This window comes from Gracilinanus agilis, chromosome 3 (genome assembly GCF_016433145.1).
Source record: "Gracilinanus agilis isolate LMUSP501 chromosome 3, AgileGrace, whole genome shotgun sequence".
Taxonomy (NCBI): Eukaryota; Metazoa; Chordata; class Mammalia; order Didelphimorphia; family Didelphidae; genus Gracilinanus; species Gracilinanus agilis.
Window position 1 is genome coordinate 352889216 of NC_058132.1, and position 60804 is coordinate 352950019.

A 60804-nucleotide genomic window follows, 5' to 3' on the forward strand; every position below is an offset into this window, starting at 1 on the left:
GAAAGGAAAGGAAAGGAAAGGAAAGGAAAGGAAAGGAAAGGAAAGGAAAGGAAAGGAAAGGAAAGGAAAGGAAAGGAAAGGAGGGAGAAAAAAGGGAGATAGAAAAAGAAATCGAAAAAGGAAGGGAGGAAGGAAGGGAGAGAAATAACAAGGAAGGAAAGGAACAAGAAATTGGGAGATAAAAAGAGGGAAAGAGAAGACCAGAGCGCTTGACATGCTTGGCAAACTAACTAACCTTTGGCAGGGTGGCCAGGAGGAAGATTCTGGTGGGGAATTTTGTCTTTGGAATCAACTTGTATGCTGCTGCCCTCTAAAGGCCCCAGAGAAGAATTAACAGCTGCAAAAGTTAGATGAGACTTTAGCTGTCTTGCCCTCCAATTTGCCAGATTTTTGCAATTTAAAAAATGTATATAACTAAGGTTGACCTTTTTTTTTTTTTTTGGTAGGTTAGTTGGGTATCATGTTTTTTGTCAGGCTTCATAGGGCCTAATTGACCCACCTATGCCTTTCTGACCTTTGAATTGTAGTTTCCGGTGTGTCTGATACCTTCATATCTCAAATATAGAATATTGAGGTCAAAAGAAAAAATTGGAAGAGGTCAGGTGGGAGTTGTTCTCAAGGAAAGCCTTTTCATAGCAGAGTGAGGAAAATAGTACTGTGGGAAAAGGGTAGGTGTTGGAACAAGGTAAAAAGAAATGGAAACCAAAAGAAATAAACTTTAAAATGTTTATTTTGTCTTCCAGAGATAACCCCAATATTTCTGTGCTATAAATATTCCCCCCCAAATAAACCAAATCTCTTCAGTGATAGTATAAGGAAGTCTGTGGTACAATTCTATGGCAGGAAATATTATCAATGTGATGGGAGGGGGCAGCTGGGAAGAAGAGTAATGGCATTTATACAGAAGGCAAATAATTTTTATCTTAAAAGAGATTGAAATTTTATCTTGTTTATCATGCTTTTGTTTCAGAAAAGGGTTTATTCTTTCTTCACAGGTCATATAAACTCAAAAGTTCCAAATCCTGTGTTCAAATCCCAGTTTTTCCACTTACTACTTTTATGGCACTTCTCCATTTACTTACACCCTTTTTGATATCCATTTCCCCAATCCTGAAATGAAGGGGCTGGATCAGATGCACTTTAAGATCCCTTCCAGATCTATATGATCCGATAATCTAAAGTCAGGATGGATTTGGTCTGTGTACAATAGAAATGAACATATTTATCTTTCTGTTAAAACAGTTTCCTTAGTCTTCAGATACAAAATGTAAGTGGAAAATGTAATACGTATGTTGCTTATCTTGGTTTAGTTAGTGCTTTGGAACTTCCCTGACAAAATGCCCTTCCTGGCTTCTAACAGAGCAACCAGTCAGAGTATGGAAACTGCTTTTGAATAGGAATGAGGCTTTAATTAGAATTCAGTTTCTGACTTCTTTTACAATTGACTCTAGTTATAGCTTCTCTTCAAGACCGTGTACTCAAATCATAGGATAGAACAACTTGTTTCACCTGTACTGGTTTCCTCTCCATTGAAAAGCCTCTCTGCCCCACCTCCTTTTTATTCTGGTATTTACCCTTCCATCTCTCCCTGCTTTCTCTCTGATGATGTTCAGTTATGACACCTGTTGAACCAGAAACACATCCTATAATATTTCTACATTGTAAATCTCTACATCTCAACATTGTAAATGCTTTTGAATATTAATTTTAATTCCCATTATAATGAATATCATTACAGAACCTTCTATATTACAATCCTATTCCCATACTCAGAGAAACAAAATGCTTGGTTGGCCTGGTTACAACAAATTCGAAACCATAAATAAATCTATAACGAATGCTTTGAATAGTCACCATCCATGGAACGCTATAAACAAAGAACTTTTTTGTGTGTTGTTTCGATTATAAGTTGAGAAGGAAAGAACTGAGCTGACCTGACCTGACCTATAGCTGAGCTCTTTAGATTTCTTTCTCCCAACATGAAATAACAGTTATCCTACAGCTCCTCTCACCTTTCTCAAATATATCCAAACCATCTAAATAAACAAAACACACCTAAACTCTCCAACCACCCATGAAAATAGAAAGAAATCCAAACCTTAAGGGGATAAGAATTAAGGTATTCCTTCATCTACTTCATTTACTTATCTTTTCACTAATTCACCTACTATTTCACTACAGAGAGACTGGTAAATATTCTGTTTCATTTGAGGCCTGAGGACTGGGGATTTGCTTTCAAGTCATGTATTTAGTTTTAAAAATCAATACCACAAATGATTTGAGTATCCATAGGGTATGTTTCACAAGGGAAGTTTGCATGTTTTTAATCACCCTGACAATTGCTGGGTAGATGGCTAGAACTGTAAAAAACCTTCGCTGGTATTTTTCCAGACCATGTTAGAACTATTATGAAAAAGGATGTGTTCTTGGATAATGTCAGCCATACGTAGCTCAACTTGTCTAAAGTCCTGGGACAGGGTCTTTTTTATGCAGTCAGCAGAGACCAAATGTGGAGCTGCTTGCTTGGCCCATATGCTTTAATGTGTTCCCAGTTAGGCCATTACTGGAGGGGAAAAAACAAGGATCAGCTTGTTTCAAAACAAGGGACATACAGGACCTCCTGTCTCTCTCCTCCACCCCCCTCCCCATCCCCTTCAGAAAAAAAAAAATCAAGTTATCTTTAACAGATTCTAAAAATGCCTTTTCCCAAATATGCAGTCAGTTCCTTCAAAGAGCCCTTTGTTTATTTTCAGGAAGAAACCCAAGACAGCTGAAAACCAGAAGGCATCTGAGGAGAATGAGATTACTCAGCCGAGTGGATGCAGCGCCAAGCCAGGCCTTCCCTGCCTGAACTTTGAAGCTGTTCCGTCTCCAGACTCAGCCCTCATCCACTCAACACATTCACTGACAAACTCACACGCTCACACCGGGTCATCTGATTGTGAGTACACCAATTCAGTGACAGTGTCTTATGTGGTACTTAGAACAGTGTATTTCTTCAGACTTACTGGATTGCAGCAGACAATTTCCATTTGTGACCAAGATTTACCCTCCCACCATTTTGATTTGAGGACCCCACTGTTATTTAAACTATCATCATTTAGATGACGTGATCACACCATTAACTACAGAGGTGGTTTAGGAGGGAAAGACTACACTTATTTACAGTCTATCAACTTATAAAATAAGTTGTACTATTACTTTTTTTTAGTTATTATTTTCTAGTTTCCTCATATGCTAGAAAACCCTATTTCTCTCATTGGCAAATTAAACAATGTGTTGTGGACCTCAGAAGTCCAGTAGAGCCCAAGGATACTTCCATTTTGAAAATGTATGCGACATCTCAGATGCCCATTGATTATTGGAATCCCGTATTGTTTGACTAAAATTTTCTCTTTACAGTTTTCAATTGATTTTGAAGTGGTTAAAGCATAGCACAAATTTTAACAGAAGAAAAGGAAATGGTTTCCAAGAATTCAGAAACCACCCAGACTTCACTGAAGCCAATAAGAATTCAGGTTAAAAATATTTTTTAATTAAAAAAAATGCCTGAGGGCTAAATTTGGAAGTGGGCAGCTTAATGAGCTCTTCCCTATTGAAATCACTTCATTGCTGTTTATTTTTGCTGTCTTCCCACTGATCTGGGAGCCACTTCTCCAAATTCTATTTTAAGAAAGTTGATAAATCACGTTTAAGAGATTTCTTTTCTTTTCTTTTCTTTTCTTTTCTGGAACCTTACACCAATGCCTGAAAGGAGAAACAAATATGTAAGACAATGGAAAGGAGGTAGTATAGAATGTTTTGGAGGGTTTCATCTCAAAGAAAATTCTTTTCAGTATCAAGATATAATTCCTAGAACCGTGTATTTAAAGAATACTTAATAACAGGCACCGAACTGGCAGATATGCTTCTCAGTGAATAAAATAAAAATAAATAAGCATTATTTTCAAACAAGGATGCCGTTAATCCCATTCACAAAGATCAAAGTGTTAGTGGGAAAATGAGATTCCAAATCTCCCATCGATACTTCCCCTAACAGTACAGATGTAAAACTATTCAGCAGCCCTCCACAAAGAAGCCAAAAGTTGGATGAGTTTAACATCTTCTTGCCTATTCATCCAGCCCCTCCGGGTAGAGGGTAAAACTAACAGGCAAAAGACTTGGTGAAAGAAGCTTGTAATCTTTCCTGAGCCGGGGACACTTACCAACTTTTTTTTTAACTTAATTTTTTTTAATTAATGAAAATCCACCTTATTTTCTCTTCCATCTCTCCCCCTCCCATTGAATAAGAAAAACAAACCCTTGTAACAAATATACATAATCAAACAAAATAGATTATCATACTAAACATGTCTAAAAATATATATTTCTCAGTATGCACCCTGGCTCCATCACCTCCCTGTCAGGAGGATATTCACCAACTGGTACTAGAAAATAGTGGAGGCAAAGAAGGAAATAATCTGATGTTCAAATCTGCAAGTACTTTGAAGTCTAGGAGATCAATTACCTTCTATGTAAACATGCCTGGGGGAAGAGGAAAAGTAAGGGAACTAGCATTTATTGAGCACATGCTGAATGCTAAGCTCCCTGTTAAATGCTTTACAAATGTTATCTGAGTTGATTCTTACCTATAACCCTAAAAGGTAGGTGTTTTATGATCTCCATGTTACAGGAAACTGAGGCAAACAGTTAAGTGACTTACCCAGGGTCACATAGCTAGTAAGTGTCCAAGACCAGATTTGAACTTCTTGACTCTAGGCTCAGGTGCTTCATCCACTGCTCCACCTAGCTGTCCCTAAGGAGTCCAGAGTCAGGGACATTGTTTTGTGCTCTAACATACTAGAAAGGACAACCCTTTTGCCTGGCAGTTTCTGTCCTGGTACTAATTGTCATAGAAATTAAAAAACAACATGGCATTGTATCAGTGGACATATGTACATACTCTTCTTTAAAACTCCCAAGAAGGTGGCACTCAACTGAGTATGGTGCCTAGTCCTTTTCCCCATGTTGAACTTTTCCCCATGATAGTCTGAGGGGAACAATAGCATATAGTAGGTACCTGCCACAAGAAAAATGAATTGCTTCAATAAAGAGAAATACCCTCATCTTATTTAACTTTGTACTTTGCCACACATATCTTTTTTAACCCCAAAAGCTTGCCATTATCCTAAAATCCACACAAAGAGACTCCCCTTTATCAGCGGGAATAATATGAATGTGAGGTTACTGATACAATAGTACCTCACTAATCCAAATGAAGCTAGTGGGTTTCTGCCCAATAGGATGTCTGACAGCAGTAAAGGGTGAAGAAGAGGGAGACAAGAAGGAATCTCCATCTCTTCAAAGGATTCTTTCATTTGTTTATTTGTTTATTTTTCAAGATAGATTCTTATTCCTCTGTTCCGATCTGCTATTTTGTTTGGTTTTAGTTTTCTCTGGAAAAATATATTTAGGTTCTTATTTGTTCTGCTTTGAGCCTCAAAATCAGATTGAAAATTGTTTTGGGAAAGATTCACAGAAATCTGTCCATTTGAAGATTTTCTGAGGCAAGAGGGAAAAGAGGTTTATTTTTAAGTAAAGTTTTTGGGATGTCTACTTATACTCAAAAGTTTTCTTTTTTTCCTCTAAAATGTTATTCTTGCCATGGATCAATTTAAAATCTTAATTTCTTTAAGGTAAAGGCTTCAGTTCCCATTTATAACTAACAAATTTGGGGCATTTAAAAATAGTGCCCTTGACATGTTAGTCTCCTTAACTTCAGAAACATTCACTAGGGTGTGGTGTTCTGAGCATTCACAGGTTACTGAATTTTTATAGCACCTTTCTATTTGTCATGTGCTTGACAATATTATTCTTAGTCATTCCTTATAATATCCTTTTCCTGTCAGTCAGTATCATTCTTCCCAATTTACAGATGAAAAAACTGAGAAAATTGACACCCAGATTGATGAAATGACTTAGGACCAAGCTAATGAGGCAAGTTTATTGGTTTTATCTAGGAAAGTCCGATTGCTACTCTCTGTGCCATGACCCCAGTTTGTACTCCTGCCCTTGTCTATGTCTACCATTGATCACCAAGAGGGTCAGGCATTCATATGTAAATAGATTGCTCCAAACTCTTCACCCCAACTGGAAAAACAACCTATAGCATGGACCCTGATGATCTTTTTTTTAAACCCTTACCTTCCGTCTTGGAGTCAATACTGTGTATTGGCTTCAAGGCAAAAGAGTGGTAAGGATAGGCAATGGGGGTTAAGTGACTTGCCCAGACACAGTTAAGAAGTGTCTGAGGCCACATTCAAACCTAGGACCTCCCATCTCTAGGCCTGGCTCTCAAATCACTGAGCCACCCAGCTACCCCCAACCCTGAGCGCCCAAATTCTCAGCTAGTTATTTAGCCTTCTAAACCATTCTAAAACTCTCCAGTAGATCCTAATACTATTTAGAAGAAAAGAACAAAAAGAAATGTCATTGAGAAGTACTTTTCTTAAACGATGAATTAATATTTTCTTCTAAAACTTTTACCAATTTGCAAAAATGCACTTCCTAACATACTTGTCCTGTAATAAGCTCCTTCCACTCCATCTTAACTCACCTTCTGCTCACCCATTTTAAAAACTTAAAATGTATGAATAAATTCAAATTATAATAACGCACAGTAGAATGATGTGCTTTTGAAACATACAGAGTAGAAAAGCCCCAGATTTTGGAGACTGAGCAGTTTTCAACTCTAAATGGAGAAAGTGAGCTGGGTTGATGCCGTCATTAAGTGTTTCTACAAAGCTATTAAAAACCAGAGTATTAGTAAGCTGATGACATTCACTGTTTTGAGAAAGCCTCCTTGTTTCTCTGTCCAGTTTAGACAAACTATAGATAATATGTATCTGTGACAGAAATAGCCCCCAATTATTCTTATAACTTTGCTTTTTTCCCCCATTCAGCCCTTATTTTATTTCTATCTTTGTTATTCTTTTGATATTTTATTTCTTTCCCTCAATTTTCTCACAGCTTTCAAATAGGAATATGGACAAGAAGAGCAAATTCTCCTTTAGTTTACTTCTCTGAGATACCCCCGCTGATAAGAGAACTTGCTCTCAGGCTGATAATTCTCTGTTTGATGCGGATTTTACACTGTCCACCTCAGATTTTCTCATTTCTTTGCCCTTGCCAAAATGTACTTATACATTAGCAGTTTTTATTTATTTTTAATTTAACCTTTAAACATTAACAAACTGTTGTGTAGGTGGGTTTAACTTTAGCTCTGGAGATAGAATGATTTTACTATAGCTTTATACTGTAGAGAGGATTATGGCAAGCTTTTGATTTTCTGTCTCTCCCCATTGGTGTACACCAGCCTTTCTCCACCCCTTAACCCCCACTCCTGGCCAATCTTTCAGCCATACTAATCCATTCCCTGTGTTTAAAATTTTTATTACTTTGTTCATTTTGAACTTTTTAAAGCATTTGGTGGGGGAGAACAAAACAAAGAAAAATTTTTTAGTGGCAAACTCCATTAATGCCACATAAAGGCCAACATTTTAATTATACAAGTCAGGAAATGCAAAGTTTGGGTTCCCACAGCTATAGTAAATGTCCCCTTGAGTGTCTGCATCACCGCAGAGTCTTTCATTCTAGGATTACACAATGCTGGGCATAGGGACATTGTTTCTTACAATGTATATGAAGAATAGCTCTCTGTCTGTATCTCTCTCTCTCATTCTCTCTCTGCTTCTCTCTCCCTCCCTCTCATTCTCTCATCTCTCTCATCTCTTTCTCTGTCTCTCTGTCTCTCTCTCCCCTTTCTCTGCATGTCTTTCTGTCTCTCCCTCCCTCTCATTCTCTGTCCATCTATCTCTCTCCTATCTGTGTCTCTTTTCTCTCATTCTCTCTTTCCCCTATGTTTCTCTTCCTGTCTCTCTTTTTCTCTGTTTTCCTGTTTCTTTCTCCCCCCTTCTCTGTCTCTGATTTTTTCCTCTCTATGTCTCTCTCGCTCCCCCTCTGTCTCTCTCTCTCCAATTCCATCTCCTTCTCAATTATAGTTGCAGGCATAAGCCCTTCATTTACCAACCCCTCAAAACAACATAGATATATGTACTATCACAGAATGAAAGACTACTGCACTGTGTGCCCACGGACAGAATTAAAGTTGCTGCGGGAACATTAACTCTGATTTCTGGACTTCCGTGCCAGTCACATTTAAACCATAATGCTTTAATTTTTGGCATGCACTAAATGTGTATTTCATGTACACAGACAGAAAGAAGCATAAAAATGTATTTTAAAGAGCAATTAATTACTAACTTTGTGATTAAAAAACATTTGGTGCATGTTCCTTACCATTTAGCATCAGCTGCTGGTCTTAGCCAGGCCTAATAGATGACATACTGTGTCTCATCCTGTATCTCAGATGTACTTACTGTATGTTCCTATTCCTCTAGATAATTAATTCCCTTGGTAAAGCTGTAGGGGAAAAACAAAATGGAAGGAATATGCAAGCATGTAAATAGGGTAAAGGATATTTTGAAGGAAATGATTCACTTTTGCAAATAAACCCCCTTATTCTCTGAATTAAAGAGCCAGACAATCTGATGAGTGGGTGTATACAAAGGTTTTTGACCACCCTATAACATATGGTTCAGAGTCATAAGACCTACCCCAAAGCAAATTTCCATATGAGTGTTGGGTATGTCCATTACAGAAATGATTTGGTTGTATAACGCATTTTCAGATTCAAAGGATACTATGGCTATATTCCAGTTTAACTTAAAAAGAAAAAGTTGATGAGAATCAGGTGAGTGGAAGACTCCACCGGTAAACTTTAGAAAAACAATAGACTTTAGAAAAACAATCTTTTCTCCTGTTGTTTTGACTTTTGGTAGGATGACTGGAAATTAATCTTATTCATGTTGGAAAAGAATACTATTTGGAATAAGTACATGAAAAAATGTTTACAAGTAAAAGGAATTGGCAAAAGTACATAGCAGAATTGCATCGTGACTAAAAAGGTGTGTGCTAGGGCATATAATTGAAACTGAAGAATAGGAAGATAGAACAGAAAGATTCCACTAAAAGACCTACATATGAACCTTGGGAAGAGAGACAGGGAGTGGAAAAAGAAGAGGGTTAGAAACAAATTGAGAATTTGAAACTATTATACCTATATTTTTGGTACACACCACTTTTTGTTAGGTTTTATTACATATGGTATTTAATATTTAAGAAAGAGACTTCATTCTTACAGGGCATACAAATCTTTGATTTGCTTTTACTAGGGCTGTCTGCATGTGCGAATATATTTCTATATGAGTGAAAACTGCTCAAGCAAGTTTGAAGGCCCTTTTGGCAAGTTTGACTGTATGTGTTGAGAAAGTCACAAACTATAAGGCTGATTCAGTAGAAAATCTTCCATAACCTTCCCTAGCACCTGTTCACATGAATAGGTTGAGTTTTGTGCTGGAGGTGTTCAAAGACAGTATTTACAACTATAGATCTATGTTTGAAGAATGCCAAAAAATAAGATTTCTGGCAAAAAAAAAGCTTATAAATGTTCAAATGTATAATCAAACAAAAGCTTCATTTGGATTCAAATGCATGTATCTCAGCAGATGTGTCTAAACTAACTGGAATCCCAAAGGAACAGCTGAACTGGATTTTGGTATGTCTTGATAGCTGAAAGAGTTATTCTTAGACTTTGGAAGGACAAAAATGGTCCATCTGTGAAGTACTGTAATAGAGACATGGCAAAAAACAGCATCCTCTAAAAGAGTTTATTTATGGAATTCAGGACAAGTTGGACAATTCCGAAAAACACTTGGGGTTCACACTAATTTATTGTAACCAAACTAGAATGGAATAAGCTTCTCGATGGCAGGTAGTTTCCTTTTCCTTTCCATAATTATGACCATTGCAAAGAAATCAATTATAGAAGTTTCCATAATATAGCTATATGATCAGACTGCTCCCCACCCCAGGAATTCCATATATCTGTTATTCTGCTATACAAAAGAACCATGGCTCTGCCTTTTTACCTCTACAAAGTAACTAAAGTTTTCCCTACCATATAGTCAACCATTTTTTCTGTATATCTCCTTCATGTGGTTTCATTTCTTTAGAACCGATTTTTCTCCCTCTTTGTAATTGTTTTCATTATACTTCATCTTTTAGGAATTTCAGCATAGTGCTTCGTGTTTTGTCCATAGTAAGTGTTCAATAAATAATTATTAAGTGTGTCATTTTAGAAGCCCCAACAAAGTATCTTTCCTTTGAGCAGTCTCCTTTTTTTATCATTCATTTTTATCACTTTCATTTGGGGTTGTGGGGGTAGAAGAAGGAGGTAAAGAAGAGGAATGAGGGGGATAAACATTTATATAGAACCTAATTTATACCAGGCACTGTGCGAAGCACTTTAAAATTATTATCTCCTCTAATCCCCACAACAACCCTGAGAAATTGCTATAATTATCCCTAGGCTATGACTGAGGAAACTGAGGCAAACAGAAGTTAAATGACTTTTCCAGAGTCACACAGCTAGTTAAGTGTCTGAGGCCAAATTTGAACTCTGATCTTCCTGTTTCCAAGCCCAGCTTTTTATCCACTGTGTCACATAGCTGCCTCTGAGAGCTTAATTATTTTTAAAATCATACATCTTGAAGTTTGTCACAATTGACTTCTTGACATAGAACTTGCCCTCTTCTTATAGTAGCCTGATTAAATTGATTGTTCTTAATGACTTTTTCCCAGTTTCTTCCTTCACTAATGGCTGGTTGCCTGTCATTCAGTCAGCTAGAGTAACCTTTTTCTTGGTACTTTTAAGCCTTGGCTCAGTTAAGCATTGAAACAGTTTATATTTGATTATATTTTCCCACTGTGATGACCTACTAGCTATGGCCGATACAAATCTTCTTAAGAGACACTTTGCTTATCCCACTTAAAAAAAAAAATAACCAAATAAACTGTAATGGGAAATTTACCATTTTATAGGTGCTCTTTCCCGTCATCTATTTAGTGAAAGTTGGAAAAAACAAGGACAGGCTTGATGATGATGGACTGAGCCACCACTATACAAATCTCACCAGTGGAATTGTCAAAATGAAAACAATCTGGGCCTGGAAAAAACCAGTCACAGCTACATGTCACAACAGAATCAGAGGTTTGGAAGAGACTTCTAACCTAACCCATACCTGAATGCTGCCATCAACATGTTCCTAGCATTTAGCTAGTCTGTTGTTTTTTTTCTTATAAAGTCCCCCAAAAAACCGTCTCTCATTTTAAAGCTGATTTATCATTTCCTGGTGCCCTATCTGCAGCCACCCTAAGTTATTCCCCTTAACATTTATAATCATGTAGTGATTATTATTTCCTTCTTATAATGGTTGATAACTCTATTTTTAGGCTCCTATTCCTCATCTTGCCATTTTATCTCTTACTATAGTATATCTTTAATTCTTATCTGCAGCTGCTAGTGACAATTTCATATGTGCTTCCTCTGCCCATGGCAAATTTCATTATACAAAATTAGCACTCCTCCATATCTGTCAGTGATTTCCACAACCAAATTTAAATAATCCTGCACACACACATACATACACACACATCTACAAGTGCCCTCAGGGCTATATCTTCTAGGCAGAATAAAGAACATGCTTGTAGATTTTTGAATGTGGTCCTTATTTCTACCAGTTTTCAAGAAGACCCCATCTACAAATCTTCCCCCATACGTGCCACCATTATTAATACACTGATATTTCGCCAACAAGTTGTTTCCTTTTGTTTTTTTTCTGCTAACTCCTTAATCATTATTTTCTCCAATACATACTATTTTCTTATTATCTCTCATCTTATGATGGAAATTATATTTCTGGGCAGAGGTGCAGGCTTGAGCTCATTCACTCAAAAACACATATTAAATATTCTCAATATAACATAATAATTCCCTCCTAGAGAGTATTAAAGATACAGAAGAACTAGGAAAGACTATCCCAACAATAAAGAGCTTGCTGACTAGATGAAAAGACAAAACATACATATGTGAAATGCCTAGGGAACAAAAACGAGTACGATTGATAACAGAGTCCAAAGGATGAAGAAAAGTAAGCAAGTTATCACTATGGGAAGGAGTTAGTAAAGAAGGGTTTCTTGGAGAGGCTTTGGATCTGGGATTTGAAGAATACATGTGATTTGTGTTGATGGAAAATAGGAGGGAGAAGGTGAAGAGAACAGCAAAGGAAAAACAGCCATAAGTGAGATGCGTTGGGGTGGAAGCCAAGTAGACTGACGTGGCTGGAACAAAGGAATCACATTGGGGAATAACAAATGATGATCAGTAGGCATTAGGATTTAATAAGACAAGTGATTTCATCTGTCTAGACCAAGGCACTCAGACCCTATTATTACTCAAAAAAAGCAATCCAGAGAATGTCAATAACCACCAGCCCTTATATCTACTTTCTCCATTCTAAAATTTTATGAGAATAATCTACATATGGTTGAGGACATCCCTGATGTAGGTTTGAGAATTGAAAAGAGTATTTTATAAATGGTGTACCTTGGCAGATCATTCTTCATATAGTAGACTGACAGTGTAGCAAGTTCTTACTGTGCTGGTTGGTTGCTGATTTTTAAAAAGCATTTGTTTTGGAAGAATAAAACAGTGCTTTAATAGCTTTCCAACAAGGGGTCTCGCATATGTACCAAAATCATGCAAAATTTCTTGAGAAAAGTAACAACTATAACTTTGTTCAATAATCCTCTCATACTAATCTCAGAATAAAATAGAAAGAGGTATACCTACCAAAGGTTTTTGCCATTTTCAGGGAGGATGCCAAACACATAGTCCAGATAGAAGAGGGATTCCCTATAGATATGATAGTGTGCTGGCTCCTATTCATAGATAACATTGAACTAATGGCATCAATCCAGCATAGAGTCTGCTGTTTAGTATTTAAAGTCCTTCACAATATGACCCTAGCCTGTCTTTTTCAGATATTACTCACTTTCAAGCTCTTGACAATTCTCCAATGTAGTATTCTTGCATATGACATTTCATCTCCTGTCTATCCCCACTACATAGATTTCCTTCTTTCCTCTCCTCCATCTCTTAAAATCTCCTTAGCTTCTTTCAAAACTCAGCTCATACAATACTTGCAACAAAAGGCCTCTTCTGATCTCCCTGAATTCTAATGCTTTTTTCTCAAAATCATAGTATGTTTATTTTGTATGCATTTTTAATTTACTGCAATCAGCACGTGTATATATGTCTCCTGATAGAATATAAGCATCTTAAGGGCAGACTGTTTTGTTTCTGTCTTTGTAATTCCCATTACCTGGTACTGTTCCTGGTATACATTAGATTCTTAATTAATGCTTATTAATTGATTAAAGTTGATTGATGCCCCCAAAGTCTCTGAAGAATTAAAGCTGGTAGTCCTCAAAAGGGCAGTGGTGGGTGTGAGTAAACACATTACCAAAAAATATTCATAAAGGAAGTTTATCAGAGAACTATGTAACTAGGGAAGAAGAGTAGGGCAGCCATGGCCAAGAGCAAAATATAACTTGAATAGCCTGTTGCTTCATTGTTATACACACAATATCAAGAAAACTGAAGTGAAGAACCCCAATACTTTGGGTCAGCTCTCTGTAGAGGATTTAAGGAAAAATATGGTCAAGAGGAGCAGGCATGAATGATGTTCGGTATGTATCCTTGTAGGGTGTACACAAATCAGTGAGATTATAGGACCTTAAAAGTTTTATAATACCAAAGTAAGGAACAAAGAGGAGTCTCTATAATGAATCTAAATATATCCTACCTTGAGAAGCTAGAAAACTTTCTGGTTGAATCCATAGAAGTCAGAGATACATTGGCCAAGCTGGAACTGGTAAAATTTGTTATTTAAGTAATTACATTTGTGTAATGATTTTATATGATTGTGTAATGTTCCAATGGGCTATGTACTAGTAAGTCACCTTCAGTACAGAAACGCTGGATGACAATTGGAATCACAATTAACTGGGAGAAGGGGAGACAACCATTTGTTTCTGATCACTAATACTAATAGGGTGTTGTATTTTACAGTAAACTCCAATACTATTAAACTTAACAATGTGACTGGCTCTTCCCAAACAAAGGAATAGAAACTTTTTTTCTCCAGAAAAATGTTATTCTCTATCTTTAAAACACCACAAATTATAATCATATATAATATATACCTGTGTAATTTGCCTCATCACCTCAGTGGGCCCATCATCTTGTTGGCCATTGTGAATATGCCCTACAGCGGTATAGGTTTCAACTCATCTGTTTCTTCTCAGCCTGTTCAAACCTTATTCATGTCTTCCCATAAATTTCTCCAGAGATTCTTCCCAGTGTTCTAGGGACCTTTCCTCTAGGTTTCTTCAAATTACACATGTAGTATAGCAGCATGTGGCCTGACCAACTGTTATCCTGCGCTCTCACTACATGACCAGCCTACCTTCTTTTTCAATCATATATATCTTTGATAATAATTTGTATGCAATTCCTTTTGGCAAACACATCTACCATATGTCTCTCTGCCTTTTGGAAGCCCTATAATTTTTATTATTTGCAAATAACGATGTTCCAAGATTCATGGCCATATAGCATTACTGGACAAATATTGGTGTTAGAAAAATAGAATTTTGTTTCAGGGAGAAGCATGGAATGAAACTGTTGAGCAGTTATCCAATGATAATATAGTCTGCTCTTTTCCACCAGTTCAGTTTGGACCTCAGCTTATAGTTTCTCTGTAGTGTTTGTCCAAGATATGTGTCTTGATGGACTAGTTCAATTGTCTGCCCATCCCTCTATATATCATACTTTTGAATATAGGAATTCTTCATCCACTTGGTTTTTACTGTTTGGATTATTAAACCAAATGCTTTTGATTGTTTGTGAATCTCATTTAGAAGGCTCTGTAATTTTCCATGATTTGATGCAATCAGCATCTGCAAACATAATTTCCTATCTTTGTTTTCCTCTAGAGCCATTTCTGCTTCCTTATGTAGCACATGTTAGAATCCAAATGTGGAGACTTTGCTGTTGCTGATGGAGAAATTAGTTTGTTATAGAAATGTTGACAGACCTCTTCCATGTTTCATTGGTTTGTTGTCCTTCCAGTTTCATCTTTAAATGCTCTTGGGATGGTCTAGCATAAAATCAAGTCTCATGTCAAGGTTTCTGTATTGTTTTCCTCTCTTTTGCTTCTTTCTGTTTCATGATGCAACATTGTTCTTAATCTTCTATCATCCTCCTACATGTTATTTTGAAAATACTTTTATATTCAAAGCAGCTACTGCTTTGAGTTGTCACATTTCTCTGCTTGGCAAAGAGATTAAGTGTTTTCTTTTTCACCAGCCGACATAGTTTTTCTAGGCTCTTTTGACCTTCTTTACATTAATAAAGTTACTTTACCTCAGTTGAACTTCCATAGGAAACAGTGATTCCTAACTCAAGTCAACAATGGTTTCTTTATGCACTTCAACAAATATTTCCATTTTTTTCACATCAATAGGTTTTTTAAAAAAAACAGATCAGGTTCAAGAACAGGAGCTGTTCTAATTACATGTTACAGCCTCTTTTTCATCTTTATGTTTTCTACTGATTTTGATTTTTGTTTTAATGAATCAATAATTTGACTATACCCATATCTACCTACAAAATGGTGAATTATATTTATGCATACATATGTATATCTATCATATTTCAACCTCATCTTTCTGTGCACTCGAGGGTCAACATATACCTAATAAATGATTAATATAGTGTAGTTTAGGTGTTTATATACACATGTCGTGATCTGAACCAGGAACAATGGTTTATGATCCTGTTATGCCAAATTGTCAAGGTAACACCGAGGAAACTTTCATGTGACTGACTTTCATAGCACTTAGATACCCAATATATTTTTAAACAGCAACTCAGTGTTTAATAATACAAATCATAGCATTGGTTCATTCATCCTGAAACATTTATTGAATGCCTGCTACATGCAAGATAGGATACTAGATGTTTTCCTAGATACAAAGTTATACAAAACATTGCCCATGACCTGAAGGAAGCATATATTCTAAAGAGGAAGTGAGGTATATATGTCAATTAATTAATCACTCAACACTTATTAAGCATCTGCTATGTGCCAGGCACTGTGTTAAGTGATAGAAATACCACACAAAAAAAATGCTAAAAAGAGTTTTTTTCACCTAATTTCAGAATTCCAATGGGGCTACAATAATCATAGGCCCTTGAAGTAACTGGCACTGATTAAGAGAAATATTAGTAAACTGTTGATTCCAAATTTATGCATCCGACACCTGAATGAAGCCATTGAAGCAAGGGTAGAATGTGGGATGAATTGTTTATAGGGAAGGTATTCTTTCACAGTCAGATATTTGTGTCCTAAAGTATAAAGATGAATGTGAGTTTGGTTTTCTTAAAAATTCACAAATAGTTTGATTTTCTGTGTTTATTTGCCAGTTTCTCTAAGAAATGCTAAAAATTTTATTTCATCGTAAGCAAACCCCATACATTAAAGTTTATATTTACAAGACATTTTAGGAAATAATTCATTTACCAAAGATTCTTCATTCAATGGCAACAACTAAATTTAAACGGCAAAACTCTTTTAGTGTCTTTAAATTGTGATTTGGTTTACAACAATTTACCAAAGACCACAGGATCATAGATTTAAAGTTGGAAGCAACTGTAATCCAAACCTCTCATTTTGTAATTAGGAAAACTGAGGTCTAGAATTGTCTTTTTTTCTGGAATACTTATCTCAGAAAGAGAGACGCATGTTTATCATCTAAGAGATTCTACTCTTGAAGTGTTTAGTGTTGTGGAAAAGGAGTTGGGATTTTGTCCTATATCCATAGTTCTACTAAAGGAGTTATGAAAAAAGTTCCTAAGGCCTGATATAAATCAGAGCTTGCTGAGATCCAAAGAGCTGGTGAAAGGCTCCAAGAATGAGTTGAGGCTGCTTATCTCTATATTTCAGAGTTAGACCATTTTTTTCTGACTTCATTGCCATTACAACCAACTACCATATCAAGTGAGATGGTGTTTTTTTTTTTTTAAATTTGGAGAGGAGTTGTATAGGGCACAGCAGCTCTAGTGAGAAAAAGTTTAAGAACTGCCAATTAAATGAAAGAACATTGTACTGCAAATCAAAAGAACTAAATTCAAGTTCTAAGATAAAGTGTTATAATCTATCAATGACTATGTAACATTGAACAAATCATTTCAGTGGATCATATTTTGTTTTCTTTAACTGTACAAAGGATATAATAATATAAATATATAAGAAAGGGTATAAAGTGACTACTATATTATTTTTGTTCCTTGTTTCTCTATTTGTAGCATGAATTTAGCTTTCTTTTAGTAAGAACTATTGATAATAGTACCATATTTTGATGACAGTCATAATTTGAAAGATCTTCTTGTCTTCACATGATATGTTCACAGATATTCAATCATTGAATCTCATAGCCTATATTATATAACAGGTAGATAATAAATTTTGATCCATTTTTCAAGGAACTGAATTAAAATCTTTGTATTCTTTTTTAGGGCAGCTAGGCAATACAATGGATAGAGTGCCAAGTCATCTTTGTGAGTTCAAATCTAGCCTCAAACACTTACTAGCTGTGTGACCCTGAACAAGTCATTTAACCCTGTTGACCTCAGTTCCACATCTATAAAAGGAGCTGGAGAAGGAACTTTCCAGTATCTTTGCTATGAAAGCCCCAAATAGGGTCATTAAGAATCTGATATGACTGAAATGACTGGACAACAACAATTCTTGTTTTCCTAAGTAGTCATGATCTCCTGGGTTCTGATTATAGAAAATTTGACCTTTTTTAATACATTCATAACTTTTGTAATTTCATTTCAGTTTAACATACTTGCTAGGGTTTTTTAAATCCCCCTAAGTGTGCCTTTTCAGAGCCCAATATTTTTTTTTAAGTACCAGGGTCTTCAAACTCCTTTCCTGAACTGCCTAATTCAAACACCATTCACACTACTGAGTTCATGTGTTGTTCTACCATCTTCTATCAATTCCTTTTTGTCAGTAGGCATCTGCAAGTTCAACCTATTTTTCCTCAAACTTGTAGTTAATGTGTTTCTTGGGGATTTATTGCTGTCCTTAATGGTTAAAAGCATTCCTAACCATGCTACAGACCCATAGACTGTGGTGTATAGACACACACTGTCTGTGGCTTACTGCTGCCTCAGTATTGTGATCTGGAGCCAACAAAATTAAATGCTATTTTGATATCCCATTAAATTATTTGTAAAGCTATATAGGAAAAAAAAAGACTTCACTGCTGTTGGAAGGTGTATAAACCTCCATATGGAAGAGCTTTTGAATATGAATGCTTATAATCTTCTAAATGCACAGTATTTCACAGTAGATGTCAAAATGCACCTTAAAGAGTGTTTCCATTTCCCCGTCTTCCAAAATAATTTCTTTCTTTGTTCCCATTCATATATCCCATGTATTTTATCCAGGTTTGTGTTGTCAGTTTTATACTAGAGACTAACACAATATTAAATCAGTGTACACAGAATTTGCAAGAAACATAATGAGGCTACACGAAGAATCAAAAGATCTAAGTAATCAGCCAAATTTCATTTCATTCTTTGTTGTGTGGCCCTCAATGGTTACTCATCTATGCCTTCTTTTTCTCATGTAAGATGAGGAAAACTTTTGGTCCACTCTTGAAGGATCTTTAATTATCAGCCCTGGAAACTCTTGATGGAAGAACCATTTCTACCCAATTCAGTCTTTGACTTAATAGGAAGCAATAAAGAATTGTCCGCGTCACACAGAAATTAAGTGACCTGCCCAGGTTCATATAGCTCTCAAGTGTCAGAGGCAGGATTTGATTACAGGTGTTCTTGACTCTAAGCCTAGCTCTGTGCCCACCTTGCAGCAGTGCTAAATCTTTGCCCTGAATCTCAATATTTGTGCTGAATCTCAAAACAGTCTGAAAATTAAATGGCCTGCCTTATGAGTTAACAAATTAGATTGTATGACTCCTAAGGTCTATTCTAATTCTGATATTTGGCTCAGTGAATACATTACAGGAGGAGTCATCTTCATGAATTCAAATTCAGCCTCAGACACCAGCTGTGTCACCCTAGACAAGTCACTTAACCCTATTAACCTCAGTTTTCTCATCCGTAAAATTAGCTGGAGAAGGAAAGGGTAAACGCTCTAGTATCTTTGACAAGAAAACCCCAAATTGGTCATGAAGAGTGACTCAATTGAAATGACTGAGAAACAATTATTCTTTGATTCTGATTGGAAAGACTGTTATGAGTTGTAACCACCAGATGGCACTGGTGAGCAAGGGAGACTAAGTTGGCAACTAGATCTATCTCTGCTTTCCCAGACAACCTTTACTATACCCTTATTCAATGGATGGAGCTTCCCTTAGCACCTCTCTACCCTTCAGAGGTATTACTTTCTTCTTCAAGTAGTTTATTCTTTCTTCCTTTCATAAGAGCAGGGCATTCTTTTGACTCCTATGTGCCAAATGGACTCAGATATTTTTTAAAAAGGAAAGGAAATTGTATTTTCCCACTTGCAGTTTTAAAATGTGTAATTATCTGGGTTTTTCTGATGCTTTTATAGATTTGCTGATCTCATACCACCCTCTTCCTAAAAGCTCCAAGCTCTGCTCTAACTAGGTCAAACTATCTCCTGAATCTGCCCCTTTTGTGTTTTTTTCCCCATCATCTACACACTTCAGTTCTGAGTAAAGTAGCATCTTGGATTTTGTTAGCCAGCATTTAATCTCAGAAATATTAGAAACCAAAAAGAACATTTAAGGGAAACATGAGGAGCATACGCGAAGGAATTAATTAGTACTAGGAAGATTTACTTCTTCTAATGTAAAGAAACAAGAAGGGGACAGAGACGGAAGAAAAGATTGGCCAGTCTCCTCCCCAGTCACTCTGTGTCATTGCCATTGTCGTTCATTTGTTTTAAGTTGTGTCTGATGGACCATTGACTCACCAGGCCCTTCTGTATGTGTCATTAATGCAGAGCAATTTTCAGAATGCGGTTTCTGTTTGTAATCTGCTCTGCTTTCTCCGCCAGTCTGGCATACCATTTCCTTAAACTTCCATAATGATATCTTCATGTTGTTTCCACTTTCTTGGCTTTCTGATTCCTGCTTTCTCTGCTTCCATGTTCTTTTTTACTCATTAGCCTCTTTGCCAAAGGTTGAGAGGAAAGGGAAGCAGAGCTTGGGGGGTCTACATCAGCCAATTTTAACCAGCGCCAAAGGACTATATAAATCATTTTTCTTTCTGGGTATGACTAAAGCTAGCCACATAAGTATTAGGGAGAAAATGAGGGGAAATGGGAAAAAATGGGGGGAAAAGACCAAAAAACCTCTCATTTTCTATGTAAACAAGAGAGAGGAGGGATAGTCAATAATATAAGCAAGTAGATTTAGTTATAATTTAATGACCAAAACCGAAGAGTAATAATTAATGGACTCATGATATCTTAAAGGAGGATGTTTGGTAGAGAGACCCAAGAAATCTATCTTAGATCCTGCACTGCTTACTCAATTTTTAGTCACTTGAATGAAATTGCATATGACATGCTTATCACATTTTTAGATGACACAAAACCTGGCAGTATAATTAAATACATTGGATGAAAAGGTCTAGATCCAAAAAGACTTTAATAGGCTAAAACACCAGGCTGAATCTAATATGGTAGAACTTAATGGTGATAAATGAAGAGTCCTACAAAGACAGAGAAATTTCATAAGAGAGGACTGGTGAGGTATGGCTAGAAAGCAGTTTATCTGAAAATTTGTTGGACTGTGGACTTTCTGAATAGAGTCAAAAAGTTAATAGGATATTAGGTGGCAATGACAGAATGTCCAAAATTATCTAGGCCATAGTTTGTACCCTCCCTAGTCAGGCCACATCTGGAACACATATGTCCCATTTTAGGATCCTACATTCTAAGAGCAAGGTAGTAACAGGTCTCACGATCATGATATTGAAAGAACTGAGACCTGAAAAGAAAAAAAATTGGAGAAAAATGATAACCATCTTCAAGAATTAGGAGAGCCTTTATGTGCAAAAGGAATAAATTTGTTCAACCCTAGAGGACAGAACCAGGAGCAGTGAGTGCAAGCCACACAAAGGTAGCTAACAATTAGGTCTTTACCTAGGGCCATAGTGGGAAGCCCTTCCCTTGACATCTCCAAGCAAAGAGTAAATGGCCACTTATTGGAGATGCCAAGGATGGGAATTCTCAATTAGTTTTAAGCTGTATCTGAGGTCAGCATGACCTCTGAGATCCCTTTCAACACTTAAGATTCTCTGAATCCATCTTTCTAGGAAAAAAAGAATTTGTTAATTTAATTGGAATTGGAAAGTGGTATAAAAAAAAGAAGGTATAGATCTGTGGTTAAAAGGCTAGGCTTATTTAAAGTTCCAAGGGACTATTCCCTCCAAGTTTATATTGGGGAGTAGGCTGGTTGTACATCTCCCTGAGAAAATGCATTGGATATCTGCATGCCTATTCATCTCAAAAAACAGAAATCATTTGTTTCATTAACCATTCATTCTGTTTTCTAGACAAGAATTACAAGTAAATTACAAATGACTTGTGGGAAGGCATCACATAATTATACTCGTTTTGTACTGACATCTATTAGTTACCAGTTCTGTTCCATTATAAAATATTTTAGTAGTTATATCTCAGTGAGGCAGCTAAGTGGCTCAGTGGATAGAATTCTGCGCCCAAAGGGAGAAAGACTTGTGTTCAGATCTGGCTTCAGACACTTAACATCTCTATGACCCTAGGAAAGATACTTAGTTGTTTCTGCCTCGGTTTTCTCAACTATAAAGTGGAGAATAATAATTACTATAATAATAAATACTAATAAATAATAGCACCCACCTCTCATAGTTGTTGTGAGACTCAAATGAGGTAATACTTATAAAGCACATTTTGTAATTGTTTCAGTTATGTCCAACTCTGTGGCTCTATTTTGAGTTTTCTTGGTAAAGGTACTGGAATGGCTTGCAATTATTTCCTTCTCTAGCTCATTTTACTGATGGGGAAATTGAGATAAAAAGGGTTTAAGTGACTTGCCGAGGGTCACACAGCTGTGCCAAGGCTGGATTTGAACTCCAATCTTCTTGACTCCAGACCTGCTCTGTCCATTAGACACCTAGCTACCTTATAAAGTATATAGTAGGCACTTATTTAAATGCTTGTTTCCTTCCTTCAATAACATAATCTAGATAACTCAAATAATAGCAAAACTAGGAAACCAGATACTATTGACCTTTTATAGAACAAGTGTGGCCTCCCTCTATCCATTTGAGTCATTCCCTTTTAGGTGATATAACACCTTCAGGATGTTCTAAATTTTTGAAATCAAAACTGGGGTTGGTTTCTCCTGATTCTATAGCAACTCATTGCCAGTTTTCATTGGTTTTGCCTGTAAGTATAAGGTATGAGAGAGAGGAGTACTAAACTGGGTGTCATCTGACGTAAGTAAATTGCCCTGTCATTTACTAACCATGTGACCATGGACAGGCCACTTAATCTTTCTAGATCTTGGTTTTCTCATCTGAAAGAGAATAAGATGACCTATAAAAGTACCATCCAATTGTGATCTGCTGGATATAGGAATTAAACTGGATTTGAGGAGTTTTTAATGATGAAAGTAGGTGGAAAGATGGACAAAAAAGTCTAAACCACACATCTTGAGCATAACTCCCAAATCAGAGCTTTAAATAAGGAATTAATGAGTCACAATTTCCACATTTCATATACAATATTCTTTGAATTACATATTGATAGTTATTCAATGGAATCCAAAGAAACAGATTAGCCTGTACCTCATTTCAAGAGAAAATATGTATAGCTGGAAAAGCTGAAGTACTGTAGTACCATGGGTGGGTGTAAGCAGCAAAATTCTGAACTCCAGACGTTTTAGCTGAGAGATTCCACAACGAAGAGACCTTTAAGATGAAAATGGGAATTCTTTAGCACAGTTCATTCACCCCAGAACTTCACCTCACCTAAAGAAATCTTTGGGCCAAAGATTCCAAACAGCATTGAAGGAAATATAGGGTAAGGACAAATTCTTTCCTGTTCCTCATGTGCTGTGCTAATTTATAATAATACATTTTGTCCCAGGAGGATGGGCAGGAGAGGAAAGAATGGGCTAAGAGGGGGGTGGATTTACGAACATTCCCCTTTTGAAAATGTGCATGCTGAGCCAGAAGATCCCAAGATGTTTGGCAAATTCCTTCATTCAGCAATGCTACAAAAGGAACTATATTACTGATACCCCCTGGTTGTTATGCTTACAAAACAAAATAGCTTTCTGTTGGATGTAGACTGCTACATATTTTGATTCTGGTAGCAATATGGCAGGGTTGAGGTCAACTTGTGTAGTGTAATCTGGTGCCTGTTTTCGATAGCTATCATAGAAATAGATACTTATTTCAAGATGCTCAAACAGATGATTAGGTGAAAACTCCAACAAACCTTGAAGCATCAGAAAGTAAAGGTTTTCCCACTCCCACCCCCTAACTCTGTACCATCCCCCACCGTTCTCAGGATCCCCAGAAGCTTAGCCATCTTTCAACCCTTTCATGGGGGCAGTTTGTGGCTGGGGAATAAATTATACATATGATAATCAGTGTAGCCAAAAGACAGTGCTCAGGAAATTTACCACCCCTGCCACACTCTCCCAGAAACTCCACAAAGAATAGTGTAAAGTGCTCATCACTACACCTGGGCCAGGGAATCAAAAGTTTGACGAAGAATATTTGAATCTTTATGCTGAAAGGAGATTGAGTCTACAATCTATTGTAGTTCTAGAAGCACAAGGTGGCAAAGATACACAGAAAAGCTACTTTCTGCTTGAATGAATAAAGGACTAAACAAATGAAGGGATGAACTTACTACTCCAGTGTTCTTAGCTCACTGAAAAAGAAAGCTCATTTTTTAAACTGGTTTTGCCTTCCCTCACATGATTTCATATTCACTCAGCACCAGTTGCCATCTGCTACTAGCTGGTTTATGGGCTCCGGCAAAGGACTAGAGCAGGGTAGGCAGAAGAAGGAAGAGCCAGGGAGGGAAGAAAGGAGACACTTGCACAGCTAATGATCTCCTTTGTGTTGTAGACTAGGTTTCAGGATATCAGTACCTTAAGAACAATACACTAGTGTCTCTTAAACGGGACTAGGCGCCGGGCATATCAGATAAGAATGGTGCCGTGGTATCTATCTGGCCTATGGTACTTCTAGCAGGGATAGGGGAGAAAAACTGAGTAAAATTGAAAGGCTTTTCGGGTGGGGAGTGGAGGAGAGGTGTTTGCAAACTACATTCAGTAGGATTCTACAAATCAGCACTATACAAGATTACAATACTCCAAGAATGAACATCCACTAATTAAAATATTACATAATGTTAGTGATGGACCTATAAATCCCAGAAGACATAAAGATATAACAAAATAGATCTCTAGATGTATTGTTTCCGAGAATTAGCATAGAATCATAATAAAGAACAATAAGTAGACTTACAAGCTTAGGTTAAAAAAAAACAACTATAACCAGCAGAGGATGTGAAAGTAATGAGTTTATGATCGAGGTTTTTGTTGTTGTCGTTGTTTTAAAGAAACAAGCAGCTACTGGGCTATAATGATGATTTCATGGAACAAAGGTTTTCTGTAAAGCTAGTGGGTCTATGGAACTTCTTTGGAATCTAATTACATTGCCCAGAAGTTTGGGGTTTTTTTTATTTTTTTTTTACACCATTATTAGCTGAGCGTGTATGTGGCTCAAGTATTGCCTTTTATGGATCATTTGTATACTGAAGTTACCTATCAAATAATAATAGTTGTACTGTCTATATCTATATTACAGAGTCGATAAAACCTTTAAAAAAGAATCAGGTTAGTTCTCTGTAACATTTTGAAATGAGCACTGTTACTCAGTTAGCAGCATTGAATCTCAGATTTGAGAAATTAGTATCAGAAAGAGAGACAAGGCAATAATCTTATAAAAGGTATTTTCAAATATGAAATTAGCAAGTTATACAGAAATTGAATACTCTACAACCTAGTTTGGGGCTAAGACTGACAGATTTGAATACAAAGGGTAGTTGCACAACTTTTTGTCCTGGAGGGAGCCTACCACAGTGCTTCATGCATAGTGGGTGCTCAGTAAATTTGTATTAAATGAATCAAAAGCCCCAGTCTTAATTCAAGTATTTCATCCTGTTTTCCTACCACACAATTGTGACTAAAAAATAATTATAGTATTAGTAATGCCTTGAGACTCTCTCTCCTTTGTCTTCCTAGGATCTCAAAATGATTCCACATTCTATCTTATTCATTGCCATAACATCTTTTTGAAGCAAGAGATCTCCAATTTTAAAGATAGATCACAGAGCAGTGACTCAAATCTCTGTTTCTAAAACTCAGATGATTGATGGTTGTTATACTGACCCAAATCAAAACAGTTTTTAAGATTATATAGGGTTTCTGAGATGTGACAATATAGTTATACTCATTACGAACATGATTATTTTAATTTAGTTTCCAGAATTAAGGTAAAAGTGTTGTTGTGTTTTTTTTAACCCAGACCTATGAATTTTTTGGGGGCGGAGGGAGCTGTTGGAATTTTTCTGGTGGAAATTCCCCTCACTGGTGCATAGCTGTCGATCTAATTAAACTGTTGCAGAAGGTTACCTGAAGCACTGAGGGGGTTATTTGTTCATGTCCACACATCTAGCTCAAGTCAGAGTCAGGACTTGAACTCACTTTTTTCCAGACTCTAACACTCCAACTTTCTGTCTCTCACAGAAAAACTCTAATAAATAAGTATCTTTTGGAAATACTTGATATTCTTCTTCAAGAATAAATTAAAATCCTCTCTTATCTCTGTTGACTCCGTGAGAAGAGATTCAAAATTATGTGGCAGTTTTTTTAAAAAAGGAATGAGATCTTATTCTAATAAATTAGTCGCTAGCACTTCTCTTGGGGAAAGAGAATTTAAAATTCATGCCTGACCCTTTGAGATGTTGCTTTTCAACATAACATGGTGTCTACAAGTTCTCTACAGGGTTAGTATCTAACCCATTGGTTGATTGTGGATTTAGCAATAAATTTAGCAGAGGCAGAAAAGACAACCTATTTCTTCCCTTTTCCTTGATGGACATTACAGAAATATTGCTTATTTACTTTGTAAATGAGGACACCCAGTGGCCACAGAGTGAAAATAGAATGAGTAATTCCTACATGTGATAATCCAAATACAGCTACTCATAATGATATCATAACTAATTCATGACTATTTCTATAGCACCTATAAATATAGCATTTAAGCCCACTTGTATTGATATTTATATGGATATAAGTAAAAAAAATAGTAAGAAAGACCTCGTTGTTGTTAAATTGGAAAAAAACAGAGCTATTAAATAGTTAGAAAAACCACATTTTTAATTAAGGAGAAGGGGTACATGCATTAATAGGCCTTCCACTCAGAGCTATGTGCCTCAAACCCTAGCAGAGTCCTCCTTCACTCTGCCCTTGCTCTGGTCACAGACCCCTGGGAGTCTCACCAACTTGGGTGGAAAATTCCAAAGAGCCATTAAAGTGGGAAGCTTAAATATGTTTCTAAGGGAACATGGGGACTGAGGATGTGAAGGATAGTTGATTGACTTTACAATGGTAACAAAGGAAAATGCGGAGTCCAGGACAGGAATATCAATGGACACAAAATGGAAAGATCCAGCCAAGGGCTGGTCTACCTTGGTAAAGGGCTTTGGCCTACCTTGGTAAAGGGCTTTGGCCTAAGGGGAAGAAACCATTGGGACAAAAGAGATACTTAACATCTGATGGGATTTGTCCTCCCCACCTAAACTACTTTAAGGTCTATGGTTAGTCTGAGACTAGTGGGGTAGAACTTTTCTAGCAGGGAGAGAATCATGTGACAAGGTCTAGCTAACTAAACTAGGGGTCATTGAATCTTACTAGGCTACAAGTTTGGGGGCTTCTAGATTCCACGCTGACATTATCCTTGGAGGAATTCATTTCACTTGGTCCAAATCATCATCAGATATTGAAACAATTGGCAAATGTGATTGCCAAGCTATGATCATTAATATTTGAAAGGAAGTCTACAGAAAACAGAGGTGGTACCACAGGACTGAGGAAGGGACAAATGTCCCAGTTATCAAAATGGGAAAAGAGAATAAATTCTACAAACTATCAGCCATGTAATTTGACTGTATGCCTGTGAATACTCTAGAATGAAAGACTTAGTGGCTTTCTAGAGAAGGCAGGGATTCTTAAATAAGAATAGAACATCTTTGTTAATTCAAGGGATTGTTATAGATAAAAGAATTAGATTCTAGAAACATATTTGATTTAAAATATTCATACTATTCTTATGGAAAAGGGTGGAAAGATTTGGTTTCTAGGCAATAATATAATTAGATAGACATTGATAGAGTTGAAGAGCCAGGTTCAAAAGTAGCCAGTAAGGTTCAAGGTCATCTTGGCCAAAGATCTCCAGGGGCATGCCCCATGGTTCTGGGCATGACCTTGGACCATTTAAGATACTCATCAATAATTTGGATAAATGTGTAGATGCCTTGGTTACCAAAATGTACATATTACATGAAGCTAGATGGCCATTAGCATACTTCCGGACAGAGTCAAGATTCAAGTTCCCACTCACAAGTACATGATGGAGTAAGTGGTAGCCAGGGTTGGACAACAACTAATCTGAAAAGAATCTGAAGAATTTTATGGACTACTAACTCAATTGTCACCAGTATGGTTTGGGAGCCAGAAAAGCTAATGCAGTCTTGATCTACATTTTAAAAAATTCAATCCATTAATAATATGAGTATGAATCCTAATAAGCATTTACATAGCACCTACCATTTGCATTAGCAATGTATGGCAGAGTCAGATCATAAAAAATAGCATCACAGAATCAATACTTTTGAATTGTGGTGCTGGAGAAGACTTTTGAGAGTTCCTTTGATGGCAAGTAAATCCAATCAGTGAATACTTTTAAAAAATAAGTCAGATTATTTGCTGGAAGGTCAAATACTGAAACTGAAGTTTAAATATGTTGGCCACATAAGAAAAGATCCTGATATTGGGAAAGATTGAAGGCAAAAGGAGAAGGGGATAGTAAAGACAAGATGGAAAGATAGGGTCATGGAAGCAACTAATGTGACCTTGGACAGGCTTGGCGAGATAGTGAAGGATAGAACTCCTGGTGTAATGTGGTCCATGGGTTCACCAAGAGTCAACCACAACTGAACAACAACAATGAACTAAATAAGTACCTCTATATTCTGCGTTCATCAGAATTGTGCTTATTTCCAGGTGCCACATTTTGGGAAGGATATAGATAAGCTGTAAAGCATGAACAAGAGGATAACTAGGATAGTAAAGAGTTTTGAGACCCTTGTCATAAGAAAATCAGTTGAAGGAAATGGGATTATTTAGCCTGGGGAAAACTAGACTCAGGGGAATCATCTGTCTTCAAATGTTTGAAGGGCTAGAGAAATCAAAATTATCCTGTTTGCTTTTAGATGATAAAACCAGGAGCAAAGGATGGAAATTGCAGATGGACTGATTTAGGCTTCATTTCAGGGAAAATTTCCCTGACAGTTTTTGAACTCTTCAAAAAGGAAGTTGGGCTACCTTGGAAGATAGAGAGTTACCCTCCACTTCCTCAAGAACAGGCTGGATGTTCATTTAGAGCATAGTCGGGTATTTTTGTAGGGATGTGGTTTGAACTAGGTAACCTTGCCACTCCCAAATTCTGTGCTTCTGTATGATGGGAGGTCTTCGTTGGCCACTTTCACATCACTTTTTAGATTGATTGGTCACTTCTTCTTGTTACTTTGGATAAGAAGAGTCAGTTCAGCTTCAAGCTCCAATGGCAACACATTGAACTTTTCTCTCAAAAGGGATGGATTTGGGGGAATGGAAGTAATAATGTTGAATGAACCCTCTTCTCCAGTAGATATGCATTGATATGAGCACTTTATAGGGGCACAACATTGAATAAAATGAAGAAAAATATTTTTAAAACTAAAATGTGTTCTGAATACATAAATGAAAGATATTTGGCTGGAGGGGAGGGGCAAGGACAAGAGCATGAGGTGATTAGAGAAACAGTATTGCACACCAAAAATCCAGGGCAGTTGGATGGACCCAGCCACTCTAAAGATGAAAGAGAAAGAGAGAGAGAGAGAGAGAGAGAGAGAGAGAATTAATCAGAAAAAATATACATTCTGAATCTTAATCAACTTTGGGTCTGGCAGAAAGCCTGTTTCATATTTATTAAATATCCACCACATAGAACTATACCAGATTCGGTGTCATTTTATGCATATGCACATATACATAATTCATATACATATATGTAACTCCACCAAATCTAGTGTATATGTGTGCATATATACATATATAATAAAGCACAATTCCTACATTTAAAAAGTTGATGCTTGATGTTATTTTGGACTTTTGCTGGGTCTTCCTGCCTCAAATCTTCCCCCATTTTAACCCATCCTCCATTCACACACCAAACTGATTTTCCTAAAGCACAGGTCCAACCCTGTCCCCCTCATCCCTTCTCAATAAACTCCACTGGCTCCCTGTCACTTTCATGATCAAATACAAAATCTTCTCCTTCCAGTCTTCTTATACTTACTCTAGGACACATACTTTTTGACCAAGTGACCCTGGCTTCCTTGCTATTTCCTGCAAAAGACACTACCTCTCAGCTTGAGATAGTTCTCTGACTGTCGCCTATGCCTTGGAATTCTCTCCCTCCTCATCTACCTCATGGCTTCCCTGCCTTCCTTTAAGTTCCATCCGAAATCCTATCTTCTTAAGGAAGATTTACCCAACCTTCTTAATTCTAGAATGTCTGCCCTCCACTGATGATTTCCTATTTATCCTGTTTATAGTTTGTTTATACATGTTTGTTTGTCATCTCCCCCATCAGACTGTGAGCTCCTTAAGGGCAGGGAATAGCTTGACTTTTTGTATTCCCAGAACACTTAGCACAATATCTAACACAAAGTAAGTGCTTAATAAATATTTCTTTTCTGACTGATTGTCTAGACTAGCAAGTATTGTTAAAACCAAGACAAAACAAAAATACTAAATTTGGATCCCATTATATCTTTCCTCTGTGCTACAGAGGCTGCCTAGTTTAGAAAAGCAGGCCCCAGACTTTTTTGGAGAAATACATTACCTAATGACTCCATACACCCTGCCCTGTTCTTTTTCTTGTTGTGTAGAACTTCTTCACACTTGAAGGCAGTTGTTTGTCATGTACCAATACTGTTTCTCCCTGTAGAACAATGGAATACCCTCTTATTAATGAATAGAAATCTTCTTCCAGAACCTGGACAATTGTATATTGGAGGATTTTTTAAAAGCATAAGTAGGATGAAACAAGGGTGAAAATGAATTTATTAATTATGAATCTGAAAACACCCTTCAAAAGCTATTTATGACAACAATGAAAAGAAATGTAGAGGAAATTCTTCTTAACAAGATATTCCACAATTAATTTAATTAAAAAACTTATTTTACTTAATAAAAAAAAAACACTATGGGGTTCTGTTTTATCATTATTTGAAGTCCAGATAAAAGCCATTTTCCATTTGTAAGTCAAAGAATAGATTTTATACCTGTCTATACACTTCATCATTAGCTGCTAAGATTTAACCCAAATTCCCAATACCTTTATTGCCTCTTTTGGCTAATATGAGATTTTTGTTAAAAGTTCATTTTCCATTCAAATAAGACTGTGATGATTTAAAGCTATTTAGAGAGAACAGATGTACTAAGAATTCTTAAAGTGAATGTGTAAAAGCTATCATTCTCTTAATTTCTTTTAAAACAAAATAAAGGGCCACCACTGACTTTATACTTGATGACACAAATCATTCTTGAAAGCCTTATTCCAGCCTAAGTTCAAATTGCATAACTTCTAGTGTGAATTTAAGTTGATCTTTTTTGTTCATTTCTGCAGTCCCACCCACGGATGCAGCATCTCAGGTTTTTTTGTTCCCTAGATTTAGTGAACAAAGGAAAAGGTTACAATAGGGCATCAGCTAAATTTGTAAGGAAAGAGCTTTAGAAAAATCAAATCCCCCCCCCAAAAAAGTATCTCAAAAGGTTTACAAGATAAGAGGATTTAAAGACATCAACCTCAGATTTCATTGACTCCTCTCCTTCATCCCAGCAGGTCCTACCCCCTCAAGAAGAAGCCATTTCATTTAATCACTAGAAGGAGGGCATCTCTAGCCATCCTTCAGTATGTTGTCTGGCGCCATAGCTGTCAGCCTTTGTGCACAGTTAAAACAGCGCTCACAAATTCTAGTGGAAGAGGGCAAAGAAAGCTTTTGAACTCATAGTATTTTATTCCTCTACATAAAGGCATTCCATGAAAATGTATGCTTCTAAAGAGAAAATTCACATCTCTATGCAGTTTATATGACAAAAAAAAATTCCATCTTATGGAATTTTAGTGTGAGGAGAGACTTTAGAGACCATCTTTTTGGTTAACCCCCTCATTACATACAGCACTGAACACATAATAGGCAAATACTTGTCGACAGATTAATGTACATTTCAAACAAGAAAGGTTGTAGATGAATTTCCAGCTTGTAGATCCATGATACCAATCCTTCCTAGTTAAGCAGTGAATGCAGGTATGTCACCTATAGATTCGGCCATAATCATGTACCATTCAGTATTAATTGGTTGCAAAGAAGACATTCCCTTATAAAGGGGAAGCAACTTTCCAGGGGTGTCAAAAGAACAAGAGTAGAAATGGGATGAAATAGCCCCATTTTAAAAGGGTATGGAGAGACTGGGAGCTGGGCTGGGACAAAGCTGATCTGAGCTGATTGCCTGAAGGACATTATACTAGTAAATTTATAACATTAAAGGTAGGCATTGTTAAAAGTGTCTTTTTCTGTCTTAGTAACAACTCTAAAACAGAAGAGTACAGCCAGGCAAATGATATTAAGTGATTTGCCCAGGTTCATACAGCTAGGAAATGTCTTGAGGCTAGATTTGAACGCAAATCCTCCCAACTGTAGGCCTGGCACTCTATCCACTGACCTACTTGGCTGCCCCCTTAACGGTGTGTGTTTATTATAAAATGGCAGCAGTTGTGGTCACTATTTTGTGGGATATTACTGTAGCTTGGTACTAATAGCTGCTGTTATTATTTAGAATGCACATGATAGTTTCCCAGTTATTTGTATTTGTTAATGACAGACTCTAGCTGGAATCAGACAAGATTACTTCACATACATAAGGAAAAGCATGACTATCTTAAAGATGAGGACTAAGTTTTCCCTCATATAAAATTTTTTTCCTACTGGACTATGTTTAGTGCCTTGAAATCTGACCACTAGGGTTCCTGAAATGGGACCATTAGAGCTGTTGCATTTTTTCCCAGAGTCCCAGCAAGAGCAAGGCCTGAAAGAAGGAAGTCTCAAACGCCTCATTTTTCACAGGCTGTGTGGAAGGGACGATGAGGCAATGAGGAGCCCCAATTCAAATCAAGGGCTAAATAAATCTCCACAGTGCAGGGGCCCTGGGTATTCAAGGAACAGCTGAAGGTTAGAGTCTGATAAAATAGGATAAGAAAGTCCAGAAAGAGGGAATAGCAGTTTGCTCAATTGACATTTTTGCCCATTTTCAACCCTGTTTTATCCCTCAAATATAATGGAGTTGGTTTTTTTTTGGTATAAGAATGGAAATGCCAGCAATGGAGCTCCTTGTTGGAAATATTTCAAGGTATTCAAGTAATTTCAAGTAAATTAAAACATTTTTTCACCTAGATTACAGAGATCAGATTTATTTCCATATTTGCTTTGTTTTCATGGAAGTATCTAATGTTTTCACCATGAAAAGGAGAGGGGGGAAGAGAATAAGAATTTATACAGTGTCCATTATGTGTCGAGCATTGTGTTCAACACTTTCCAAATATTATCTCATTTGATCTTCACAATTACCCTGCAAGGTATATATCCTGTTATTATCCTTATTTATAGTTGAGGAAAATGTAGGATTTAAATTAATATCCAGCAACTCCAAGTATTAATTTTATAAAGTTTATTAATAATCACTTGAAGCAGAAGGAATAAAAAGGAAATAGAAGTAAAAAAAATCTAATTATTTAACAAAAATAAGACCACATGACTAATTTTTCCTTGCCCGTTTAAAAAGCCTGCTCCACCAAAGCCCCAAAAGGAAAACAAGAGAGAGAGAGATGGGGCTACACCAAATTTATATCCTCCCTGTATCAGCACATAATGTGAAGAGAATGGGGTGCTAGGAATTGTAGTTTTTAGGGTAACAGATTCTAATTACACAAAACTAAGGTAGAGAGAAGTTAATTGATTTTCCCAGGGCTATTCTTAGCTATTAAGTGTCTGAGGCAGGATTTGAATGCATATTGTCTGAATTTATGCCCAGTGTTCTAACCACTGCATTGCCTAGCTGCCTTAACAAGTAAATTAAAAGAAATCTACCCCTGCCCCCCACAAACACCCTTTTCCTGTATATCTTTGGGAGATGGCTAGGTGATAATGGATAGATAGTACACTGGATTTGGAGGCAGGAAGACATAAATTTAAATCCTTCCTCAGACATGTACTAGCTGTGTTTGGCCCTGGGAAAGTCACTTAACCTGTGTCTACCTAATTTCTTCATCTGTAAAATGGATATTTTGATAGTACCTAATTCCCAAGATTATTGTGAGAATAAGAGGGTTTCGCAAACTTTAAAGTACTATATAAATTTATCTATGGTTATTAGTTTTTGTTTTCTGTATTCCCTGACAAAATGGCATTTGCTTAAAGTGCATCTAATAGATAAAGAGACAATCTTGGTAAGTGATGTTATACTTGAGCTATGTGAGATTGGATCATGCCAAGAATGCCAGTGGAAATCTTTCCAGGTTTCAACTAAAATTATTTTTGGGGGTGATAAGATTTTTCCATTCTCTTATTCTTCTCTCTGTTGTTTTCTATTTCTTCCTGTCTTCGCTTCCTCCCTCCAACTATCTCTTTCTTTGCCCTCTCTTCTCCATAGTTCTCTTGGAAAGTGTTTTATCTCTTCAGCACAGATGATGGTGACCTCTCTTCTTAAAAAGAATAGAATAGTATAGAAGAGCCATATATAAGATATAGGATATGCCCTGGAACAAAAAAGAAATGTATATATGCATACATAGTATGCATGTTCTGAAAATAAAGACAGGATATAGAACCAACACAAATCTTATGCAGTAAATTTAGAACAAATAAAAAGGCCAGTCTATATTCAAACTGTTGTAGTATTATCAGCTTAATTTAAATAAGCTTGAAGAGAGTCTACTTGCTTCTTCCACTGCAGCCTTAGTCACAAGGCAAAACAAAACAAAAGAAGATATAACTATCAGCTTTAGGTATAAAGTACAGCAAAATGAAGTTTATTGGCAAAAATTTGCTTACACATTAATATAAGTAATCAACTCACCCCACATGAAAAGTGAAGACAAGTACAAGACATAGTATAGCTGTAATATCAACAGCACGTCTAGTTAGCCCCAAAAATTTTGTATATCGATAAATAGAGTAGTCAGTTGTTAGTTTAGTAATATGTTTTACCCAGCTAAAATGGTCATCATAGTAATGGTGTTTGTATTTGATTAGGGACTTGAAAGACATGGGATTTCACCAGGGTAGGTACACCTTCCATTAATCCTTTAGTAAAACAGCCTTGTTGTGCCTAAAAAAATCCATTGCCTGGTAGCCAACACTTGGGTTACATTTGGTTTGGTTTGGGTATGTAACTTTGATGATGTACCTCTTAGTTTAGTTCTTCTAGTCCTCAAAAAATCAATACCCCCCCATCACTGGGCTTATGGTGCAAGCCTTGATCAGTCAATCAACAAGGGACAACTAGGTAGCACAGTGGAACCGAGTGCCAGGCCTGGAGCCAGAGGACCCAGGTTCAAATGTGACCTCAGACACTTCTAGCTATGTGACCTGGCCAAGTCACATAACTCCAATTCCTAGCCATTATTGCTCTTCTGTCTTAGAATCAATACTTAATGGTGATCTAAGACAGAAGGTAAGAGTTTAAAAAAAATCAATCAGCAAACATTAATACCATGTTCCAGGCATAGTGCTAAGTGCTAGACATAGTAAAGGGGGGAAAAAAGATCCTGTCCTTAAGGAACTTATATTCTAATGGGGGGAGTAAACAAGTACATAAACAGTTGATTTTATTGTTATTCAGTTCTTTTTCAGTTGTGTCTAACTCCTAGTGACCTCATTTGAGATTTCTTTGGTGAGGATACTGAAGTGATTTGCAATTTCCTTTTCTAGCTCATTTTACAAATTAGGAAACTGAGGCAAACAGAATTAGGTGACTTGATCAGGGTCACACAGATAGAAAGTGTCTGAGGTCAGAGTTAATAGATGAGCCTTCTTGACTTCAGACCCAGAGCTCTATCCACTATATCACCTAGCTGCCCTGGGACCTGAAAAAAATAATGCTTCACCAATAAGGACACCTCCAAACCATGATAAGGCATGGGGTTAGGATTTCCTGGAAGGGATCATATTAAGACCAACAAATATAACTACTAGTTCTATTTCTCACATGTATAGGTTTTCAAGCTGTGGGTCCAGCATGCCATTCTAAAATTTTATTTGCTTTTCATAGAAGTCATTTGACCATATTCATCTTGGTTATTATTTTGGTAATTTCTATTTCCTGCCAAATCACCAGGTCTCCAAATTCCCATCTCCCTTCCCACTACATCAGGCTCGTACTAGTCTCATTTTATACAGCCATTTGGTCTCCTGGCTGGGAATAGACCGGATTTCACACCTAATTAAAAGAGATTGTTATTGCCTGCTGTTTCCTTTCTTCATCCTTTTTCCTTACACCCATCAGCATTTTATTCTCATGCTAAGTCCTGTCCTTGTTGGACACCCACAGCTTAAGGACCAGCAGGGAGCAAGGTTCCTATAAAACAGTAAACCAAGCCCTCCATCACCTATTTCACAGCAACAAAACTTTCCCTTCAATTTCAACCCCCTGCTTCAAGCCCATTCTATATTCCGCATGGTCTTCCTAGATGAATTCCATTTGTGTTTCTGGTGAGTGACATTGCAGGCTGATCTATATTTTTACCCTATTGAAAAGACATGGGTGTTTTTTCTCCCCCAAAAAACAGAACTTTTATCTTAGCATCTTTTTTTTTTACTTTGCCACCATTTCCATGTTCATACTGCTCCTTTTGCTCCCTTCATAGAAAACTCTGCTTTTTTTTTTTTCAAATGCACATAATCCATGTAAAATTGTGAGGTTTTGTAGGGTTGAGGCTTTTTTCCCCCCTGAATGGTCCAAATGCCTATTCACTGCCAATCTAAGAAAGAATAGGGTTTGAATTTTCACACCATTCCTTCCTATACAGTTCTGAATACCCATCCAATCAAGGTTTGTTTTCAATGGGGAGAAAACCTCCTACAGTAGACTATTTCAAATTGATTCTATTGGAATCTATACATTAATGTTCATTGGGTGAAAATGAAGCATTTCACAAAAGCCCTGTGCCCAGCATTACTGTCACAGAAACTTTTTTTTTTCCCCACTGTATTCCCCTTAAATAGGGAAGAAAGCCTGGGAACAGATCAAGACAGCACAGTTCCCTTGCCTCAGGCATTGTATGCTGTAGGCTTGAGATGGTGTTGAATGATGAGGCATATTTCCCCATTCTTATTTATACTAAAATCGGCAAAAGGTGATCTACCCCTTTGTCCTCTGTATTTCTTTTTTTTTGGGCGGGGGTTGCTATAAGAGAGGCAGGTGTTGAAGGTTTCTACCTAAGAAAAATGGCAGGTTGGTTAGTTTTCTAATTTTAGTCTTTCTGTGATTTAAAATAAAAGAAGGAACAATTGAGCTAATAACTGCCCAAAGTTACCTGGTCTCTAACTCTAGTTCAGCATGGCACTTAACTTCCTGTGTCCATTTGATCATCAGTGATAGAACTGGTTTGTATCTGGCTATATACAGAGGTACCAGACTATCTGACACATCCCCATCTGGGAAATAGAAGACCTGAATTCAAGTCATAATGCCAGAATTCACTACCTATATGACCTTAGGCAAATTGCTCATTCTCCTGTTCCTCTATCTCTGACAAATGGGGAAAATTTGAGACAGCTAAGGTGACACAGTGGATAGAGAACTGGGCCTGGAGTTAAAAAACAAACAAACCTGAGTTCACATCCAGCCCCATACACTTACTAAGTGTGACTCTGAGCAAGTCACTTAACTTTTGTGTGCCTTGGTTTCCTGGTAAAATGAGGATCATCAGTTAGTACCCACCTAACAAGATTGTGGTGAGGGTCAGATAAGATAATATTTGTTAAAAATCCTTAACACAGTGCCAGACACATGAAAAGTGTTTGTTTCTACAAGTAATAGAGAACCACCCAAATGGATTAATTGTGCAGTGACATGGTTAGACCTGTGTGTTAGCAAAATCATATTAATAGTTGCTTGGGATATAGATGAATTCCATTCGTGTTTCTGATCAAACATAGCAACACAATCATGAGTCACCACCAATTTGCCTTCTGCAAGCACTGGCTGAGTCAGATAAAAGGAACCAAAGAGAGATAAATAATCTTGAATCTAAATTATCTGTGTTGTGCTCTATAAAGAAAATGGCAGTTTCCCCATGATCACTAATTCTGCTTCTAGTCCCCTCTCTCCGCTGCCATCAACCAAGGACAAACAACAGGTGGAGCAGTGTGATTCAGGCCTTCATCATCTCTCAATAGCCTCCTGTTTGGTCTGCTTGCCTCAAGTCTCTCCCCACTCCCATCCGTCCTCTATAAGGCTGCCAAAATGACTTTCTTAAAGCCACAGTTCTCTGTCACTCTCCTCTAGCCCTCAGGTTTACTCTGTAAAACCTGAGTGGCTCTCCATTATTTCTTAGATAAAATTAAAAAGTCACCGTTTGGCATTTAAAGCTTTTCACAAGCTGACCCATTCCTACATCTCCAGTCATCTCACCCATTACTCCACTCTGCACACTCTCTGGTATAGCCAGCTGCACTAGCCTACTTGCTGTTCTTCACACACGATGCTCATCTCCCATCTCATTCTGGTTCTGGCTGCCCTTGCGAGTGTTATGGAACACATGCAGCCCACGGGCCACTTGTTCGACACCTCTGTAGTAAACAGTTAATAAGTGGTTTTTCACTTAGTCAGTCATTAGCATAATTGTGATAACGAAATCACTTCCCAGGGTCAGGATTGCTGTTTCCTGACCCATTCAGGCACCCGTTTCCCATTGGGCTTCAGAGAATTTAAACTACTTACTATACCACTCACCTATGAAGAACCTCACATAGAGCATCAGAGACAGCAGGCATATGTAGATATAGAGTGGAGGCAGAACGATGTCACATTCTTGAGATGATTGAAGCTGGCTTGCATTCTGTAACTTATTCCACAACTGAGAAACGTTTAGTTAACCTAATGGTGAATTTCATTTTCTCAGGGATTTTGAATAAATGGTTGGGAAGGGTTTGTTCGTTTAATTAAATGAATACATGAGAAATGTTTGAAATTTTAGCTGTTGGATTCATTTTTGTCTGTAAATAAAATAAAGGGATGGGGAACCTTTTGTTAGCTTGGACCAACTCTACAGAGACTTCAGGAGTAGCCTGAAAAATGTATTAGTTAACTGTTTGCTTTCAGAACTTCTTGAATGAGGGCTTAATAAGTTTAATAAGTAAATGTGCCAACTAAATAACTTATCTAGTTTTACTTCAGCTAGTATCTTTCTGGCAAAAGCTTTAGACCTGTGAGTGGTTCCTGCCTGGAACCAGACACCCACGGAGAATGTAGATGTGAAGGAGGGGGGCAGATGAGGACTAGAACTATTATGTCAGAATATGGACTCTACATCCAAAATAACCATGATCCTGATTAGCCCAGAGGTCTGGACAATCTTCAAGCTCTTGACATAACAGGTTACCTTTCCTATGCTGTATGTATTCCATGAAGGCATGTCCAGGGCATTGCTTCTGGGTCATTGGGGATGCCACTTGGCACGGCGGCGGGTAGAGTGGGCATTACCCCAGATCTAGAGGCTGAATAAGAAAGAGATCCGAGCCAGCTCTAATAAACGTCTTTGTCTTGTTTGGTTTGCTATGCTCCAGGTGACATCAGTTGCAAGGGGATGACCGAGCGCATTCACAGCATCAACCTTCACAACTTCAGCAATTCCGTGCTCGAGACCCTCAACGAGCAGCGCAACCGTGGCCACTTCTGTGACGTGACGGTCCGTATCCACGGGAGCATGCTGCGCGCCCACCGTTGCGTGCTGGCCGCTGGCAGCCCCTTCTTCCAGGATAAGCTGTTGCTGGGCTATAGTGACATTGAGATCCCCTCCGTGGTGTCGGTCCAGTCTGTACAAAAACTCATTGATTTCATGTACAGTGGGGTGCTTCGGGTCTCCCAGTCAGAAGCCCTGCAGATTCTCACGGCCGCCAGCATTCTCCAGATCAAGACGGTGATCGATGAGTGCACACGGATTGTTTCCCAGAATGTGGGTGACGTCTACCCGGTGATCCAGGACTCTGGCCAGGACACCCCCAGGGGCACCCCCGAGTCGGGCACCTCGGGGCAGAGCAGCGACACAGAATCTGGCTACCTACAGAGTCATTCCCAGCACAGTGTAGACAGGATCTACTCGGCCCTCTATGCCTGCTCCATGCAGAATGGCAGCGGGGAGCGCTCCTTCTACAGCGGAGCCGTGGTCAGCCATCACGAGACGGCCCTCGGGCTGCCCCGAGACCACCACATGGAGGACCCCAGCTGGATCACCCGGATCCACGAGCGCTCGCAGCAGATGGAGCGGTACCTTTCTACCACTCCAGAGACCACCCACTGCCGAAAGCAGCCGAGGCCTGTCCGCATCCAGACCCTGGTGGGGAACATCCACATCAAACAAGAGATGGAGGATGACTATGACTACTACGGCCAGCAGCGGGTGCAGATCCTGCAGCACAACGAGTCCGAGGAGTGCACGGAAGACACGGATCAGGCAGAAGGCACAGAGAGCGAGCCCAAGGGGGAGAGCTTTGACTCGGGGGTCAGCTCTTCCATCGGCACGGAACCCGACTCCGTGGAGCAGCAGTTCATGGCCGGCATCGGCCGGGAGGGCCAGCCAGAGCCTTCTCAGACGGAGCCGGCGGATGTCCCTTCGGAAGGTGGCCAACAGCAGCAGCAGCAGCAGCAACAGCAGCAGCAGCAGCACCCGGATGCCAACTCCTCTTCTCCAGAGAGGAGCAACGATGTGGAGATGGACAGCACCGTGCTCACGGTGAGCAACAGCACTGAGAAAGTTTTGCAGCCTTCGGTCAACACATCGATTGCCCAACCATTGCCAAGTACCCAGCTCTATCTTCGCCAGACAGAAACCCTCACCAGCAACCTGAGGATGCCCCTGACCTTGACCAGCAACACACAGGTCATTGGCACAGCCGGCAACACTTACCTGCCGGCCCTCTTCACTACACAGACCGCAGGCAGTGGCCCCAAGCCTTTCCTCTTCAGCCTGCCCCAGCCCTTAGCAGGCCAGCAGACCCAGTTTGTGACAGTGTCCCAGCCTGGCCTGTCAACTTTTACTGCCCAGCTGCCAGCCCCACAGCCCCTGGCCCCATCTGCAGGCCACAGCACAGCCGGTGGGCAGGGGGAAAAAAAGCCTTATGAGTGCACTCTCTGCAACAAGACTTTCACCGCCAAACAGAACTACGTTAAGCACATGTTCGTACACACAGGTGAGTGCCTGCCCTCCAGGGACTCCCCCAGCCACAGCCAAGGTGGGAGACAGACAAGGGAGGGGGAAGGCAGAGGTCTTAGAGCTTATCAGACCCAAGGTATCTTCCCAAACCCTTGCCGTTCTGGATCGCCGATGCAGAGGACCTGATGGTCTGTGTTGCCAACTGGTCACTCTGCCCTGGAAAGGCAGAAATAGGATTCCTTTTTGAAGGAACCCTTTAAGAAGAGGTGGTAATGATCAGACATAGTCAACCCTTCAACATGCCCTGTTTCCTAGAATATGGAAGAGAGACACTCTTGATGTGCTTCTTCCTTAGAAGATTGTGAATTCAAGGTCAACCCTACACATGTAGGCACAGAGGTTAGCCACTTATATGGAATGGCTTTAGGAATCTATCAGTTTTCACCTGTTAAGAAATATTTACCCTAACAGTGACCATTGGTCATGAATTTCCCATGATCAGAGTCAAGCCATTAGCTCCAGAAGATTCCTGTTAAAATACAAATATGGGAGGAATAACACATTTGCGTTAATACAAATTAACACAAATTAGTTTAAATTAGCTAGCTATGACCTAACAGGATTCTAGGGGACAAGCTACAAAACAGGTAAGTTTTAAATCCTGTTAATGGTTGGTAGAGATGAATTATGGGAGGGAGAAGTGAGAAAAGCCTGGATCCAAGAAGCACTCTAAGATGAACACTAGCTACCTTGGAAAAGAGTCTGAAATATAGGCATGAGAGCTGAAATGAATGGAAGGTTCATAACTAAGGAAGAACTTCACAACTTTGTCAGTTGTTAATCTTATGTGGCTTATTAATGCTTCCAAAGATAATCAAATAAAGAACATTAAAACACCATCACATAATTTAATGCTTTTCCACTAGTATCAAGGCATCTTTGAAACATTCAGTGACAAAGGCCAGCAGACCCAAAGTCCCTGGTACTTGGGGAATACATGAACTCTGGTTCTGGACCTGAGCCTGGTCCAGAAAAATTTGCCTATTCACTACCAGCTGGGACCAGATAAGGCAATGCATGGTGTAGCTGTTTTGTATGTCATGACATTCCTTAGGAGAGAAAATATCTGTCTAACTTAATTTAGTTTCAAGTGGAGCATTTTCACAGACAACCCTTAGTTTTATATTCTGCATTAACTCTAAAGGATCTTTTCTACCAGCCTAGGAAAATCAAATTCATAATCTCTTGGGACCATATTTTCAAAATAACCACTAAATTGTCACCCACAGAGTTCTAGTTTATTACTGAAAACCTGCCCGGTGGTCTATTTTCATATTTCTCCAATGCATATTCTTTGGTTAACCCCAAATGACCATATATTTGTTCATGCAAAAAAGCATTACTTTGCTAATTTGCACATAGGATATAAAGGCTAGCAGTCAGTTTCCAACATCGAGCTTTAGTTATTACAAGAGAAAGAAATCATGTTGTTCATAGGAATCTCTCTCTGTTTTTCATGTAAGACTAGAGCAGCAACACTCTATATGTTTTCCACAAGTCTTCAGCATAGGTTCTTGGGTCCTAATGTTTCAAGTAAGGCCAAAGTTGTTGAGTGATCATTTATTACATCCTTCAAAAAAATAGAAAGAAATAGGCAGACATCGAAGCACCCCATTCATTCTGGAATTCTTATAGGTAGCAAATTGTCATGATCAACTGATATAATGGTTACAAAGCACTTGTCATCAAAAAACAATTTATGAATTAAACTTCTTATTGCTAACTAATGATCTATATTATCTATACGTTAGGTAATATATAAGATATATGTGACTATAAAGTAATGAAAAAGACCTTACAAGTCATACACAGAAATTGCCTCACTGCTTTTTTATAATCTTTTTCATCAAGTTTTTTTTTTTTTTTTGGTCACTCCTTCTGGATTTATCTAGTTGTGGGATCCCATCCCCTTTTGAAATTGTTTAGTTGGACACACCTAAAAAATGACCAGAACCCTGTAAAGTAGGTACCAGCAGTATTATCATCCCTATTTTACAGATGAGGAAACGAAACACCCAGAGAAACTGAGTGACTTGCCCAGGGTCACCTTTTTGACAGCCCAAACTCTGGACTCCAATTTTAGATCTCATTCCATGAGTCCATGTTGCCTTTTCCAATGATTAAAAATTGTATAACCATGAGATCCAGTGCCATCTTTAAGCATAGATATGATAGATATGCCAAAATATTGCAAGACTGAGAATCGCACAATTTGTGATCTAATAAAAATTGTTGGTGACTTCTATGTGGAGATCTGGGGCATATTTTTCAAAAAAGAGAGCTTAGCGCACATGGGTAATCCATCCTAACAATTCTAGCTCTAAGTTTCAAAGTCAAAGAAAATAATTCATTTAAAACCACACATTATAAGGATTGTTTTTCTTTGTTCTACCTCTTCTCTGTGCATAGGCTTTTAACATCTCTTTACCTTCTCCAGCTCCTTGCCAGGTACAGCTAGTTGGTCAAAAAACTAATATTGAGATTGGGAGAGAGGGAGGAAATGCACATTTATTAAGTGTCTACTATGTGCCAGGTATTATGCTAAACTTTTTGTAATTGTTATTTCAAATTGAATCAGATCAAATGAGATCCTCACAACAACTGGGGTGTAGGTTATTGTTATCCCTATTATTATTATTATTATTATTATTATTATTATTATTATTATTATCATCCCCATTTTACAGTGGAGGAAAGTGAGGCAGACACGTTAAATGACTTGCCCAGTGACGCAAAGTTGATAAGTGTCTGAGAATAAGTTTGAGAATAACCCGCCTCCAGGTTCAGCATTCTAACCCCCTGTCTCACCTAGAAGTAGCATGATATCCATAGATTTATGAAATGTTAGAGCTGCAATAGCCCTCAAGGATCACCTTTTTTTAGTGCCCTCTCTTTGCAGATGAGGAAACTGAGGCTAAAATCATTAAGTGGCTTGCCTAAAAGAAATCATAGAGAAATGAGGACCAAAATAATGGAGTTTTACTATAGAATTAAAATGAAATTTTAAATGGCATTCTCACCATAACAATGATAATAATAACATATTGTACACTTTTTCTTCAATTCAGATGCTTTCTGGAATTTCTTGGTTCCTCAGCCTTCACAATTATATGACACAATTGAAATAACTAGAAGACAGCCTACTCAGTGGTGAAAGATCTCTGGAATTTGTGACTAATTGTATTAGATCTTCAGATTTGCCTAGATTTCCTTTATAATCAAGAATTTTTTTTCTTTCTCTTTTGATAAACTTTTACTTTTATTCACTATCCTCTAAGAAAAGAAAAGAAATTCCTAGCCACACTCCATCCATTAGCAAACCATAATAGGAATCTATTGTTCAGACATTTCAGTCATATCTCACTCTTAATGACCCTGTTTGAAGTTTTTTTGGAAGAGATACTGGTGTGATTTCCCATTTCCTTCTCCAGCCCATTTCACAGATGAGAAAACTGAAGCAAACAGGGTTAAGTGATTTGCCCAGGGTCACACAGCTAATAAGTGTCTGAGGCCAAATTTAAACTCATGAAGATGAGTTCTTCCTAATTCCAAGCCCAGTGCTCTCTCCACGGTGCCACCTCACTACCCACAGTAGGAGTCTACTTAGTCCCTATAAGTGTTTCTCAAGCTCACTCACCCTTGAAAGACCAAGAGAGGCCAGAATGACCAAGAGTGTAAGTAAATCAGAATCCCAAGAAGTTGTCTGGAGATGAGAGATTTAGAGAAGAATCAAAAATAACACAAACTATCCTGTCATCCCAGCACATGAAGATGGCCCAGTTTTTTCAACTTATTCCAGAAAACTGATGACACTACTAAAAGAAGACGGTATAAAACAGTGGAAAAAGAAAATGAAGGGTCTTTTTCTTCTCAAAGACAATTAACAGACCTTTCTAAGAGTTGATTTTGTCTTCTTGTCTTCTATCATACTTTGTCTTCTCCTATCACTCCGAGACACTCCTGGTAACTTAATAATAGGAATAAAGACTATTCTGTGTTTGTTCTGCCTTGACTTGCAATCTGTATTAGATATGGGCCAAAGGAGAAATGACAATTATGCTAAGTAAAAAGGCATCTTTATTTTTTTTTTTTTTCAGACACAGTTGTCACTATTTCCCCTTTAAGTCATACATCCCTAGCAGCATCAGAAAAGATAGGAAGAGAGATTTGGGTTAGTAGGATTAAATTGTCCACATCTTCCAAAGGAATGTCAGAGGCAAGTTAACAAAGCACAGAGACTCACCAGAGTATATATAACCATAATCCCAACTTTAAGAACCTCAAATCTGAGGCACAGTACCTATCAAGGCAACTGAAGAGGAAAATGGGCATTAAGAAAGCATATAGAAACATAATCACAGGGGCAGGTGGGTGGCTCAGTGGATATAGAGCCAGGCCTGTAGATGGGAGGTTCTGGGTTCAAATGTGACTTCAGATAATTCCTAGCTGTGTGACCCTGGGCAAGTCATTTAATCCCCTTTGCCTAGTCCTAAAAAATCACTCTTCTGCTTTAGAACCAATACATAGTATTGATTCTTAGAGGGAAGGGAAGGGTTAAAAAAGCCAACAAACATAATCACATGAGCCAAAGTAAGAAATCACAGAATTTAAAAGTTGGAAGAGTTCTCAGTTACTATTTAGTCCAACCTACACCTGAAAAAGAGTCCTTCTACAATAAGCACACGAGTGATCATTCTGCCTTGCCTTAAAACCTTTATTCTGGGGGAGCCCACTATTTCTGAGACAGGACATTCATTCCATTTGGGGATTATTCTAATTATAAGGCTTAATGTTAGAGGAAAAGTTCATAGGTTTAATATAATGTGGAGGACAAATCCTGAATCGTATCTCAATCTGACAGAAGCTCTAAAATTAGGATTTTCTACTGACTGTGTAACCCAGAAACTGCTAAAGTCTGAACTTTGAATGACCCATGTGTCGCATTCATGCTCCCTTGAGAGTGAGAGTATACTCTCTCCATGAGAGGTCATGATATGTTAATTATTACCTTAGGACACGCAGTTCTCATTTGGATACACAGTCTTTCAACGTACCCTGGAATATGTCATATGGGCAATCCAAAAGGAAGGTCTGGTCCTCACCTAATCTCAGTTTTTTTAAGTGGTAGCCACAAACTTCTATGCCTATTCAATTAAGAGTCTCAAAGAATTGGTATCCAATCTTATTAACTAAAATGTGTATATCATCCTTCCTTGAATGTGATACCAAACTTGGTCATCCTCTTAACTTGGTTTTGGCTTGAAAAGCCCAGAGAAATCAACAGATAAGATTTACCTCTGACTTTTGTCCAATGCCATAAATGGTGGTGAAATTCCTTATAAAGTACAGATTATCTTTTGACTATCATGAAGGCTAGTATATTAAAATCCAAAATTCACAGAGAGACACTATCATGAGACTTAAGCTTTGTATGTTGACTTAGACCACTTACTTACACAGTAGTGCCAAGAGGAACCTCTACTAGTAATTTTCTTTTCTTTAACCCATTAAAATCAAACCCAAATAGGGTTACTAAATTTAAAAAAAAAATGATCAATAAAGTATTTGCTTTGTTTGTTTTTAATCTTTGGAAAAGAACAGGAGGCAGCCAGACAAACAGGTCAACCTTGAAAGTTATGTGTAGAATTTATTATATGCTTTTTGGGGAAGCACGGTAGCTCAGAATATTGAAAGCCAGATCTAGAGACTGGAAGTTCTGGGTTCAAATTTGGCCTCAAATATTTCCTAGTGTGTGGCCCTGGGCAAATCATTTAATCCCCACTGTCTAGCTTTTACTGCTTTTCTCCCTTGGAACCAATACACAGTATTAATTCTAAGATGGAAGGATTTTCTGGTTGTTTTTTTTTTAATTTTATGCTTTTTTGTTAATTTTAAAACCAAGCACTCTAGAGATTTAAAATAGTCTTCTTATTCTGTTCTACTCCATATATGAAAAATGCCCATTTTATTTGGTGTTCAAAAAATAAATATTTTTTAAAAATAAGGTTAGAATTTTCTTTTAATTGAATGAACATTCTTCTACGTTTTAATCTTGTTACAAGGTTTGCCTTCCAAAAATCTTCATGTAGAAAAACCTGACAAAAATTGTGTATATCTCTTTAGTATTAGTGTAGTATATTGAAAAGAGAATTAAGTGTAGTCTCAGAAGTCCTGAATGCAAATCTTTGCTCTGCTCCATAACTTGTGTGTACTTGACAAGCCACCTAACTTCACAAGTCATGTTTTCTCATCTTTAACAATGAAAGGATCAAACTAGACAAGTCCTTAAGCTCTAAATCCATCAGATTGCAAATATAGAATTCTTTGGACAAGTAATTTAACTAAATGAGCATCCATTTCCTCCTAAGCAGGATAAAGGAACCGACCTCCTGCATTCACACATGCAGCCTAGTATTAAAGTTGCAAATCTACATATCTTATGTCCTCTACTAGATTGTAAGTTACCCAAGGGAAGGAATTGTGTCCTGTGCATCTTTGAACCCCCACAGCACTTTGCAAAGTCAATTCTTTGCACAGAATAAGGACTCAGTAGATATTTGTTGATAGGAAAGAAAGGAGGAAGTAGGGAAAAAGGACCAAAGACTAGATCGATGTAGTTCATTCACTTTTGAAAGTGAGACATTTCCTCATGTTCAGTGTAGGCTTGAACCAGTTAAGAATAACATATGCCCTTCATATTTGTATGTACAGATATGCATAATTGTATATTCCAACGAACTAAACATATTTTAGATACTCCATCTCATTAGCTCCTTACCTACCTGAGAAATAACAAGTAATGATAAGTGATAATTCGATATTCAAGACAGATTTAACTCTACTAGCAAACTTCTAATAGTTAGTATTGGTTTGGGGGAACATTTAAATTTTAGTGAAGAACTCAGCTTCAAAATGCATGGATGTTATGAAAATATTTCACAGTGACATTTAACTAAAAATATTATAGGTAAATCCATTCTGTTCTCCATTCCTCTTTTATAATTCTACTCTTTTCATCTAGAGAATATATTGTACAGATAACCATATTGCCACAGCTATTTATTTTCTTCATTTTTAAAAGAATGTCTTCTTCATGTGTAGACATTTTACCTTATCCCCAATTCCAGATGACAGAGAAGGAGTCAATTCATGGAATCATAGAATCATAGACTTAGAACTGGAGGGGACCTTAGAGGCCAACTGATTCATCTTTCTTGTTTTCAGATGAGGAAATTGAGGCTCAGAAAAGTTAAAGAGCACATAGGCTTGAGGTCACATGGGTAGAACCACAGACAGAATTTGAACCTGGGTCCCCGATTCCAAATCCAATACTCTTTCCACTTGGCCAATCTTAGAGTAGCACTCTCCTAATTTTCTTTCACGTCTAGCCAGAAATCTCCTCCTTCAGTTAGCTTACACCTGTTTTTCCTTGTTCCCAAACCCAAAACTCAGAGGAATGGGGCAAAGCTAGTCCAACTTCTGATCTTGGTAGAATTTGGTGTTGGGTCATTTCAGTTGTGTCCAACTCTTCACAACCCTATTTGGGGTTTTCTTGGCAAAGATATTGGAGAGGTTTGCCATTTTCCTTCTCCAGCTCATTTGACAGATGAGGAAACTGAGGCAAACAGAATTAAGTGACTTGCCCACCAGGGTCACACAGTCAGTAAGTGTCAGGGGCCAGATCTGAACTCAGGAAGATGAATTGTTCTGACTCCAAGCCCAGTACTCTATCCACTATGCCACCTAGCCCACACATTTCCCAGGGCTTACATAAGGTGACATACCTGGCATAGGGCAATACTGGCTGATTTTTAAAAATTGTTTTCCATTTCTTGTCTATTAGTAGAAATGTGAGGAAGGAGGTAGCAAAGATAAGCAAGGGAGAAAAAAAATATGGTCTGAAAAGCTAAGCATCATAGAGTTAAAGGCAAAAGTTCAAGTCTACTTATTTGTTTTTCCTGAATCATTATATCTTCCTACTAAGACAATGAAATACTAATGAATCAGTCTTTAAGAAGATAGTCCCACCACTGATAACCATCATATTGATTGTACCCCTAAAATAAGATCTCTTTGACAAGAAAAGAATATGAACTGTTATACACTGAAAAATAATAGCAGTTATAGATTGCACTCAAATTTTATAAAATATAAATGGAGGAATGGAATAAAGCCTATATTCGGACCAAAAGCATATTTATAAAACTATTAGAAACAAGCCCTTTCCTCCACCCCCCTGCTTAGGTGATCATTTTTCCTGTTAGTCCAAGAAGCTTTGATGGCTCAGCAATAAGATCTATTAATAACTTCTTAGCAATCCTAATGGATCCATGACCTCATTAATTTCTATTCTCCTTCCACCAGTGGAGAGGTTAACCCTTCCACATTTTATGATTTCATGCCACTCTTTGTACCTCCCTCTAGAGATTTTCCATAGAGCCTTCACTGAACACTCTGGAGTTATACTTCCTCTCTTCTTTTAATATCTCAGGGGAGGGAAAGCTACATGGCTCAATAGATAAGAGTTCCAGGACTAGAATCAGGAGGGACCTAGTTTCAAATTTGACTTCAGATCATTCCTAGCTATGTGACCCTGGACAAGCCACTTAACCCCAGCTGCCTAGCCCTTACTGTTCTTCTGCCTTGGAACCAATGTAGTATCAATTCTAAGGCAGAAGGTAAGGGTTTAACATATTTTATAAATAAAAATATATATAATACATTAAAATATGATACATTAATATAATAAGTTAATGTTATAAAATATATAATAGATTATAAATATATTAAACACATATGTATCTGCAAATATATTTATGTTTGTGTATTTGTGTGATGTATACACACAAAAAAGTGGACAACATTGTAGGATTAAATTTTCCATGTGTCATTCTCACTGTCAGAACAAAATAGTAATTGAGGTATAATCAGCATTTCAAAGAGTTGCGATTTCACCAGCATGGAAGCTACTTCTATCATAGCAGAGTGGAACAGACAGAGTTCTCTAAATTTCTGTGGTTTAAAAACTCACCCACTGACAGCCAAACTGGTGAAAAGCCGTTTTTCCCTTTTCTGGGTTGGTCCTCAGGTGGCATACATTCATTTTATTGCTGGATCCATCCTCAGAAATTCTCTATCTTGGTAAAAACCTGGCAGGGTTTGCACTTCAATAGCCTTTGAGAACTCAGAGTTATCTCCATGCCACATTATCGAATCAGATATGGGCATTGGTGGTGGAATAATAATATAATTTTATAAATAAAGATGGTCTTGTATTATGATAATCATCCTCTTCATGAACATGCCGCTTTTGGAGCAAGTAGGTGGTACCACTTGTTGAGCCTGTAGTCAGGAAGACCTGACTCAAACGTGGCTTCAGATACTAACTAACTGAATAATCCTGGGCAAGTCACTTAACTTGCTTTGCTTTAGTTCTCTTAACTATAAAATGGGAATAAGAGTAGCACTCCCTTGCCAAAGTTGTTGTGAGAATCAAATGAGATCAAATTTGCAAAGCTTAGTACAGTGCCTAGCACACAGTACAGGCTTAATAAATGCTTCTTTTCTTCCTTATAGCAGCATTGTCAGTTGTGTCACTATTAAGTTTTAGAACCAATATAGAAAATAGAATGTTAAAGAGGAACAGTCTTTAAAGCTGATCTAATTCATTAACCACTCCCCCACTCCAGTTTTACAGTTGAGGAAACTGAGGTCCAGAAGAAGAATGCAGAAATTTTGTGTGACAAAAATAGTTATAAGGGGTAGCCAGAGAAGGGAAGTCTTGGCTTCAAATCTGGCCTCAGACACTTCCTAGCTATGTAACTCTGGGCAAGTCACTTAACCCCAGACACCTAGCCCTGCTGCTCTTCAGCCTTGATTAGTATCAGTTCTAAGAGAGAAGATAACGGTTTTTAGAAAGTAGTTCTAAAAATGTAAGTGGAAAAAGGGGAGCTTAACCTTCCATTTGAGATTCTTGTGTTCCCAAATCCCCAAGTCTCATCATAGCCCTGGCCCCCAGCCATTTAGGAAGCATTTTTGGGATTAGACAAATCACAAAGTAATGCTTTGTGTTTATTAGGCACATCTTGCAGACTTAGTAGAAAGGGCAAGGAAAGGGTGGCATGAAATCCAGAAATTGGGAAAGAAACCTAGATTTTTATCCAGGTGCTCCTATTAACTTACTTCTCTCCCCATTGCTTAAATAGTGATATTTATATGATACCATATATATGACATGATATATTATATATATATGTATATATATGCACACACACCATATATATAGTATCTAGCTAGAGCAAAGGTGGTAGATAGGCCACAATACTCCCAGAATTTCATAAACCCAGATTAAAATGTAAATATTAAGCAAAACAAATAAACATACAATAAAACATAGCTAGCATTACAGTATAAAACTAAGCCCACATGCAACCCAGCAGGAATCCCTATGTATGGATTAGACACCCTGGTCTAGAGAGCTGGTGGGAAGGCCTGGCCTCAAGTGTTGTCTCTGACACATGCTGACCACATAACCCTTGGCAAGCCAATTGACTTCTTAAATGTAAGAGTTAAATCAACATTCAATACTTAAAGGATTATATTTTATAAAGTTTATTATCTGACAAAATAGAACCACGTGACCAAGTTTTCTACCTGCTCAAAATGCCTGATCCACCAAAGCCACCAATAGGAAAGAAAAAAGAGCTAGACAGGGAGCTCCACCCAATTTATATCCTGTCTACATCAGCACGTAACAACAGGAAGTGAGTGGGGTGCCGGGAATAGTATTTTTGCTGGGGATCATAGTTTTTTTTATCATAATTAGGGAAACAGATTCAAATTACACACAGTGTCCCCAAGAAATTGCACGGAAGGCACTAATATAAATTGGTAGAATAAGTTCCTTAACAAGGACCCACTACACAGATAAAATCGTAGGTCCAGCCCCCCCCACACTCAAAAACAGTAATAATAATAATAAACAATAGCAAATGTGACTCAATAGAGAACTGTGAGAAAAATGAGATAAAATGGGTGAGGGTGAGCCACGCTGAGGTTCTTGGAAGAAAATTATTAAATTCAAAGTATTTTGGACTGTTGCTTGAAGCTGCGAATGCTTTAAGCTAATGTTGTTTCTGATTAGCTTTCCTTTGTCTTGGAGCACAAAAATGAAAACTTTCCCACAAGAACAAACTAAGAGTCAGAAATGGGTTCAGAATAGAGTACCAGTACCTTGGTAGTTAGGCAGAGGGGACCATCCTTACAATTATTTGCCTCTCAAATTTTTAAGCATTTCACTAATGTAGACCATGATTGAAAGGCCTTTAGCTTGCCTGTACCCCCTACTCTGCTGAGTATCTCTAAGATAATAGACCCCTTTGGGGTTTGGAGGAACTTTATAAAGTTCAGAGGAATCAGGAAATAGATCCGCAGTTGGTGCTAAATATTTTTAGAACCACACTCTAGTTGTGATTATCTACTTTAAGATTATGGGTGCACACCAGGGCCTGCCTCCTGCTCTACTGCCCAGACAGACCTGTGGCCACCTTTCCTGACTCATTACATTCCCCAGTTGGCTTTATTCTCCTTCTTTTCCCACCTGCCACCTTATAAAACCTTACTCTATTTCAGCTCTTATCCAAGTTCCCCGATTACCTTGGTACATAAAAGGCTCCAGCTTCCTCTCCAATACTCTTTACTAACCTCTTAATTGTCCCAGATTAACATAACAGCCAGCCATGGGGTTGAGGCCTGGAGACTGAAAGAAACAATGATTTTCCTAAGCCTTCTCTTAAACAATCATGCGATATTCCTTAAGGGGCTTAGAGGAAACCACCTGAAAGAAGTATTGTTGGTTGAGTTGGAATGCTAAACCTACTCTTCTGCATCTGGGTGTCATGATCATAAGTGGCTTTGACCTGGGAATTTTAGCCCATGGGAAGCAACAGCAGAAACAGCTGAACCCAGGCATCCTCCCCTTCTGTCTTTTAATGCAAAAATGTTTTTTGCATGTCAGTCAAAAGCGTAATACTTTTCAGCATTCTTTCCAGCTGTCTTACCATTGCTCACAGTTCCAAGATAAGGAATTCAAAAGGGCTATTTGGAGGGTAAGGTATCAGAGTGTCTAAATTCATCACTCCCATCCTTCGACTGCCTTTGAGCTCCTATATTTTTTTTTTCCACTTGGGCTTTCTATCTGTAAGATTTAGATGCTGCTCTGGCATTAAAGAAATATGCTAAGTATACGATTTGCCATCTTGTATTATTCATACTAATGTTCTTCTCCATTAATATGTATAATTGAGAGTAAACTATATCATGAGCTCTGTTACCAAATCTGCGTGTGGATTGCCTACTTTGTGGATTATTTGAAGCAACCTTTTTAATCTCAAGGTTAGCTTTCTTCTAAAACACAGATCATTTATAGACTGTTTTCCTCCACCAAGAAATGTAGATAAATACTAACCTAAGCCAAACATAATTCACCTACTATCCAAAAAAAAAAAAACATATAATACATTTTGAGGTCAAATATGAATGTCTTTTGCCTCTTGGATTACCCATACTTTTGCCCCCTTTAATCATGCCAAATTTTTGATAAGAGACTATTTTTAAAGTTTAGGTACTTAATTGAGCATTTCCCCCACAATAAATCACTAGTGTCTCAAATGTATTTTGTGGTTCTTTATAAGAAAACCAACTTAGCATTTCTCCCTTTTAGGCATATGCTGAGAAAACTATTCTAGATCCATTTTCCTATTTCTCCATTCCTGTGGACTACAATTAGCAATATTCCTCCCCTTCCAGCTAAGTCTCTCAGAGCTTTTTCAGATAAAATTGTTTTGAGGGGTCTAGACTTGTGATTTTCCTTGGCACAGGAAGCTCTTTTTGCCAATGCATATGGACATCTGCTCTCTAACTTAGAGCCTGAAAGAGTTGCATAGTCATTGAAAGATTACATGACTTGCCTAGAGTCACAAAGCCAGTATGTATCAAAATCTGGACTTGAACTCAGCTTTCCTGACTGCCAGACTGATTATAATAATAAAGAACACTCCTGTGCTGTATCTCTGTCAGATATGATACTGTAATAAAAGATCTTAACATTTTTGCAAAGTGATACTATCTCCCAGGATAAGAATATGGAGGTATGATTGATCTATGAAACTCTTACATCCCCATAAACTCCTTGAGGGCAGGGACTAGGGTTTTTATTTGTTTTGTTTTGTTTTGCTTCTTTTTGCATCCCCAGCACTTATCATAGTACCTAGTACATCTTAGGTACTTAATAAATATTGATTGATTGATTGGATGAGAAAACTCACTGTACCAATGTAGATCTGGCACATTCTGCAGTCTTAGAGAGTTGCCAAGAGCACCAAGAGTTTAAGAGATTCACTTGAAGGTGGCACTGTTAATGTGTGTCACTTCCCATTAAATAAAAAGAAATAGAAAATGTTAGTTCTGGATGCTTAACTAATCATAAAACATACCACTCTTAATTAGGTACCTCCTAGAAAGCCTAAAAATCCATTTTCCCAGCCCCTGGGAAACAGTGCATTGTATTTGGTAAGATCTTCCTCCAAGGGACTCTGTAGATATGTTTACTATATCTGTATAGTAGAGGAGAAAAGGGTTTCATATTCCTATTAAGAAGTCGAGACTCTCAACAGCTTGCCCTGATGTTACCCAGTGGCAGGACCAAGGTTAGAATTCCAAAGGACATAGGTGGTAGCCACAGCCACAGCTAGCTTTGACAAAATCCTCCTTTAAATATAAACAAATATTTATTTTGACAAACCCATGATTTTACCCCTATGCCAATAGATAATACAAGCCATCGATCCTTTCCTACTTGGTACAGTTTTTATCCGTGTTTTCCCATAATTCCTCCATAAAGGACACCTCCCTCTTGTTCTTTTAGTATGGCTAGGTCCCAGCTGGTATGAATGATGGAGGAATCCCCTAAAGTAGCTGCATTATTTGTATTTTCTCTACATATTTCCTTTGAGCCTGAAGCAATGACTGTATTTTACTTAATCTTAAATAATCTTAAAGCTTCAATAATGTGAATTCAAATATATATGACCATTTTAGGGGATTGGTTATTCACAATAATCAGGACCTAATGATGTATCAGGGTTACCAGTGTACTAGACTGGTCATCTCTTTTCTGTCATTCTTGCTATGTGACAACCCATCTCCTTTTCCCTTCCTACATGCCCAGTAGTTTCTCTTAAGCTACATCTCAAGCCATTGTGGATGACATGAAGCAGCAGCCTTCAGGAACCTTTTCTTTTCCCTTTGGGTTACTTTTAATTCAAACTGTTCTGAAACTAAAATTCCCAATTTCTCATTAATTTGGAGGCAAGAAATAAAATAGCTGTGATGGGAGCATTTGTTGATGTACTTGTAAAAGGAGAGTAAAAAATCTTTATAGGTGCCCTTACCTATAGATACACAAGAAGTCTAAGCAGCTATATTCAAAGATACAAGTAGATTTAAATGGGAGTAGTCACCAAAAAGAAATGAAGACAAGATTTGAACCCATGTCAGCCACAGTAGTATCTGAAGAGTAGGACACTGTCCAATGGAAGGGATGTTTTTAAAATACTTACATAACCTCTCAGGCCAAAATAAAATAGATAGCCACCACCACCACAGCAGGAATCAGTTCACTTCCAAGCGTATTTTCAACTGTCAGAAGTAGTTTACCTAAAAATGATATATTTGGTCTCCTACAATTGTTGTTGATCAGTTATTCTTCAGTTGTGTTTAACCTTGTGACCCTATTTGGGATTTTCTTGACAAAGGTAATGAAATGGTTTGCTACTTCCTTCTCCAGCTCACTTTACAGATGAGGAATGAGACAAACAGGGTTAAATGACTTGTCCTGGGTCACACAGGTGGTAAGTATCTGAGGTCATATTTGAACTGACGTCTTCCCGACCCTAGGCCTGGCACTCTATCCACTGTACCACCAAGTCGCCCTATCATAGTCTCAAGTAAAACATCTTGAACAAAAGTAAAACTGTCCCTTCAAAAATGTGTCCCTAAGTAGATGTAGGTCAAAGCTGCCATAACCTTAACCATCTTATTAAGAGACAGTACTTAGTCGCTAAAGTAAAAAGGCACTGAGGTTAATAGAGTTACTGAAGTTCTCCAATCCACTGAATTTTTTTAAAAGATTTTTCTTAATCCAGTTTCATTTTAGCTAGTAGAGTTCAGGGTCATAAATAGTGGGCAAGAGGAAAAGAAACTTGTGGAGATGAAAAGATGAAAGGCCAAAACATTTAGCAAGAGGTAAAGTAAAAGATTGAAAGGATGGTTAAAATAGTTTAAAAATTATTTGAATGAGTTCCATCTCAGACAACCACTAAATGTCTCAGAAAAAAAAAAAAACAATTAACTTTTTCTTAAAGAAATCTTTTATCTTTAAGATTTGTCATTTTTACAAAGCATCCTCAAAAATAATATAAGAAAGAATACAGTTCAGCCAGGGACTTATTCATTAAGAGTGCCTTGGAATGTAGGTTGAATTTAAAAGTAAATGTCTTGCCTTTGATGTTTAGAAGAGATGGTAGAATTATATTTCTGGAGGAGCTCAAGGAGGATTGAGACATTTGGAAGAAGAGCAATAAGTTGTAGACTGAAATACCTAGTATGGATATGCTTCCTTGGGACCCTGAGTAACCATTGGTGAAAGGGATTATGGATTAAATCAGTGATGAGCAAACCATGATTGGGGGGCCATATGCGGCCCTGAAATGTTCTATCTGGCCATCGATATTATTCCTAATTTGACGGATACAGTGAGTAGGATACAATACATTGAAACTTCAAAAGAGTTGCCTGACAGATGAGCATTTCCTTTCCTTTGGCCCCCTCTTTAAAAAGTTTGCCCATCACTGGACTAAATCAATCCAATCCCATCCAGTAAATATTTAAGTGCCCATGCCAGGAACTATATGGATTGGGGATACAGTTAAGAAAAGCTGCTTTCAAGAAACTTCCAATCAGAAGGGGAAAGCAACACACAAAAGGAGGCAGGAAAGCAGGAGGGATTGGGGTCAGGGGGAGAAGAGGGGAGCACCAAGGTTATCTTGTTCTGAGGAGTTGAAACCAGGCAGAATAGAGGATACAAAGTGGAGTGACCTGAGAGTCTATTTTCTGTCCTCTATAAAGGAACAGGGAGGAGGAGAAGCTGGGGGAGGTCATGTCAGTAAGGCTTGAGTAATTCACCAGAGGAATGGTGAATTGGGACATGATGAGCTTATCCAGGGAGGGGCATTTTCTTCCATAGAGTTAAAAACAAGCAGAGCAGAAGATGTGAGATGCAAGTTATTTAGTATACCTTACCTATCTAGAACACAACAGAAAATCAGGAAGTAAGCAAACCTCCTTGACCTCTAAGCATCCAAAGTCCACATACTTTATAAAACGCCTGTTCTTTACTCATAGAAAAGTGTACCAGACCATGATTCTTAGTACAGTTCCAAATATGCTTTGTTATTTGGTTTCTAAGATGAAAAAAGATTAGAAACATCAAAATGAGAAGGGAAAAAGAAGCTCCTGAAGATAGGAATACTGACAGCTTTGAGAAGTGACACCTAAGGGGGGGTTAGGTGGTACAGTGGATAGAGTACCAGGGTGGGATTTAGGTTCAAATCTGGTCTCTAGCTGTGTGACCCTGGGCAAGTCACTTAACCCTATTGTCTTCAATTTCCTCATCTGTAAGATGAGCCAGAGAAGAAAAAGAAGAGTCAGATACAACTGAAAAACGACTGAACAAGAACAGAAAAAGAAAGATTAAAAGGAAAAAGAAGGAGACAGATTAAAAAAAAAAAAGCAGTGTGGCTTATTGGATAGAGGGCTGGCTTCAGATAGGAAGATCTGGGTTCAGGTTTCAACTGTGTCATACACTGGCTATGTGACTCTGAGCAAATCAATGAATCAACAAATATTTATTAATTACCTGCTGTGATAGGTGCTGGAGATACAAATACAAATAATAAAACAATCCCCACTCACAAGGAGCTCACATTCTAATGAGAGACAGCAAGTACAGGTGAAAATACAGACAGCATAAATCTATAGTCCATACATACAACTATATACATCATTTAGTTGAATCCATGGTAGTTTGGGAAACAGAGCACTCAGCATTTGAGGGGGAGATCAGGAAACGTTTAAAGCACAGAGTAGTACCTGTTCCATGGTTTAAAGGGAGAGAAGGACTCATTGTGGGAGGGAAAGGAGAAGGGCATTAATTCCAGTGTCTTAGGCACTCAAGTTTCAGAGAAAGTGCCAATCAGCATTGGTAGAGAAAGTTCCTCACCAAGGATATTGAAAGCCCATGTTCAAATTTACTAAGACTAGACAGTGAGAGAAGAGATAAAAAGGAGCTGCAGAAAACTTTAGGTAATTCATTTCTGGGCAAACAGCCTTACCTTAGAACAACATTCTCTTAAGAGTGTCCCTCAAGCTTAAAAACCTTTGGTTATCAAAAAAAAAAAAATTACATTAAATTATTAGCAGTGTCTTCAGCTAATAAGGCTTAAGATATATATATATATATGTATATATATATTACATTTTAGACATTTTTCTGTCAAAAGAGTTAAAATAATGTTTTGTTCCTTTAAAAGGTGGCCACGTGTATCTGGAAAATGTCTGGTATTCAAAGTGCCTCATTCCTCACTTCTGATAGCTACAGTTTTCTTGTAGATTTTTTTTTCCCTTTCCTTATTTTTATAGTTTTTGGGTAAGTTCATGGAAACCACTTAGCTAAGTTTACTGTACTGAAAATAACCCCTCTTAAGAAATCTGTTCTTTAGTTTTGGGGTTTTTTTTTTTATTTTTAAGCTACAGAAATCCATCAGCAAGAGTTTATCTTTTAGCTTTCTATTAGAAGAATTATTCAGGGCAAGGAATTGTTTTACACTCAGGGAGTTGTATTTCCCCTACAAGGAATTGTAAAATACTCAACCTACCAGAAAATGAGTTAATTTCAACCAAAGCTTTCTCTTAACAGGAGGGGATTGGACCTAACCAACTAAAGGAGATCCCTGAATGAGCCAGATGTTTATTTTGGGGCTGGGGCAGAGTAAACTTTTTTTGTGATGGTTCTTTTCTCTCATTTTCTTCCTCTCCTGCTCTGTCTTGCTCTCTCTTGTATGCTTGCTGTCTCTTCTCCAACGGACAGGTGAGAAGCCCCACCAATGCAGCATCTGTTGGCGCTCCTTCTCCTTAAAGGATTACCTTATCAAGCACATGGTGACCCACACAGGCGTGAGGGCCTACCAGTGCAGTATCTGCAACAAGCGCTTCACCCAGAAGAGCTCCCTCAATGTCCACATGCGGCTCCACCGAGGGGAGAAGTCCTACGAGTGCTATATCTGCAAGAAGAAATTCTCCCACAAGACCCTGCTAGAGCGCCACGTGGCCCTGCACAGTGCCAGCAATGGCACCCCACCCACTGGCACGGGTCCTGGTGCCAGAGCCGGCCCCACTGGAGTGGTGGCCTGCACGGAGGGGACCACTTACGTCTGCTCCGTCTGCCCAGCTAAGTTTGACCAAATCGAGCACTTCAACGACCACATGAGGATGCATGTGTCTGATGGATAAGTAGTATCTTTCTCTCTTTCTTACGAACAAAACAAAACAAAACAAAACAAAACAAAAAAAAGCTATGGCACTAGAATTTAAGAAATGTTTTGGTTTCATTTTTACTTTTTTTGTTTTTGTTTTTGTTTTTGTTTCGTTTCATTTTCTACTACATGAAGAACTGTTTTTTGCCTGCTGGTACATTACATTTCCGGAGGCTGGGTGAATAATAGTTTTCCCAATCTCCCTTGGATGGTGGCCTTAAGGCCCGGTAGTGCTTCAGGAGGTCCACTGGTTGGATCTCTAGCTACTGGCCTCTAAATACAACCCTTCTTTACAAAAAATTTTTTAAAAAATTAAAAAAAATTTTTTTTCACTTGTGAAGAGCACTACAAAAAAAATATATAACAAAATCTAAAAGGCCTACTGTCTTTAAGTACACCGCTTGCAGTGTTTCAGAGGACATTTTCATAATTCTGGCCGTTTGGACTTCACAGTATCCAGTTAAAACTGTGGAATATCACTTCTGGTTTTGAAACCCCAGAGAAAAGGCCCTGCTGGTTTCCACCCACCACATTGTCTGCTTTCACAAAAGGGCTGTGGGGGCGGGAAGGGAGTGTGGGTTGGGTGGTGTGGGAATCTCTGCAGGGTGGGAAAGGCTGATTACAGGCTCTCCTCCTGGATTCTACTCCAGTCCACGATCCTTGGCCCTCCTCTCCATCCCCCCCTTTCAGCAGAAGCCAGGAAGACTTGGACAGCCAACAAGCTACGGTGGCTATCGTATTTATTCAGTGTCTTCGCTGAGCCAGGGCCTCAGCACAATCAAAAGGGACTTTCATGAAAGGCAGGAATACAAATAAAACAAAGATATCAGAGGTTTGCACCTATGGTTCTAGGTACAAGAGAAGGATTATTTCCCACAATCTTTGCAAAAAAAAAAAAAAAAGTTGTGTCAGGATATATTCTTGTGGAAGAAGAAAAGAAAGAAATGGAGGGAGGGGGAATAATAACAGAGTTCTTGAGACTTTTTTAATTCAGAATTTTATAGAGGGGCAAAAGTGACGTTTACCAGATAGAATGCTGATTTTTTTAATATATTTACAACAGTATTTGTGTAAAAAAGAAAACAAAAAAAAGTGAGATTGTTAAAAGTAATTTGTTTTTTTTTTTCCATTTTGGTTTTGCATACACTGCCACTAATCCCTTCTCTTTTATTTCTCATATTATATATATATATATAT

The 60804-nt window shown here is 37.9% G+C and overlaps 1 protein-coding gene across 1 annotated transcript; it reads left to right on the forward strand.

Moving 5' to 3' along the window:
- Positions 1-2331: 2331 nt before the first annotated feature.
- On the forward strand, positions 2332-59649 carry ZBTB20 (zinc finger and BTB domain containing 20). Its single transcript, XM_044670086.1, has 3 exons — positions 2332-2941; positions 39312-40934; positions 59163-59649. The coding sequence occupies exons 1-3, from the start codon at positions 2713-2715 to the stop codon at positions 59582-59584; spliced, it is 2274 nt and encodes a 757-aa protein (XP_044526021.1). The 5' UTR covers positions 2332-2712; the 3' UTR covers positions 59585-59649.
- Positions 59650-60804: the final 1155 nt, after the last annotated feature.

Excerpts from the sequence above, each read along its gene's own strand:
- ZBTB20 (XM_044670086.1), top strand. The coding sequence starts at position 2,713 with ATGCAGTCAGTTCCTTCAAAGAGCCCTTTGTTTATTTTCAGGAAGAAA. Across the intron at positions 2,942-39,311 it reads TCACACCGGGTCATCTGATT|GTGACATCAGTTGCAAGGGG; the intron begins GTGAGTACACCA and ends GCTATGCTCCAG. Across the intron at positions 40,935-59,162 it reads GCACATGTTCGTACACACAG|GTGAGAAGCCCCACCAATGC; the intron begins GTGAGTGCCTGC and ends TCCAACGGACAG.